The 54,969-nt window shown below is 38.8% G+C and overlaps 1 protein-coding gene across 2 annotated transcripts; it reads right to left on the bottom strand.

The window, feature by feature from the left end:
• Positions 1–15,751: 15,751 nt before the first annotated feature.
• On the bottom strand, positions 15,752–54,701 carry DSC1 (desmocollin 1). 2 transcript variants are annotated; one of them, XM_061399680.1, is made up of 17 exons: positions 53,602–54,701; positions 51,200–51,284; positions 49,136–49,335; positions 47,625–47,741; positions 45,752–45,907; positions 41,903–42,047; positions 39,985–40,151; positions 39,420–39,554; positions 35,233–35,418; positions 32,924–33,186; positions 32,372–32,514; positions 24,462–24,677; positions 23,886–24,128; positions 22,159–22,280; positions 19,395–19,637; positions 18,606–18,651; positions 18,438–18,522 (listed from the first exon to the last, which is right to left on the bottom strand). In XM_061399680.1, exons 1-16 carry the CDS (start codon positions 53,662–53,664, stop codon positions 18,616–18,618), a joined length of 2,520 nt encoding a protein of 839 aa, XP_061255664.1. In that variant the 5' UTR covers positions 53,665–54,701; the 3' UTR covers positions 18,438–18,522; positions 18,606–18,615. The 2 variants fall into 2 exon arrangements, with proteins under 2 accessions (XP_061255663.1, XP_061255664.1); XM_061399679.1 differs by lacking the exon at positions 18,606–18,651 and having other exon boundaries at positions 15,752–18,522; positions 53,602–54,698.
• Between the last annotated feature and the right edge of the window lie 268 nt (positions 54,702–54,969).

Here is a 54,969-nt window from a genome sequence, read left to right as displayed (position 1 = left end):
GAAGGACATTGTCTAGCTATTTACAGGTGAGAGAGGAAAATATCTGATAGCCATGGTAAAAAGAGCACAATTAGACTATTTACTTCTCAGAGTTGTTACAGGATTAAATAAGGTTCATGAAGTCACGCAGAATAAAACCTAGCACATTCTAAGAACTCCGTAAGTGTTGGTTAACATGGGTATCCCTCTTTACCCCACAGCCTCATACATTTACAACCCACCTCATCCCTGTGACAGCTCCCTAGTTCCTACTTTTCCAGTATCTCTCCTCAGGTCCTGGTCGAGGGCTGAAACCCAGTATTAATGCACTCACCGATCTCAGATCCTTCAGCCTCCTTCCTGTTGACAAGACCTTAAAACCTTGTCTGATTCAAAAGACTAAACAATGCAACCCTAAGATGAGATGCTACAGCTTGTGCTAGTTTCCTACTTACTGAAAATGTGGATCAATCTTTTTTCAACATTTAACAAACATTTATTGAATGTCCACCATGCATTTCCATAGCCCTCTTGTCATGCATTCCTAGTATTGTGATTAACATATTTAATAGAAATTCTGTTTATTTTTCCTATTTGTCCTTTACACTGTGAGCTTCTTAGGGCAAGGACCATCCAAGTCCTTTTATGACAGGAAAAAATGTTTTTTTCTTTCTAATGCCGCATTATCCAATAAATAATTTTTTTTTTTAATGCTGTCCTTATTTCTTTGAAGTTTTCTTCCAAATTGTACTCAGGAAGAGTGTACTTTTCAATTTCGATTACCTTTCAAAATGTATTTTTAAAATAAATAAGTGAAACAAACAATAAGTAAATTCTTATTATAAACTTGCTTCCCTGGTGGTTCAGAGAGTAAAGAATCCACCTGCAGTGTGGGAGACCTGGGTTTGATCCCTGGGTTAGGAAGATCCCCTGGAGGAGGGCAAGGCAACCCACTCTAGTATTCTTGCCTGGAGAATCCCCACAGACAGAGGGTTAGCGGGCTATAGTCCAGGGGTTTTCAGAGTCGGGCAGGACACAGCAACTAAGCACAGCACAGCAATGAAAAGAAGCCAATGAATGAATTTTTAGGTAGTTGTGGTGAACCTGACCATGTCTGCTCTTACCTTTAACAGATGCCATTCACAAGTGCCACTGTGGAGTGCTATGAACAAATATATCCTTCAGATCAGATCAGATCAGTGGCTCAGTTGTGTCTGACTCTTTGCGACCCCATGAATCGCAGCACACCAGGCCTCCCTGTCCATCACCAACTCCCGGAGTTCACCCTGACTCACGTCCATCAAGTCAGTGATGCCATCCAGCCATCTCATCCTCTGTCGTCCCCTTCTCCTCCTGCCCCCAATCCCTCCCAGCATCACAGTCTTTTCCAATGAGTCAACTCTTCACATGAGGTGGCCAAAGTACTGGAGTTTCAGCTTTAGCATCATTCCTTCCAAAGAAATCCCAGGGCTGATCTCCTTCAGAATGGACTGGTTGGATCTCCTTGCAGTCCAAGGGACTCTCAAGAGTCTTCTCCAACACCACAGTTCAAAAGCATCAATTCTTCGGTGCTCAGCTTTCTTCACAGTCCAACTCTCACATCCATACATGACCACAGGAAAAACCATAGCCTTGACTAGCCGGACCTTTGTTGGCAAAGTAATGTCTCTGCTTTTGAATATGCTATCTAGGTTGGTCATAACTTTCCTTCCAAGGAGTAAGCGTCTTTTAATTTCATGGCTGCAGTCACCATCTGTAGTGATTTTATATCCTTAGAACCACAGAATTTTGAATTATTTACTTTGCTAACTGGCTACTTTGACAAGTTATTATTCAGTATCTACTCTGTCTCCGGCATGCTCCCAGCACTGAGATTGCTGTGGTGCCTAAAACAGAAAGGGCTTGTGCTCCAGGCAAACACCTAAGGGAGCCCTCTTCATCTGCGATTCATCTCATTTTGATGCTTTTGTAAAAGAAAAGGCGAATAAGTTAAGTGCAAAATGATACATAAACAGCATTCTATAAGGATGGAAAATCACCTTGCATAAAAATCATTTGTTGCAATGTTAATCGCTCAATTTGTGCTTCCCTCTCCCTGCACTGTGTCCACAAGTCTGTCATCTATGTCTAGATTTCCACTGCTGCCCTGAAAAATAGATAACCAGTGGGAATTTACTGTATGATGCAGGAGCTCAACCCAGTACTCTGTGACAACCTAGAGGGGTGGGATGGGGTGGAAGGTGGGACAGAGGATGAAGGAGGGGTATGTCCCCTATGTATACCTATGGTTGATTCATGTCGATGTGTGGCAGAAACTAACACAACAATATGGTAAAGCAATTATCCTCCAATTAAAAGTAAATTTATTTTTAAATCATTTGATAAATCTGCTCATGAATTGCAAACTGTTACCACCTTCTGAGGGTCTCCCTGGTGGCTCAGTGGTAAAGAATCTGCCTGCCATTGCAGGAGACCCATGTTTGATCCCTGGTTGGGAAGATCCCTTGGAAAAGGAAAGGGCAACCCACTCCAGTATTCTTGCCTGGGAAATCCCCTGGACAAGGAGATCTGGCGGGCTACAGTCCATGGGGTTGCAAAGAGCTGGATACGGCTTAGCGACTAAACAACAACCACCTTCTTCTGAAGTGGACCTAGGGACAGGAAACTCACTATTTCGTGGGATCACTTCACCTAGAACCTATTTGCTCTTGGCTTCTCCTGTTTTCTTCTTTCTCTGCTGGCTGTGTCTATGCATTCTCATTGCCTGCGTTCCTCTGCATGATCTGATCTCTAAATACTGCACACAAACACATCTTTTCATATCTTTGGACTCAGGAGGCTCCTACCATCGCTGGGTGCTTTGTATCTGCTCCTCCCTCCTCCTGGAACTCTCTTCTGTCTCTCTCCTGTCTCTCCTCCAACTCATCCTATAAATAGCAACTCTTATTTCCTTCCCCACAAGGTCAAACCCTCTCTGATAGGGTCAAATCTTTCTTACCAAACAGCTGCCTCTTCTTTAGAACACCTGTCACAATTACAATGTTAAATTTTAGTCATTCTTTGATTAATATTTGCAGGAGACACCAAAAATGTGGGTTCCATCCCAGGGTTGGGAAGATTCCCTGGAGAAGAAAATGGCAACGCACTCCAGTATTCTTGCCTGGGAAGTCCCATGAACAGAGGAGCGTGGTGGGCTACAGTCCTTGTTGCAAAGAGTTGGACACAACTGAGTGACTGAGCATGCACACACATTCACCAAAGACTACGTTTTCATGACTGCAGTTGACTTTTTTTGATTCTGCCCATCTCACCAGCATTGATCATCATGAGTCCTGGCACATAATAGATGCCTAGTAAATATTTATTGAATGCGTGAGTAAATGAATAAATGAATGAATGATTCCTGACAGGCTCTTTGTTTTCCTAATTTTAATGCTTATTGGCCTATTAAAATAAATCTTGTCTTGAGTCAAATTCAGCAGGGTGGGCATTCCTAATCTGATCTCAAACATGATGGACCCGTATTGGTATATTTGTCAAAATATAAGCTGGGCCAACCAAGAATTTCCAGCATGGTTTTTGCACAAAAACCAGACAAATAGGCTAACGAGCTTTAAACTAAAATTCAGAAAGACACCAGTGCAGAAACAGGAACTTATATATGATGAAAGTATGGACAGTACACACCACCGGAAAAGAAAAGAAAATTATTTAGTGGTCGTGTTAGGAAAACTGATTCATTATTAGAGAAAAACAAAACTGATTCTCTACTTCACCTCAGTTAGAGATAAACCCATACCCAAGTTCAGGAGTTTCTCTGTAAGGTCATGCGCAGTATCCTACGTAGGCTCTAGAACTGCCCAGCAGTCTCAGTCTTTATCTAATCCTTTCACTTCCTCACTCTCCTCGGCAGTATTTTTGCTCTTCCTTACTTCTGCTCAAGCTTCTCAAACACCCTCCTTTACCCTCGGTTTCTGTTACTGACTTAGCTTTCTATTTCACAGAGAAAACAGAAATTATTCAGGAAAACTATCAAGCTTCCCCACACTGACCCAGCTGTCTGCATCTGTGCCGTATACATGGCCTTTTCTTCTATACGTGGAGGAACTGTCTCTGCTCATGGCTAGGGTCACCTTTTCCATTTGGGCATCCATTCCAGTCTCCTCCCACCTACTCAAGAACATTGCTCTAGCAATTTTTCTCCTTCTTTCCTATGCCTTCAGTTTATTCCATCTCTATCTCCCCTGGGCTTCCCAGGTGGCACTAGTGGTGAAAGAACCCTCCTGCAATGCAGGAGACCCAAGACATGTGGGTTCGATCCCTGGGTCAGGAAGATCCCCTGGAGAAAGGCATGGCAACCCACTCCAGGATTCTTGCCTGGAGAATCCCATGGACAGAGAAGCCTGGTGGGCTATAGTCCATAGGATCACAAAGAATCAGACATGACTGAAGCGACTTAGCACAGACTATGTCCCACAAGTGTATGTATATACACAAAATGAACTTCTAGTTACAACACTGATTTGTAATAACAAGCATAGAAATTTAATTGTCATAAAGACAATTCTATGTAACTCCCTCCAAAGAAACTGATAGGAGGGATTAATTTACTAAACTGAGGTTAAATGTTCTTCATCTGATCAGTTTTGGGAAAGCCAGCTTAAAAATGTGGAGAGATACACAGGTAGATATATACATAGAGCTACATATATATAGATAGATAGATATTTGGGATGTAGAGAAATAGGGAAAGCTGGTCAACAGGTGCAAGCCTTCAATACAAGATGAATAAGCTGTGTGGATGTAATGTACAGTGTGATGACTATAGTTAATAAATTACGATTGTTGTTCAGTCGCTCAGTCGCGTCTGACTCTGTGATACACGCAAACAAAAAAATTAAAGTATGTGAGTTGATGAATGTGTTTGCTGCTGCTGCTGCTGCTATGTTGCTTCAATCGTGTCCGACTCTGTGCAACCCCATAGATAGCAGCCCACCAGGCTCCCCCATCCCTGGGATTCTCCAGGCAAGAACACCGGAGTGGGTTGCCATTTCCTTCTCCAGTGCGTTAAAGTGAAAAGTGAAAGGGAAGTCGCTCAGTCATGTCCGACTCTTAGTGATCCCATGGGCTACAGCCTTCCAGGCTCCTCCGTCTGTGAGATTTTCCAGGCAGGGTACTGGAGTTGATTCCAATAATCATGTCATAAAGTATACAGATATGAAATCATCACATTGTACACTTAAGCATATCAATTTGGTCAATTGTACCTCAATAAAACTGAAAACAAAACAATTCCTATCATTCTCCAAACATTTACCTGGCCAGCTACCATGTTAGTATCTTTAGCCTACCCCCACTCGGAGTTCAGTCCCAGCAGAGTGGGTTTTCTAGGAGACATAGTCACTAATCTAAAATTTCTTTTTAATTTTGAAAAGCTGTTCACGTATTTCAAATCTTTGCTATTTGCTAGGGCTCAGGGCAGGCCATCTCAAAACATGCCTCCATGGCATAGTGATTATTCTGAGTTAAAGTTATTTAAGAAATGTGCAATACAGGAAGGACACTCTGGCCCTCCTCTCTGTCTCCCTGAAAGTGGGAAATAAATCTCTCCATGCCTTCCTGAATCTGGAGGTGAAAGGTCATCCTTATCACGGAGACGGGGAATTTGGGCTGAGAAACCTGTATAAACAAACCTTTTAGTTCTTTAATTGACTACCCCAAGCCCAAACTCTATTTAGATTCTTTACCAATTAAGCACCAAAACCTAAGCTGCTTTGTCCTGTCAATTCGTCACAAATTTCTTGTTTCTTTGCCTGCTTTTGCCACTCTTCAGATTCATTTCTATGACACTTCTGTGCTTGCAAATTAAAATATGTTTATTTTTCTCCCATTAATCTGTTACCTGTAGATTTTAGTCTGGGCACAAGAACTCAAGAGGGTAGAGGGGAAATTTCCTCCTTTCTGACACTAACGAGCCTTTTCAGGGGTATTCTCAATACACAGCAATCGCCTTTAAATTGTTTTCTTGCAGACTTTCCTGGTGGTCTAGTGGTTAAGAATCTGCCTTGCAGTGCAGAATTCGATTCCTGGTTGTAGAACTAAGATCCGACGTGATGAGGAGCAACTGAGCCCTTGCTCCACAACTGGAGAGTCCTCGGGCCACAAGGGAAGATCCCATATGAAGCAACAAAGATCCCATATGAAGCAACGGAGCTCCCATGAGCAGGAACCAAGATTTGACAGCCAAATAAATACATTTAAAAAAAAATATTTTCTTCCCGTGGCTAACCTTCTGACTGCCCGTTATACAGTTTGCTACTGGTTCCTGAAAATTTAAATGTGCTTTTTTTCTACTTTTTCCTTTCTCAGCCTCAGCAATGACAATCATCACAACATAAATAAAATGAACCCCCTCCTCACTCTCTGAAGTCTTTTTTTTTTCCATCTCTTTTCTTTCATTTTTTGATAAAAGATTTATCCAGATATAATCCACATCCTTTCTCACATCGATTTTATTTCACCCAATAGTAATCCTCACTGACATGCCACTGACAACTTGATTTTCATAACAAAACCCTCTAGCTTAGAGTCGGGGTGAGGAGTAGGGGTGGGGGTTGGGGTCAGAGAATGAAAGAGGTATAAGGGAACGCCTAGTCAGTCCTCACCCAGCAGAGGAAGGAAAAGATGCTTTGAATATACATGCAGGAAAAAGTATTTATACCATTTATTAACTAGATAGAAAACTAATATTAATAAAAAGTGCTCCCTGCCCTAAGTGAGCATCCAGTGTTTGGGGAAGGATTACATGGGTATTAAGTAATAAAGAATGGCTGGTGGGGGTGCAGAGCATCAGGTCTGTTCATTGAACAGGAAGTAACTTCTTGTTCAGTTCAGTTGCTCAGTCCTGTCCGACTCTTTGCGACCCCATGAATCGCAGCACGCCAGGCCTCCCTGTCCATCACCAACTCCTGGAGTTCACTCAGACTCACGTCCATCGAGTCAGTGATGCCATCCAGCCATCTCATCCTCTGTTGTCCCCTTCTCCTCCTGCCCCCAATCCCTCCCAGCATCAGAGTCTTTTCCAATGAGTCAACTCTTCGCATGAGGTGGCCAAAGTACTGGAGTTTCAGCCTTAGATCATTCCTTCCAAAGAAATCCCAGAGCTGATCTCCTTCAGTGAAAGAGGAGAGTGAAAAAGTTGGCTGAAAGCTCAACATTCAGAAAATGAAGATCATGGCATCTGGTCCCATCACTTCATGGGAAATAGACGGGGAAACAGGGGAAACAGTGTCAGACTTTATTTTTGGGGGCTCCAAAATCACTGCAGATGGTGACTGCAGCCATGAAATTAAAAGACACTTACTCCTTGGAAGAAAATTTATGACCAACCTAGATAGCATATTCAAAACAGAGACATTACTTTGCCAACAAAGGTCCATCTAGTCAAGGCTATGGTTTTTCCAGTGGTCATGTATGGATGTGAGAGTTGGACTGTGAAGAAGGCTGAGCACCGAAGAATTGATGCTTTTGAACTGTTGGAGAAGACTCTTGAGAGTCCCTTGGACTGCAAGGAGATCCAACCAGTCTCCTGTAAATACCTCAAGTTCAGAATATTCCAAACAGCAGCCACTATCTCTCCACAACAAAACAGCTTTGGTTCTCTCCTTGTGGTTAATGGTTTCATGATCCTCCCACTTACTCAAGAAAGTAACTAGGGCCTCATCCTCACACCCTCACACACTGTCAGTCTCCAGATTCATTGCTGTGTTTAACCCCTCATCTCTTCTCTGGACCATCTTCACTGGTCCTCCAGCTCTTCAACCCCACTGCCCACCCCACCTCCCCACCCCCAAGTGGTTTTCAAACTGTGGTTTTTGGAGCTCAAGTAGACCTTGGTTTTTGCTTGTTTCATTTTGGGTCACTTGCTTTTGACTTTGCTTGGTTTTGGAATCCTTACTTTCTTTCCACCTAGAATGTCTTCTACCACTTTATTCAGGGAGCTTTCTCTACTTGCCCATGGAGGGGAAGCATTGTGAGTTTTCTGTGTGCTCACTAGCTTTCATAGTGTGCCTCTGTAATTTGTTATCTGGCCAAAGTGTTGTAATTATTCAATTTATTAATCTGCCTCCTTTGGATGCATTCATGTGCTATTCTTTTTATGCCCTGCTAATTGCAAAATTCTGGGTTTGATATTTGTTTGGACAAAGAGGCAATGGTGTTGTTACTAACAAAGTTAAGGATGGCAGGAAAGTGTTAGTGCATGTAGGAGTTAAATCACCTGCTTTTGAAGGTATTGAATTTGAGATTTCTAGGAGCCGTCAGATCAGAAAAAGCAGTGAAGTGAAGTGAAAGTCACTCAGTTGTGTCCGACTCTGCTACCCCATGGACTGTAGCCCGCCAGGCTCCTCTGTCCATAGAATTCTCCAGGCAAGAATACTGGAGTGGGTAGCCATTCCCTTCTTTAGGGAGTCTTCCCAACCCAGGGTTTGAACCTGGGTCTCCTGCATTGGCAGGTGGATTCTTTACCATCTGGATCACCAGGGAAGCCTGGAATAAACAGTATGGATATGGAATTCAAGAGAGACATCTGCTTTGGAAATGCATACGAAGAGTTAAGAGCAACTCCAAATGGAAGCCATCTATTTAACCCATTGATTTTGATGTGGAGAGAATGGATCTGATGTGAGGAAGATGATGTGTCTTCCTCTTGGCCACAGAAAAGATCAAAATTTACATTATAGAAGGTTGTATGTAAAATATTAATATTTAACACAGATTCATAGGAAGCATATTTTCTTTCAGGATTGATAAGCTTAAAATGCTTTTCCCACTGTATTGTGGACCCGAGACGGCCATTTCAGGAACAACGCTCATGGGGTCATCTTTGCTCAGACTTGGATTTAAATCTTTGCTCTACGGAAGCCTTGCAGTCTGATCTTAAGTTGAGTTAACCTCTCCCAGCCTCAGTTTTCTTATTGGTCAAAGGAAGAGTAAACATCTAAACTTGAAAGTATGTTAATAATTTTTTTTAATGAGATAACATTTGTATATGTATCCTATAATGCTTTCACATAGTAGGGGCTCAATAAATGTCTCCAACAAATATTTACTGAGCTCCTTCCATGTTTCAGGCACTGTTCTAGACACAAAGATCTCTGCCCTCATAGAGCTTCCACTCAAATGTGAGGATGGGAGTGAAGACAATAACAACAAACGTAATGAAGAAGCAAATTACACTGTATAGCAAATGGCAACATAATCCATTTTATATTGAAAAATCATGGAGTGCAAGCAGTCATAACCTTTAATGCCTGCAGGGTCCAGGAAAGTAATTAAAATAAACATATTAGGTTGGTTTAAGCAGTCCTTTTTCATTACTCTGCCTTTTTTTTTTTTTTTTTGGCCATTAATGCATTCTCTTTATTTTTTTTAACGATTTATCATTTATTTATTATTATTTTTTTTACTTTACAATATTGTATTGGTTTTGCCGTACATCAACATGAATCCGCCACAGGTGTACACGTGTTCCCCATCCTGAACCCCGCTCCCACCTCCCTCCCAGTACCATCCCTCTGGGTCATCCCAGTGCACCAGCTCCAAGCATCCTGTATCCTGCATCGAACCTGGACTGGCGATTTGTTTCTTATATGATATTATACATGTTTCAATGCTATCCTCCCAAATCATCCCACCCTCTCCCTCTCCCACAGAGTCTTTTGAGAAGATAGAAGCACAGAAAATATGTCTCTTTTCTTTCCTACATCTACCTTCAGAGAACAATAGTGCAAGTGTCATGATAAATGGCAGTTGACAGCCTTCTTATCTGAGACAGAAATGGCAAGCCTCAGAGGGCATGGGCGCTGGCGGGGGCCCTCAAGAAGTCACCTGTCACTTCTTAGCAATTGGTGGCCTTTGGGAATATGGACTTAGTGTTGCCACACCTGCCAATTTTTCAAGGGAAGTCACAAATTTGCACGTGGAGTGAAATGTCCTGGTTTTTTAACATAGCAGTTTACTCGTAATATTTTCAACTGTAAAAGCTTCTCTTCTCCTCAACCTCAACTCCTCCCTCCCCTCCCCCAACAAAATTTGCAGGTCACATCTGGCTTAAGGATGTAAACAGGTTTTAATCTCTGAAAAAAAACTGAGGTTTTATTTATGTGACTTTTAAAACTTATGCTTTGCAATATTTTTTTAAAACTTGACAAGTGAAAGAGCATGACCCTTCAGCCTAACTACTCTGTAGGCCCTTAACTATTATATAAGGGATAAATATTTTGCTAAGAATCTTATTTGCCTAAAAAAAAGTGAAAGTATTGGACGCTCAGTCACGTCCCACTTTTTGTGACCCCATGGACTGCAGCCCACCAGACTCCTCCATGGGGTTCTCCAGGCAAGAATACTGGAGTGGGTTACCATGCCCTCCTCCAGGGCATCTTCTTAACCCAGGGATCGACTCCAGGTCTCCTGCATTGCAAGTAGATTCTTCACTGTCTAAGCCACCAGGGAAGCCCCTTATTTGCCTGGAGCAGGATAATACTGGTTAAGAATAAGAAACCATGGGCTTCCCTGGTAGTCCAATGGTTAGGGCTCCATGTTTCCACTGCAGGGGTTGCAGGCTCTGTCCACATGCAGTGCAGCACAACCAGAAAAATTAAAATTAGATTTTTTATAAAAGACTAAGAAACTATATTTTTCCATCGTATTTACCCAAGATTACCTCCTATCATTATTAAACATCTTCCTTAGTTACAGTGCCCTGACTTTGGTCAGCTGAAATACCACATTTCTCACTCTCTCTTGAAGATAGGGATAGACAAGTGGCTAAGTTCTACAAAGTGTATGTAGGCAGTTGTTGGAGGAAGTCTCTGGAAATGCTCCCTAAAAAGAAAGTCTTCCTCCTTCCTTGTGTTTCTACTCCAGACTCAGATGTGATGGCTGGCATTGCATTACCCATTTTGTGATTGTGAAACAACTTGTACAGAGGATGGTTGAGCAGAAAAAGGGAAGGCTCCTGGAACACAGATGGCATTAAGAAGCCTTCGTACAAGTCCAAGACTCTCTACACTTGTTTTACATCAGTGAAAATCAACTTTTACCTGTTGATTTCCTTAAACCACTTTATAAGTAATTGATTAAGAGATAATTAGGAGGTAGAGTGAACTGGCTGTAATTCTATGCAGGATACTGGGGTGGGGGAAGGAGTCAAGGGTGATGCCCATGGTTCTGGCTTGGACTACTGAAAGACACTATGCCCTGAGCTGGCAGGATCAGATGGTACATGACTTAAATATAAATAAATAAATAAACCACTTTGTCTCTGTCATCAAGTAGTCTAATGCAAGTCCTAGCTAATTCACTGAGGTCAATTTAAAAATATCTTTTTGTATAGTCTCTAATATGAAAGAATAGAATTCCATCTAAGTCAATCAGTATATGGAATCACCACTTGTCATACAGCAAAACCATAGTTGTCTTCTTTGTCACCTGCTGAAAGCTCCTCAACTTTCTGTGTTTGTTGAACTCACCTTTACTCATTGTGAAGTCTAGTTGAGTTGGAGTAAGAAGCATTTTAGACTGTGATGTAATTTGTTGGATTGATTAATAGGAAAATAAATTGCATTTATTTTTATTTATCTGTATAGTAATCGGGGCTTTCCAGGTGACACTAATGGTGAAGAATCCACTTGCCAACGCAGGAGACATAAGAGATGCAGGTTCGATCCCTGGGTCAAGAAGATCCCCTGGAGGAAGGCATGTCAATGCACTCCAGTATTCTTGCCTGGTGAATCCTGTGGACAGAAGAGCCTGGTGGGCTACAGTTCATGGAGTCACAAAGAGTTGGACATGACTGAAGCGACTTAACATACACCTATAGTAATTAAGTGAAAAACAATGCCTTGGGATATCAGAATGCAAACAAACATTGAATCCCTCAGACTTAAAGGAGCACATCCATTTGATCACACAATTTACAGGGACAGAGACTGAAGCAGTAGAAATAGTATGCTAAATCTTTAAAAGTGTGTTTTAAAATTAGGGAAGATATTTTCATTAAAGATTTTAACTTAATGCATCAATTAAATATTAAATGTTGTGTATATATACTATAAACATACACACAAGCAAACAAATAAAAACCCTTGTCAAGCACAGGTGTAAGGGAGAACACAATGATGGCTGAAACATCATCCTTGCATTGAAGAACATCTGTTTGGCTGATAAAATCAACAGTAAAATCCTTTTTATAGTTGAAGAGTTGAATTAAATGAGATTCGATGAATTGTTAAAGATCATACACCAGATTAATAGAAGAATCCAGATCCTTTACTGATAGAAACATGGATTCTGACAAAGTCAGGCTTCAAGAGTTAAAAAAAAAATAAGAGTATGTTCAAATGACTCAGAAAAGGCTCAGTGGTAAAGAATCCACCTGCCCAGCAGAAGATATAGGTTTGATCCCTGGGTCAGGAAGATCCCCTGGAGAAGGAAATGGCAACCCACTCCAGTATTCTTGCCTGAGAAACCTCACTGATAGAGGAATCTGGCAAGCTACAGTTCACGGAGTCACAAAAGAGTCCAACACAATGAAGCAACAAAACAACAACAAATAATTAATACTTTATTTTGTCTCGGGACTTTTCAGAGAACACTGAACTATCTTCGAAATCAACCATTTTTGACATCTTAGCCTAAAGAAAATGAGTTCCCAATGCAGATTAATTTTAGTTTTATTGAATCATGACTTAAGTAAAACAATTATTTCTATCCAACCTCTATTCTCCCTACATCAGATTAGACTAGCTACTTTTAACAGAAAATCTAAAATTGCCTTTCTTAAACGCAGAAAGCTTTATTCACTCAAGTGGACACATCTAGAGGCATGAAGTCCAGTCTCCACAAAGCCACTAGGGATCCAGGCTCCTTCTGTCTTTGTGCTCTACCACTCTCAACAAGTGGCTCATGGTTTCCCATTTTCAGCATCATAAAATGGCTGCTTGAGCACCAGGTATCACATCTGTGTTCCAGAAATCATGAAATGCAACCAAGGGAAACAAACACAAAAACTATAGACATCTTCCAGCTGAATCAGCTCCTTTAAAAGACCTACTCAAAAATTTTAGACACAGCAATTCACTTACTTCTCACAGACCAGAATTTAGTTAGAGGGATTGGGACATAATGGTCTCCTATAGCAATCTCAAATGAAATTAAGCTCCATCTGTAAGAGATAGCTAGGTTAGGGGATAGTTGGTAGACAATTAGCAGTGTCCCCCAGTCGACTCTCACAAACTATCAAGGGATATATGTTTGTCAGTGTCAAATGTCTCCTTAATATTTAACTTTATTTTCTTTAAGATTTTTTTTGATGTGGACCATTTTTGAAGTCTTTATTGAATTTGTTATGATGTTACTTCTGTTGTTTAGGTTCTGGTGCTTTGGCTGTGAGGCATGTGGATCTTAGCTCCCTGCTCAAGGGTCAAACCCCACACATTGGGGAGCAAAGTCTTAACCACTAGACCCCAGGGAAGTCCCTAATATTTAGCTTTAAATAGGTTTAATATTAAAACATCAATACCAATTTAACATTTAATTTTTAATAAGTATTTGTCATATTTGTTGTTGTTTAGTAGATAGTCATATCCAACTCTTTGCAGCCCAATGGACTGTATCCCTCCAGGCTGCTTGGTCCGTGGGACTTCCCAGGCACTAATACTGGAGTGGGTTGCCATTCCCTTCTCCAAAAGATCTTCCCAATACATGTCGCCTGCATTGCCAGATGGATTCCTTACCTCTGAGCCACCAGGGAAGTCTATTTGTTATATATTTAACATTATATAATTAATTTAATATTAATTAATCATGTATAAATATTAAATTGTTAAAATGAAAGTAACTCTGAAAATTTGTTTTCATTTTTCTTCTGCTTGATTTTCCAGTTTGAAACTAAAAGAAATAATAATGAAAGAATATGTTTAGTCAGTAAAACACAACTGGTTCTGACAGCTTCCTAGCCACACCTATGATGCTCTAAGTCAGCTACACCCAGAAAAATAAAAGGTTAAAAAGGCACGTGGTGATGAACTGGCTTAGTAAGAAAAGAATATGTCAAGACACCTATTTGCTAAAATGATCTCAGGGTACTGCATGCATTGCTTAAACTATCCAGGTTATTCAAGTTGATTTTTAAACATAATTTGGTAAATTTGTTGCCTAGACATGATCAGAAATAATGTCAAAATCTACCATTGTATATTCTCCAACATATGGCACCATAAGGTACAAAATTCACAGAGAGTCAATTATCCAAGTACAGAATAACACAGAGTTGGGTGGAGGGTTCTGCTGTGTGGGGGGACAGAAGACAGCTGGTCTTGAATTGGAGTCACGAGGTGAGCCTGGACAAATTTCCCTACCCTTTGGCAGCCATAGACCTGCTGTCTGAGACTCTCTGGGCACTCACTTTAATTGGCTAATCATGTTGTTCTTCTATTAGTTTTTTCAGGTTCCAATCAAGGGGTCATCTACACAGTGCATGTCAAAATTTCACGTACAGAGGATTCAATAGGTCTGGGGTGGGGCCTGAATCCACTTTCTTCAGGTGCTGTGAACAGCACTGAGTAGCAAAGACCCAGTACAGAGGTGAATTTGTACACTGCAAACACCTGGAGGGCCTCCCCTGAGAGTTTTTATTTAGTGAATCTGAGGAAGAACCCAAGAATTAGCATTTCTGGCACATTTCCAGGTGATGCTGATGCTGCCAGTTCAGGAAGCACACTTCAAGAAGTGTGCTAAACCTACCTTAAGTAGGTTTAGAATTTCATTATGGATCTCCAAGAGGTGAGAAATATGGTGAGTATAGAACAATAATCTGTCTCTCTTGTGGAATGCCTAATATGGACAAAAGGTCTTTGTGAAGTTGGATTTTAAATTTTGTGTAAATGAATTATATAAATGTCATTCACTCTTAATTTCTAAGTTTTCTATATATTTTAAGAAAGACAAAATCAAAACAAGAAAATTCTTTCATTTCCACATTGGATCAGAGGGTTCCTTTTAGTTTTTCCTGAACTATACCTGGCAGAAAATAATTCTATTTGAATTTTTGGTATGAATTCTAGGTAAAAACTCAGGTTTCTCAAAGGAAGCATTGAAGTTTCTTTTTAATAATAATTCCATGTTTTAGCATTTAACGGTCCCTAAATATGAACAAATAAAAACACTCCATCATTATAGGTATTCACTGTTGTACTCTGACAATTAAACTTTAAACATTTCGAAATCTCATGTATTCTCAGGCCAAATACAGAAGACAGTCACACTTATTTTTTAATTGTTTTTCCTCTAACATTAGTAAATAATCATCTTCTTTACAGATTGACTTTATAGAGTACATTTTATTCCTATTGTTCAAAACACTTACTTTAAGAAGTAAAGATTTTAAAATAATTTGATCTACCTGAATGAAATGCATATTATAAATATACTTGGCAGATAACATTTCTTAAACAATTATTCTACTTATATATTATAAAGTGGTTATCATTTCATTTGTAGTAGCAAGGATTTGAGATCAACTGTGGTTTTTACTTCTCATGCAACACTATCCTTTCAAAGAATTTTTTTAAAACTATGCTTGCTCAAATTTACTAGGCCCTATGAAGTATGCAAAGGTCTATCCATTCTTAGTAATGCTTTCTGCTGCTATAAATAGTCCTCTTTTCTTTTATCTAACCTTGTAGTAAGACAAATGAAATGTCTGGCCAAATGAAAAATGTTCCTTCAGATTTATTAGAAAAGCAGATAAAAGAGACCAAAAATATGCAGCAATATACAGTTTGTTTCATTAATCTAATTGAGGAATTTCAAGTAGTACAGGACTTGTATAACTAACACACAACAAAAAAGTTAGCTTTTCCTCTCTATGATAATGAAAGTCCTCAACTCTAGAACAACTATTGTGAATATTTTCCAAATAACAGCGTATTCCATTCTCTAAAAGTAAACACATGCATAGATATCAAGTTTTACAAAGTATTTTTAAAAAACCTAGGAGGAATTAAAAGCTCAATAAAGTTAAGGAAGTATTTAACAAAAGTTCATTTATAACAATTATGCCAATTTTCTTCTATTTTGGAGTTTCCATCAAGTTTTTCACATAAAATAGTTTGAGATCTTGATAAGATAAGAAAGTTTTAATTGTATGTTTTCCATAACTATAGATTTCATTATTGAAAACAATTCAGAATGATTAACTTACCAACAATTAAGTGAAAATTAACATACATGAAATAACTCATAATATACAATATTTTATTAACTAAATTCATAACAGTCTAGCAGAGTTCCATAAATTTCATTAATCATACAATTAACATTTGATTTTGAGTGTAACTAGAGAATAACTTTGAAATTCCTAAATAAATCAAAAGACATCATAGTTCTTCTATGAGATACAATTTAATGATATTTTGAAACATCTTAAAATAGTCAAATTCCTTAATACAAATTCATTTCCTACACTTTCTAATAATTCTGGTCATAGTTTTAAAGTATCTTCTCTTGTTGATTTGAGAAATCAGCCTTTGGCCTTTATTTGTACCTTATGTTCAGATACAAATTTTCTTTTTCACATTTAAATTTAAGAAATACGAAGACATAAACATGTAGGCTAATGTTCAACTAATTATTTTTAATTGCTCAGCAAACATTCTGCACCTATGTTCAAAAATATAACTTAGAACATTATTATGATATATTTCCAAAATTTTAATATTATAAAATTTCAAAACTAGCATCATTGTCAGAATAACATGTACATCAGATAACAGATATTCAGAAGCTGCATTACTCTCCAAAATTATTTTACTGACAATGCCCATAAAAATAATACATAGAGGGCACCTTTTAAAATAAAAACTGTATTTACTAAAGCTACTTATTTATTCTGCTCTACTATTCAATTTCATTTCAAGAAAAATCTTTATTTAGATCCTGTGACTAAGAAGGAAAATAATTCACAAAATTTAAGAAAATTAGTCACTCATTTTTTTTGAAGGTTAAGTAGCTAAAAGATGAAAAAAAGTTTTTTTGTCTGAATGAAAATGTCCTTGTGATATATACTGCAAATGTTTTATGAATCTATAGCATTTGGCACAAAAAATATTAAAATATTATTTAAATATATGGGTTTTTTCTAAAGTAATAAAATAGAATATCTTATTAAAATGCTATGTATTCAAAATAGCTCATTAACTCATGTTTTCATTCTTTTATCCAGCATCACTCAACAAATGTTTGGTAAGAATTGAGTTAATAACACATTTCAGTTTTTTAACATATATATGCCAGACACTTTTTCTTATTTAACATTTTCTGAAAGTGATTACCAATGTAGCCTGAGTATCCATTCCAGTATGGATAGTCATTCAGTGTTTAGCACATTCAAAGGGCGATCAGGGTTGTAAGCCTAATGCCTACTGGTCTAGTTACTCAAATGCTTGAGGATGGTGGGATGGTGTCAAACTAGAGAGAACATGTCCTTGCCAAGGTATTTACATTTTTAAAAAGTAATAATACATCATGATGGGCCAACAAAACAGATTTGCATGTTTCAGTCAACCCATGGGCATTAAGGCTGCAATTCTTTCATGGAAATGCTTTTTTTTTAAAAATCTCAATGACTCAAATTTCTGTGAGCCTCTTCTGGTCCACATCTTTCCAACAATTCTAGAACCTGTAGGAACCTGATAACACATCCACATCAACAGAGATCCCAGGATCAAGCTGGGAGCACCTCCACAGGGTGAAAACACAGTGAAAGATGAGCTCTTATTCACCAAATCAAAGATTGCATCAGAGAATGCATAAGAAATTCTTCAGCACAAAGCCATTCAGGTAAAGGAAGCAATTCTGTAGCACCAAAGACAATACTTCTAAAAGCATAATTGTCCCCAAGATTCTGAAGAAAATATTTCATTTTCATTTAAAATAACAATGTGTTTTTCTTTAATCTCCACAATCCCTAACTCCCTCACATACTCTTCCAGAGCATACCAAGTAACGTAAGTTTTCAAACAGAAGGTGTGAGAAAGCACACGGTGCCGTCCTGGAAAGGGCAAGAAAATGTACGTGCATAGAAAAGGAAATTAACAAAGGAAGCACTGATGTCTAGAGAAGACTAAAGTTATCTCAGACAAGGAGAATTTAAGGGAGCCTTATCTATACACAACTGGAAGTTTACCTCCATAAACAAATACTTTAGCAGATGCTGCTATTGTTTTACATTCAATAAAATCCTACATATGCGCTGGTAGATGTTACGCTATTAAAAGGCACATTTTATTTCTTTACACATGTTTTCGCTAGCGTCCTAAATTTGGGTTCCAGATGATCTAGGAAGTCAAGCCCCTCTTCTTCCTGCCGATCGCTGCAGCAGCCCACTGAGCCGGCCACAGACCCTTTGCCTTCATAGCTATAGGAGCGAACGTAGTCTTCGCAGAGCTTGTGTTCCTCATCTTGTCCGCACAGATACACCTTCTGTGTCGAGAAAGAGCACATTTTATTATTTTTTTTAAAAAACACCTAAATGTATTAGCTTAAAAATAATGGCTTTGATTTACCTTTTACTGTTTAATTTTTAACCAGAGTGTGTCCTCTAATGGATTCCTACATATAAAAAATGCACATGATTGGTCTGTATTATATTCATTCTTAAAATATAGCAGATATATAAATGCTCCTACTGAACACATTGATAAAAACTAAAGCTCCACATGCATCACACAACTAGCTTACAATTTCCCATTTAAACATGAAACTTGTATCATTGAAATGTGTCTACAACTTTTTTACATATTTAGGGGAAACAAATATAAGCTATGACCCTTATGTTTATACATTATTACATACTTATAGTAATATATTTAACTGGCTAATATTAATGTACATTGCCTGATCTGAACATAAAACGGGGAACTAAAACCCAAAATAAAAGCTTAATGATCTGTCTGGTTGATGGCGATCATTAAGATTCCATAATCTTAAGAATATTTATAATTTGTGATCCACGTAGTACCCTGTAACATTTCACTCTAGGTGATTTTCCTGGCAATTTTTAGGAAAGAAGCTATGCTGCTGCTGCTGCTGAGTCTTTTTATACTTACAAAAGTAGAGAAACGCCTACATATGCCACTCCTAGGTCAAGTTTTGGAAACCTTATTTTAAAAATTGAACTTTACGCGGTCATTTTCCTCTTTGGGTTTGGATCTAATATTCATATATCTATGATAATTCAACATGAAAAAGGTGATGAGCTCCAGATGTATAAGGACTGAAACTTTGGGGAAATCCTGATTTATAAACAGAGTTTAACTTTCATGTAAAATGAACATGAAGATAGCGGCACTTACTTCGCCAAGCCGAGGTTGGGTGAAGTTGTGCCAGTCACTGTACGTGTATCTGCCAGTGTCCGTCACTCCCTTAACAGATTCCAGGGTCTGATGTCCACTTCCTTTGTTGGCATCCAAAGTGTAGCCGCCTTTGACCATCTCAAAACTTTGCTGTGTTTTGACTCCCTGGCCACCAAGTGTGCCAACAGATATGCTTGTGTCACAAACGTTGGATGTCTGTGTGGGGAGTCTAATATTTGCATCCTAAAATAAATAAATCAAATTGTAACTAACAGTTTTCTTTCATTTATTTCCCACCATGGGCAAATCTCATAGGGGTAAATCTGAGGGCTTCCCTGATAGCTCAGTTGGTTAAGAATCTGCCTACAATACAGGAGACCTCAGTTCGATTCCTGGGTCAGGAAGATCCCCTGAAGAAGGGATAGGCTACCCACTTCAGTATTCTTGGGCTTCTCTTGCGGCTCAGCTGGTAAAGAATCTGCCTGCAATGTGGGAGACCTGGGTTCCATCCCTGGGTTGGGAAGATCCCCTGGAGAAGGGAAAGGCAACCCACTCCAGTATTCTGGCCTGGAGAATCCCATGGACTGCATAGTTCATGGGGTTGCAAAGAGTCGGACATGATTGAGCAACTTTCACTTTCACATGGGCAAATCACTTACCTGCTGTACCTCTCTAATTCCCCATATGTAAAATCAAGATAATAATAATACTCATATCATAGGTGTTATAGGTTAAATCACATCCTCCACCCCACTTCAATTGTTAAAGTCCTAACCCTCAAGTGTCTCAGAATATGATCTTATTTGAAGATAGAGTCATTTTTAGATGCAATTAGTTAAATTAAGACAAGGTCCTAATCAAGTAAGATGGGTCTCTAATCCAAAAGGGGAAAGTTGGACACAGACACACATACACAAAGCCATATGAAGACTCAGTCAATGATGTCATAAGCCAAAGAATTACCGAAAGCTGGGAGGGAGAATTGTAATAGAATCCTAGCACCTTCAGAGGGAGTAGGATTCTGTCAACACCTAATCTCTAATGTCTAGCCTTCTGAACTGTGAGACAATAAATTTCAATTCAGTTACATTCAGTTTGTCATGCTTTGTTATAGTGTTGCCATGCCCTCCTCCAAGGGATCTTCCCAACCCAGGGATCAAACCCAGGTCTCCCACATTGCAGGTGGATTCTTTACCAGCAGAGCTACCAGGGAAGCCCCTGTTTGGCATAGTAAGTGCTCAAAAATATTCAGTTCATTTCAGTCACTCAGTCGTGTCCGACTCATTGTTACCACATGGACTGCAGCACCCCAGGCTTTCCTGTCCATCACCAACTCCTGGAGCTTGCTCAAACTCACGTCCACCAAGTTGGTGATGCCATTCAACCATCTTATACTCTGTCATCCCCTTCTCCTCCTGCCTTCCATTTTTCCCAGCATCAGGGTCTTTTCCAATGAGTCAGCTCTTCACATCAGGTGGCCAAAATATTGGAGCTTCAGCTTCAGCATCAGTCCTTCCAATGAATACTCGGGGTTGATTTCCTTTAGGATTGACTGCTTTGATCTCCTTTCAGTCCATGGGACTCTCAAGAGTCTTCTTCAACACCACAGTTCAAAGGCATCAATTCTTTAGCGCTCAGTCTTCTTTATAGTCCAACTCTCACATCCATACATGGCTAGAAAAACCATAGCTTTGACTATACAGACTTTGGTCAGTAAAGTAATGTCTCTGCTTTTTAATATGCTGTCTAGGTTTGTAATAGCTTTATTTCCAAGGAGCAAGCATCTTTTAATTTCATGGCTGCAGTCACCATCTGCAGTGATTTTGGAGCCCAAGAAAATAAAGTCTGTCACTGTTTCCATTGTTTCTCCATCTATTTGCCATGAAGTGATGGGACCAGATGCCATGATCTTAGTTTTTTGAATGTTGAGTTTTAAGCCAGCTTTTCACTCTCTCTTTCATTTTTATCAAGAGACTCTTCAGTTCCTCTTCGCTTTCTGCTGTAAGGGTAATGTCATCTGCGTATCTGAGGTTATTGATATTTTTCCTGGCAATCTTGATTTCAGCTTGTGCTTCATCCAGCCCAGCGTTTCTCATGATGTACTGTGTATATAAGTTAAATAAGCAGGATGGCAATATACAGCCTTTTTGTTCTCCTTTCCCAATTTGGAACCAGTCTGTTATCCCATGTCCGGTTCTAGCTGTTGCTTCTTGACCTGCGTACAGATTTCTCAGGAGCATTAGCTGTTATCATTATTTGGGCTTCCCAGGTAGCACTAGTGCTAAAGGACCCATTTCCGAGGCAGGCAGGTTTAAGAGACTCAGGTTTGATCCCTGGATCAAGAAAATCCCCTGGAGGAGGACAGGGAACCCACTTTAGTATTTTCACCTAGAGAATCTCATGGACAGAGGAGCCTGGCAGGCTGCAGTCCATAGGGCCGCACAAAGTTGGATATGTGAAGTGACTTAGGTTGCACGCAGGTTATCATTATTACTATTTTATGTAATAATCAACTGTTATCATTGAACTTGGGCTTCCCTGATGGCTCAGATGGTAAAGAATCTGCCTGTAATGCAGGAGACCTGGGTTTGATGGAGAAGAGAATGGCAACCCACTCCAGTACTCTTGCCTGGAGAATCCCACGGACAGAGGATCCTGTGGGGCTATAGTCCATGGGGTTGCAAACAGTTGGACTTGACTGAGTGACTAAGCACAGCACAGCCTCATTAAACTACCATACCAAAAAAGGTGAAATCTGATTTACCATCACTTCTTCTCCAGGTCCTTCAGTATTTGATACAATTAAATTTTGCTGGGCTACATCTTCTGGAAAACACTTCTTTACTGTTTTCTTAACAGTAACACAGAAACATGTGAACAAAATACCTAAAAAATAAAAAATATATAAGTAAAATCACATTTTTTCATTCTGGTACTGTAGATCATGTGATTTATAGTAAATGATTATAATCATTTGAATTATATAGTATATCATTTGAATCAGATTTTTTTTTAAGTTTCTTCACAGAACTTTAAAAAAAAAAACTTAAAAAAATCTCCATAAATTGAGATTTCTTTGGGTCATAAAATTTAAAAGAGATTATTAACAAATATATATAGACTACCTCTGAGGTTATGTTATTAGGCTAAATAAGAAACAAATCAATAGAAAGAAAGAGGAAGTGAACATAGTTTGTGAACAGCTCTCTTCCCAGGTTCAGAATTCAACATTTTCCTTCTTATCTCCACACTGAAATAGTAACTTCATTTGATTGGACTTTAAGCTAGTATTATTGGCATTAAAGTCCATACGGAACAACTCAAAGATCTTAGAATCACAAAACAAAGAACATTAGACATAAATCAAACAGGAAAAGCCATTACATAAAACCAGTGCTTGGTTTTGAAAGCGTCCATCAAGTGCTAAGAGGAATATCCAGTTGAACCTGAAACACAAATCACTGAACACAGACACAGCAAAGGCTATGGGAAAAGTCCATAAATGCAAATAGACTGCGTGTAGTCAAACAGATTTTTTAAAAAGAAGGAAGGAGGGAAGGGAAAAGAAGCAAAGGAGGGAAAAAGGGGAGAGGAAGGGAGGGGAGAAGCCTGAGCAAAGATTTCCATCACTTTTGCCTCTCCAAAAACCAGTTTGCAGAATGCAAAATCTTCCACTGCGTTTCCTCAGCGACTCATCAAATGGCCATTTCCCTCACACTGCTGCTGCTGCTGCTGCTGCGTCACTTCAGTCGTGTTCGACTCTGTGGGACCCCATAGACCGCAGCCCACTGGGCTCCCCTGTCCCTGGGATTCTCCAAGCAAGAACACTGGAGTGGGTTGCCATTTCCTTCTCCAATGCATGAAAGTGAAAAATGAAAGTGAAGTCGTTCAGTCGTGTCCGACTCTTCGCGACCCCATGGACTGCAGCCCACCAGGCTCCTCCATCCATGGGATTTTCCAGGCAAGAGTACCGGAGCGGGGTGCCATTGCCTTCTCCATTCTCTCACACTCTGGAGTCTAATTAAGATGTATGCTAAATGATGTCATTAATATTCATTAATATCATTGAGCACAAACATCTAAGTAAATTTTTAAACTACTCTTTTCACTAACTCTTTTTGTGCATCCACTCCATGAATGTGGCTGGTTGGAAGATAATCATACTTTGTATGGGAGGGAAACTTAACATTAATTTTACCCAACCACTTCATTGAACCATTAAAAAAAAAAGAGCTTAGAGAAGAGGAAATGATTTATCCAGTGTCTCACAGCTAATTATTGGAAGAACTGTGGCCATAGTTCTGAAAACTCCTTTTCTTCTGTGACTCACAACTCCAAGCCATTGAGTTTGCACAAGATTTTTAAAAGGACACACTTCTCAAAGGCTATCAATGTCACTAATGTAAAGAATTGTCATATATTTTTTAAAATATTAGATAACATTTCTAATATTAAAATATCAGATAACACATTTTATCTAATTATACTTACATAATAACAATACAGAACCCAACACCATGGCAAGAATTGCCCATTTTCCAAGGAATACATTTGCGAGTGCTGCCTCTCTCGAAAGTTTACTAGGCATTCTACATTCGGATGGAATTGTACAATCACATACTCTCACTGGTAATATGTGTGTTGCAGAAGCGCCATGTCTGTCTTTTATTTGGATAGGAACAGTATAATAGTCATAATCAAGATCTTGCCGCCCCCGAAGAATGGCAGTTTTACCTATGCAAAAAAAAAAAAAAAAAGAGAGAGATTTTGATTTCTTGAAAAGACAGGAAAAGTAATTGATATTGCTTTATGCTCATCTTTACTATATTTACTATGTTATTCAAATATTTTATTAAAATGGATTTGTCTGTTTTCTTAAAGATATTCAGGATAAGAATCTAATCATATTACTCATTGTCTTAAGAAACAATGTATTATCCCTTATCTGGGATCAATAAAATAATTTACTAAAATTAAGATTTATTTAGTATAAGTAACTAAGGTAGAAGTCTAGGCCACGAAACATTCTAAGTCCTATTGATTAGAAGGTTTAGCATAATTACACACCATCCCTTGTCTCTACTGTCCAAAGTTTGCTGGCAGAATTATCAAGAATGAATTGAAAAGGTGGCCCATTGTCAGGTCCGTCTTGATCTGTAGGTTCGAGGACAACATAATCCTTATCATGCCGGCAAATTGTCAGTTCTTCTTGTTTTATCTGCGGTGGGTGGTCATTTTTATCTTCCAAAAAAACTACTAACGTTCCAGTGCAAGATCTGCCATCTAAGAAAAATAAAAAATAGGATTTTTCTCCACTTGAACACTTATTTTCAAAAATCTCTATGATGTACAGTGGACATCTGCTTTCTACTAGATGTCTGAACTTGAATTTCACACACTTTCCAAACCACAAATACCGCTGCTACCAGTACAAAATAGTGACATTACTCTTCCCTGGAGATTGGTAGCTGTATCAGATGACATCGTGAAGTGGTTTTTAAAATTAAAAGGTATGAGATTATGAGTCATGTCACTACAGAATGACCGATTTAGAAGATAATTGATTTCTTTCATCCTTCTTTGAAAGTGTATTCATGCTTAAAATATAAACACTTTACATTAGGTCACAATCACTTCCTAACTTTCTCTCCTGACCCTTTCCCTCATATACTCATTGTTCAAACTTTGTCATGTGTGTTCTTAGTCACTCAGTCGTGTCCGACTCTTTGCGACCCCATGGACCGTAGCCTACCATACTCCTCTCTCCATGAGGATTCTCATGGAGAGAGGCAAAAATATTGGAGTGGATTGTCATGCCCTCCTCCAGGGGATCTACCCAATCCAGGGATCGAACCCAGGTCTCCCATATTGCAGGCAGATTCTTTACCATCTGAGCCACCAGGGAAGCCCAAACTTTGTAAAACTGATCATCAAACCCAGAAACTGTGCTCCATCCTGTGTGCAGTTTTGGCACATGCTCTTGCCACTGCTGGGAATACTTTTCTCCTCCCCTTTGCCTGATAAAACCTTATTATCCTTTAAGAATCCGTTCAAATGTCACCTCTGCATGAAACTTGCCAGTGACTTCTATGGACAATGCTTGCATATTCTCCTTCAGTTTCTCAAAACCCTTGTTCATCTTTAGCTCATGCACTTAACTTTTCATCCTAAGGGCTACTTTGTATTCATCTTGACAGTTCAGTGATCTGCCCAGTATTTCCTGGCTAACTTAATATTAACACACTGAACACTTGCAGTTCAGTTGCTAAATTGTTTCGAACTCTTTGCAACCCCATGAACTTCGCTGCCCCAGACTTCCCTGTCCTTCACTGTCTCCCAGTTTGCTCAAACTCATGTCCACTGAATTGGTGATGCCATCCAACCATCTCATCCTCTGCCACCTTCTTCTCGTATTGTCTTTGATCTTTCCCAGCATCAGGGTCTTTTCTAATGAGTCGGCTCTTCACATCAGGTGGCCAAACTATGGGAACCTCAGCTTCAGCATCAGTCCTTCCAATGAATATTTGGGGTTGATTTGCTTTAGAATTAACTGGTTTGATCTCCTTGCTGTCCATTATTTGAAGGTATTAGTTCTTTGGTGCTTAGCCTTCTTTATGGTTCAACTCTCACATCCTTACACGACTACTGGAAAAACCACAGCTTTGAATATTCGGACCTTTGTCAGCAAAGTGATGTCTCTGTTTTTTACTGCCTACGTTTGTCATAGCATTAATTTTTATATTTAAAAAAATCAATTGAACAAACTGTAAAAAAGTTGTACCCCCACCCTAATCTAATTAATATGCTTTTGAGAATAAGAACTCTTACCTCCAGAACTCCACTATTAATGGCCTAATGCTTCAACACATAAATCTAAATAAATATCTTAAATTAGCATAATACCCATTATGCATGTTTAAAAGATAATGAAGTTTAGAGAACATGTTCAAATTTTAAAGCTTGTGATAAAATTACAAACTACTCTAAATAGTAAGATTTCAAAATTGAAATAAACAGAAAAATAACTGATGAAATTCCTCACTTTTATTGCTTTGAATGGTGGTCTAAATTTTGATGCATAAACATTGAATTTATCATACAGACTACCATAAATCATGTGCAAATTTAATATTCTTTCTTTTTAGATTAAAATAACAATTAAGCCATATCAAGTAGCGTATTTCAGTGAATTTTTTTTCTGTTGAATAAGAATTTATTCAAAGTGACTTTTAAATTAGTTACTTACAAGGTAACAGCAGTATATACCTATTTAAAAACTATTCAATCTAAACAAATTTAAACATCTAGAAATTAAAGAGAAATAACAACTTTTTTGTTTAAAAAAAATCTGCAATAGCATTGATATCTCCCTGGTGATTCAGACAGTAAAGCGTCTGCCTGCAATGCGGGGGACTTGGGTTTGATCCCTGAATTGGGAAGAGCCCCTGGAGAAGGAAATGGCAACCACTCCAGTACCCTTGCCTGGAAAATTCCATGGACAGAAGAGCCTGGTAGGCCACAGTTCATGGGGTCACAAAAAGTCGGACAGGACCGAAAGATTTCACTTTCACAATAGCATATAAACATTTTGAGATTGCCATAAATTTGTAAATAAATTTGAGTACAAATGACAACTTCAACACCTGAAAAAGAAGTGAGAAGTGGGAAAAATAAGCTTTTTTAGTGTAAAAAATAGTTACAGGTACTAGTGTGAATCAACATGGGTGTTAGGATTTTAACTATTAAAATATAAGAAGAAAGCTATTTCTCTTTAAGGTACAATAGAAATCACACTTTAAAAAGTGAAATAAAGAAATAGGGCAGCCATCCAGAAGCAAATAAAGACTCATTTAATTCCATATTCAACAAACATTTATCACATAAATGATTATTTTCCATCACAATCTCTGTTTTAAGCATGTTGTTAAAAAAGGAAAACTCGAAACTGTTAAAATGGATAGTAGGCAAAGCCACAGCTGAAAACTAAGTCCTGCTGCTGCTGCTGCTAAGTCACTTCAATCGTGTACGACTCTGTGTGACCCCATAGACGGCAGCCCACCAGGCTCCCCCGTCCCTGGGATTCTCCAGGCAAGAACACTGGAGTGGGTTGCCATTTCCTTCTCCAATGTATGAAAGTGAAAAGTGAAAGTGAAGTTGCTCAGTCGTGTCCGACTCTTCGCGACCCCATGGACTGCAGCCCACCAGGCTCCTTCACCCATGGGATTTTCCAGGCAAGAGTACTGGAGTGGGGTGCCATCGCCTTCTCCAAAACTAAGTCCTAGATGTCTTCTAAAACTAAGAAAGCCTGATTGCAAATTTTTTCCTTCTGGGAAACAGAGCCAAAAAAAGTAATTCCTGATAATAGTTGAAGACTATGAAAAAGTAATTAAGTATGTATATTTGCCTGCTTCTAAACCTTATTTTGGGCTTTCCAGGTGGCTCAGTGGTAAAGAATCTGCCTACAGTGCAGGAGACACTAGTTCAATCCCTGGGTCAGGAAGATCCCCTGGAGAAGGAAATGGCAACCCATTTCAGTTCTTTCTTGGGAAATCCCATGGACAGAGGAGTCTGGCGGGCAACAGTCTGTGAGGTCGCAAAAGAGTCAGACACAACTAAGGAACTAAATAAGAACAAACCTTATTTTAAGTTAAACACGTAAGCAAATGCCAAGAATCAGTGAGTAAGGAATGTCATGATCTCCTAGAAAGTACATTTTAGGTTAACTAAAATCTAAATTTACAACAATAAGAACTCTGAAAAGCAAGAGTTCCCCATTGTTATTTAAATGTTTCCAGGAACAGAAAGTTCACTGGGTTATAAATTAGCCCACTCCATATACAGAACTCTTTAACGATTGGGAGGTTTTCAGATTCTTTCTTACCAAGCTGTAATACATTTCCTAATCATTTCTCATTTTTTCTTTTTTTGGACTATACATGCAAAAAGTTTACCTCTTCCACATGACAACCCTGAAATATTCATTTTAAGAAAATTCTTTTTACACTCAAGTATATCAAAGCATTTGTAAACTTTTGAACTCAAGTTTCTACATTAAAACTAAGTTCCAAGTGCCTGTTATGCACCTGAATTTGCAAAGGACTAAGCAGTAAAATTCACAACCTGGAACCTGGAGACTCACAGAACAGCAGAGGAATGGCAAATACCAGTACCTACACGAAGCAAACATGCCAAGATCTCTGCTAGATGCTTTGTAAAAAGATATTTAGCAAAGATAAAGGTCTTTATATGAACATGAGTTCATAGTCAGCCTAGCTAGAGGGAAAGACTGTACATGAGAAACAATGAGAGCTCCATTTTATAGAGAAGACACATCATCTATATGTCTTATACTTAATTATATATAAGTATATATACTTATACTGTGATAATTACAGTATTATTCCCAGGGAAGGAGGGTTAAAAAGGTATTCAGAGAGGAACTAAACAAAGATTAGTGAGAGTTATCACAACAGTCATCACTGCCATCCACTTGAAGAAGCAGAGGGACCTGAATTTCAAACAGAAGGGGCAGCCTTATTGTAGGTGGAGAGCGTACAAAACAGTGCTTTTAGAGCGAAAGCAGGGAAGCAACCTGGTTGACAAAAAAGAACTGACACAAAAAATACAAGGAAATTAATTGGACACCTAGATGACCATCATGAACTATATATGAGCATCAAAACGAAATGTTCATGTAGAAATATAAGTAATTACTTATATATTTGACCCTTGGAAGCATATATTAAAATGGATTAAAGTTTAAATAAACAAAATCCTTCACCATATAATCTTCCATTAACATTTCTTACACCCTATCTTTCCTTCTTGAGCACGGCCAGGTTATCCATGAGCTTCAGACATAGATATGACATTTCATTTCTTTGTACTGTGATCACTATACTTACAGACATTCTTTTATCACCAAAAGACAAAGTTAGCTTCTTATATCTCTGTTTTCCATATTTTCCTTCTCCCCAAAGAGTATTTCCTTTTTTATCAACAAGCTTTTGCATTTCTGTGAAATCACCTCCCTTTACCCTTTCAGTTTGGTAACACTTTTAACTGCTTTCCACTTCTTATGATATTCACGCATTCTTTGATGGGGAAAGTTTTTATACCAGAGAATCTTTTATAAGAATATAATCATCCTTCAATTGATATTATGTGAAAAATTTGATTTTGTCTTATGAATCCTAGTTTTCATGGCTTAGAACTTAGGATTTAAAAGACAATCAACATTGGTGTAATAAGTGAGTAAATATAAATCCTTGTTTCACATCATAATTGTGTTCCTGATCCAATCAGATTTCACCTTTGCTTTTTTATAACCAGCAAATCACCATGATTATAAAGTAGTAGCAGTTTTAACTGTATTTCTCAGTTCATGTTTCCCCCACTATTTAGTAGGGTATTTTCTTTTCCTACTTATACTGAAAGATTTATAATAAAAGATTCTGTGAGAGCTGCCAAGAGGAGAGGAAGGACTTCTCTAGTGGTCCAGTGGTTAAGAATCTGCCCGTCAGTGCAGGGGACACAGGTTCGATCCCTGGTTGGGGAATATTCCACATGCAGTTAACCCTGCACACCACAACTATTGAACCAGCGCTCTAGAGCCCCCAGAACCACAGCTACTGAAGCCTGTAAACTCTAAAGCCCATGCTCTGCAACAAGAGAAGCCCCCGCCATGAGAAGCCCTCACATGGCCATTAGAGAGTAGCCCCTACTCAATGCAACTAGAAAAGAGCCCATGTAGCAATGAAGACCCAACACAGCTGACAATAAATAATAAGTGAATAAATTTTTTAAAAAAAGATTAAAGGAATATGATATGCACATGATTAGCCAACAATATTCAAACTGTGGTTTTCTTTCAGACTTTGAAATTGAAATATTTTCCACTCGTGGGCATACTTTGTTTTCAGACTGCTTGGTTTTCTCACTGATTATGACGTGCGACAGACCGTCCCCATTCCCAGGCAACAAGAATACACCAAGGCTGAGAGAGAAAGTAAGGAAAAAACCTAAATGGGACAAATGTGAATGGACTGGCTTGCCACATACATCATAAGCAGCAGCATCTTTACTAGTTTAACCTTTGTCTCTCAACAGAGAATCTTTTTTTTTTTTTTAAGTAGATGTGGCTTTTATTGTAAAGCTATAGAAAAGAGTAGAAGTATAATATGTGAGAAAATATTTGTCTTTATCTTATTATCAAACTATTAAAAGGTAAAATGAAAAGTAATTTTTCATAAAATGAACAAGTCATTTCATGACTTTGGACCATTTCAGCTTTTGTTTATTTCCATGGGATTTGACATGTTTATTCGCTTGCCCATTCCTGCTAAAGAAATTCAATGATTCTGTAGAAAAAGCCCCCCAAAAAAGAAAAAAACCACAGCATTGCTGTACCAGCTTGTTTGTTTTGAAAATCCAATGTAGAAAAATACACTAACCATATCATTGTAGAGCTCTATACCAAGACCACAGGTGAGTGGAACCCTGCACCAACGTCACAGGACAAAAGTCTCTGAAATTGACCAAGCCCCATAGCAACTGTTGCCATGGGCCTCTAGATCGAAACCAGCCAGTTCCTTGACCCCATATTAGGTAAAATACCCACCCTATAGCATCCTAACCAATCACCTAATGCCACCATTTTCAGTAGAATTTCCTCTGTCTTGAGGCCATAAAAATCAGCTACTAGCCCAAGAAAAGAGTTGGTTCTCCCTTGAGCCGGCCTGCTGTTCCAACAGCCTCTCCCACTCTAATAAACTTTATTCATCTCTCATTCTACCTCATGTCTGGAAATTCTTTTCCAACCCAGGTATAGACCATGACAACCATCTTGGATTAAACAGATAGTCAAAAACATAGGCTCTATCATAAAAACCCAAGTTCACTCATCTTTATCATTTATGGAAATTTACCCCAAATGAGTGAGTATATAATTGATCAGATGAAATGCCATATTGTAACTTTTACTTATGTTTTTTATAATCTTCTCTTAAGGTCTATTTTTATAATGTATACATAGTATGTTATGATGTTAGCATATTAGTTGAGGTGGAGGCTAGGGCCTTGAGTTTCATAGGCTCACTCTTTATTGATGAATTTAAAACACAAGAGCAAGAATTTAAAGCACAGGAAGAGAAAAACAAGCAGCTCAAATAGTGAGTTATTGAAATCAACCAAGATCTCCAAAACAAAGGAGCCTGGGGAGATGGGATAGGGGGTTGACATGGTTCTGGATCTAGCTCAGTGGCTCAGAATGTGTTTATTTGAGATGGCAATCAAAGCTTAAGTCAAGCACTTGCATTGCAAAAAGAGAAACCAACTAACAGAGCTTACACTGCAAAGGTTCATATTAAAAAATGATTTACTGCTTGGAGAGTATGTTCAAAAGGGTTTTGAGATCACTATTTTAGGACATTTCTTCACAAAATAGGTTCTAGAATTAAACTTGGAGAATGATTGCGAATCTCAGTAAAAAAGACTCCAAAAACCATTGTTTGGACATTTATTTAGGAAATAGGATAAATGTTTTATTTCCTAGTAAGAAAGACTCAGAACAAACCTATCTGAACCCATCTGTTTTAGAGAGTTGAATCCCTTCAGCAAGTTCAGAATAATGTAAAAAAATTAGAATAAAATTAGATAATAATCTAATAAAATTAGAATAATCTAAACCTAAAAATCCTGAAGACAATAGAGATCCTTGATGATGCCACTAGGTCCATGGCAGACATCAAATAATATGAACCTTGAAACTGAAACCTCCAAGTTTTGAATTAGTGATACACTGAGACCTCAACTGGGTGGTTGCCAAGAAATTAAGCAATCATGATGCAACCATTGTTTGCAATTAAACAATTATTGTTTGTATTAAATTTTGATGTGGAAACAAACAAATTTAACTCCAAGATTTCCTTAAAAATATGTCCTATATTTATATTTTATTTTTAGAAACTTGCACTCACCTGCATCGAACGCAATCACAGAAACATTGTACTGGTTGTTTTTTACAAATGTTGATTCTCTGTCTAGCACTTTTACAGTTTTCAAGTCACCAGTGTATTCATTAATTTCAAACCAGTTATCTTCATCTTGTATCTTCTTATACCTAGTTTTCAGAAATCAAATGTAAAAGTTCAAACCAAAGAGTGGACATAAGCTCAAAATCTGTCATTCTGAAAAACACATAGAATGTTCCCAAATCCGAAATCAATCATCAACCACAACTGGGGCTTCCCAGGTGACTCAGTGGTAAAGAATCTGCCTGCCAGTGCAGGAGATGTGAGTTCCGTCCCTGGGTGGGAAGATCCCCTGGAGGAGGAAATGGCACCCTTATCCAGTATTCTTGTCTGAGAAATTCCATGGACAAAGGAGCCTAGTGGGCTACTGTCCATGGGGTCACAAAGAGTCAGACTCTTCACAGTCCATGGGGTCATAAAGAGTCGGACACTACTGAGCGACTGAGCGTGAGGATGAACCTCACAATTAAAAAGAAGAAAATTCTGAAAATATCTTACCTTAAGCCCTCGCCAGTGCCCCTTTCCGGGTCCACTGCTTTGTATCCAAGGAGCTCTGTGCCTGCGGGGAGGCAGTCTTCACTCTGAATGACTTTTACTGGTGGCTGGCACTCAGGGCCCTCATCATGGTCTTTAACTTTAACAGTGACAACTGTAGTACACATAGTCGTAGTAGTTTTTGAGTTTACTGCCTTAGCGAATTGTGCTTCGTTAAGTACACCAATTTGCAAAACAACTTGGCGATTGACTTCATAGTTCAGTGGCTGTTCAATAAACACACTTGAATGAGTCAATATTTAACACTATATACAGAAGACAAAAGTATGATTCTAAGTTTTAGCACCAAAGGGAGAATCATTATGTATAAAATGTTACCGGAAGTTGCAGCTCATGTATTAACAATGAATAATCAGCTTCCTATAGGCAAGAAACACTACCAAGTGCAAAATTGTTTATTTTTAAGATTCAACCAATTTTTCTTCTTGCTTTCCTTTGGGAAGTTCCTTCCTCCATTATTTTTTTTTTACAAGTTTGAATAGGAATAAAAATACAGAATATTCGAATGAATTTCAATGGGCGGTTTCTCATTATTTTATTATTTATCAAATGGGGTAACAGTGATAACTAAACCAGCAAAAGTCCCTCTAAGCTAAGTATATAAAATAATTAGATAGACTGTAACCAAGCAGGACCCTATGGGGCCTTCCTAGGGCAGGCCCTTGTCCCCCATATCCTCTGCTTTAGCTCTTTCTGAAGTACCTAGATAATGGCATGACACCTGGCACACACTTGCTGAGTTCTTTTAAAGGTGTGAAACCCCGCCCCCAACCCACCAAATGGAAGATGTTAACTCCTTGATGACCATGAGAACACAGCTCCCCCGACCTAAAGACTGATACTGTTAACTCCTGTTACCTCACCATCAGCCAATCAGAGCACTGTGCACAAGCCGACCACATACCTGGAATGTTCCTTCCTCACCTTGCCTTTGTAAATGGCTTGTTGAAACCCTTAGGGGCTTCCCTGGTGCCTCAGAGAGTAAAAATTCTGCCTGCAATGCGGACCTGGGTTTGATCCCTGTGTTGGGAAGATCCCCTGGAGAAGGGGATGGCAACCTACTCCAGTATTCTTGCCTGGAGAAATCCATGAACAGAGAAGCATGGTGGGCTACAGTCCATGGGGTCACAAAGAGTCGGACATGACTGAGGAACTAACACACACGCACGATAGGGGAGTCTGGGGTTTTCAAGCACAAGTCAGCCACTCTCCTTGTATTGGAACCTTTACAAGAAAGCTGCACTTTATCACAATTGAGTGTCAGTAGATTGTCTTTACCATGCAGGAGTGAGTGGACCCAAGTTGGGCTCCGTAATAAGACCACTAGGACATGAGACTTGGCTATAATGGAGCGGTTACTGTGAGCGTCTAAATCAAAAGACATAATTGTATTATCAGCAGCACCTTTTCAAAGTACATTATATTTGGGTTTGTTTGTTCCTGAAGTGAATAACTAGAAAGAATCTACAAACAATTAACAGTTAGAGACTAAATCTACCAAAATACAAAAAAAGAGAGAACCAAACCCAGAAAAAAGGTCCAAAAATTTTAAAAAGAAAGAGAGAAAAAAAGATAGAATAGGTAATATTATAATTAAAGGACATATTCTAAAAATTTCACGAGGAAGGCAAAATTTATGCATATCCCTTCTAAGAAAATACACTGTCTCTAAGAAATTAATATGGAAAGTTGTAAGAAGTTAGTGAACATTGCAGGTAGAAGGTCTCAGAAAGAAACCAAGTTGAGTTAAAGTGAATATTCTCTGAGCCAGCAAATGCAGTTAAATTTTTAAAATCCCAACACACTTGTTACCTCAAATATAGGAGAATTAATGGGAATAGATGCTAAATGTTCAGTAAATAGCCTGTCTTACAAAATATATTGTAGAGTGGTAAAACTATAATGTGAGTGTGAAGAGAATCGAAAAGTCAAGAGGTTAATTTCAATATTGATTTTTCCATTTCTCTCTGTCTTATACTTCATAAGGAATTAGATAAGTGGGTGTCTAAGACCCCTTCTAAGGTTAATATCTATCAGTTTAATATTTCTCTGTCTTGGTTTTCCTCATATATAGAACAGTCAGTTTTGTACCAACCACCTCTTTCGTCTAAGAGAAAAGGAGGATAAAATAATAATAAAGCTCATGTATGAAACAATATAAATCATTTCAGCATTGCATTGCAACAACTCTAGTTATATACATATAAGAATTACTATATACATATATATATATATATATAAATATTTTTTACCTTGACAACACACAAGACCGCTTCATTTGTATTTGGGTCTGTACTAATTTTGAAGGTTCCGTTTTCATTTCCCTGTAGGATCTGGTACACAGCCCTCGAGTGCGGCGTGTTTGGCAAATCATGGTCATGCACCGCCATTCGTAAAATTTCAACATCAATTCTGTTTTCTTCTACTTCTACAGTATACTGAAACAATTGCCCATTGTTATTATAAATTCATAGTTTTAATGATGTAATTTTCTACTCAAAGTTATATTTAAAGAAAAAGAAAGCAAAGTGATATGGAAATGTGCAAACACGCAGTGGGAAGGATGTACACATTTAACGCATAATGCTGTTTGAAATCTTGTCCATTCTTCATGCCTTACCTTTTCAACTTCCTGACCAACGAAGGCCTGTCTAGTCAAAGCTATGGTTTTCCAGTGGTCATGTATGGATGTGAGAGTTGGACTATAAAGAAACTGAGCACCAAAGAATTGATGCTTTTGAACTGTGGTGTTGGAGAAGATGCTTGAGAGTCCCTTGGACTGCAAGGAGATCCAACCAGTCCATCCTAAAGGAAATCAGTCCTGAATATTCATTGGAAGGACTGATGCTGAAGCTGAAGCTCCAATACTTTGGCCACCTGATGCGAAGAGCTGACTCATTTGAAAAGACCCTGATTCTGGGAAAGATTAAAGGCAGGAGGAGAAGGGGACGACAGAGGATGACATGGTTGGATGACACCACCGACTCTATGGACATGAGTTTGAGCAACCTCCGGGAGCTGGTGATGGACAGGGAAGGCTGGTGTGCTGCAGGCCATGCGATCTCAAAGAGTTGGACACGACTGAGCGACTGAATTGACTGACTGAGGTGATTTTTCTAATTCAAGCCCTCAGATCTAGCTTTAGTCTGAACCTTAAAAGCAAAATGGCTGTCTGGGGAGGCCTTACAAATAGCTGTGAAAAGAAGAGAAGTGAAAAGCAAAGGAGAAAAGGAAAGATATAAACATCTGAATGCAGAGTTCCAAAGAAGAGCAAGAAGAGATAAGAAAGCCTTCTTCAGCGATCAATGCAAAGAAATACAGGAAAACAACAGAATGGGAAAGACTAAGGATCTCTTCAAGAAAATCAGAGATACCAAAGGAACATTTCATGCAAAGATGGGCTTCATAAAGGACAGAAATGGTATGGACCTAACAGAAGCAGAAGATATTAAGAAGAGATGGCAAGAATACACAGAAGAACTGTACAAAAAGATCTTCACGACCCAGATAATCATGATGGTGTGATCACTGACCTAGAGCCAGACATCCCGGAATGTGAAGTCAAGTGGGCCTTAGAAAGCATCACTACCAAAAAAAAAAAAAGAAAGCATCACTACCAACAAAGCTAGTGGAGGTGATGGAATTCCAGTTGAGCTATTCCAAATCCTGAAAGATGATGCTGTGAAAGTGCTGCACTCAATATGCCAGCAAATTTGGAAAACTCAGCAGTGGCCACAGGACTGGAAAAGGTCAGTTTTCATTCCAATCCCAAAGAAAGACAATGCCAAAAAATGCTCAAACTACCACACAATTGCACTCATCTCACACGCTAGTAAAGTAATGCTCAAAATTCTCCAAGCCAGGCTTCAGCAATATGTGAACCGTGAACTTCCTGATGTTCAAGCTGGTTTTAGAAAAGGCAGAGGAACCAGAGATCAAATTGCCAATATCTGCTGGATCATGGAAAAAGCAAGAGAGTTCCAGAAAAGCATCTGTTTCTGCTTTATTGACTATGCCAAAGCCTTTGACTGTGTGCATCACAATAAACTGTGGAAAATTCTGAAAGAGATGGGAATACCAGACCACCTGACCTGCCTCTTGAGAAACCTGTATGCAGGTCAGGAAGCAACAGTTAGAACTGGACATGGAACAACAGACTGGTTCCAAATAGGAAAAGGAGTTCATCAAGGCTGTATATTGTCACCCTGTTTATTTAACTTATATGCAGAGTACATCATGAGAAACGCTGGACTGGAAGAAACACAAGCTGGAATCAAGATTGCTGGGAGAAATATCAATAACCTCAGATATGCAGATGACACCACCCTTATGGCAGAAAGTGAAGAAGAACTAAAAACCCTCTTGATGAAAGTGAAAGTGGAGAGTGAAAAAGTTGGCTTAAAGCTCAACATTCAGAAAATGAAGATCATGGCATCCGGTCCCATCACTTCATGGGGAATAGATGGGGAAACAGTGTCAGACTTTATTTTTGGGGGCTCCAAAATCACTGCAGATGGTGACTGCAGCCATGAAATTAAAAGACGCTTACTCCTTGGAAGGAAAGTTATGACCAACCTAGATAGCATATTCAAAAGCAGAGACATTACTTTGCCAACAAAGGTCCAGCTAGTCAAGGCTATGGTTTTTCCTGTGGTCATGTATGGATGTGAGAGTTGGACTGTGAAGAAGGCTGAGCGCTGAAGAATTGATGCTTTTGAACTGCATTGGTGTTGGAGGAGACTCTTGAGAGTCCCTTGGACTGCAAGGAGATCCAACCAGTCCATTCTGAAGGAGATCAGCCCTGGGATTTCTTTGGAAGGAATGATGCTAAAGCTGAAACTCCAGTACTTTGGCCACCTCATGTGAAGAGTTGACTCATTGGAAAACACTGTGATGCTGGGAGGGATTGGGGGCAGGAGGAGAAGGGGATGACAGAGGATGAGATGGCTGGATGGCATCACTGACTCGATGGACGTGAGTCTGAGTGAACTCCGGGAGTTGGTGATGGACAGAGAGGCCTGGTGTGCTGCGATTCATGGGGTCGCAAACAGTCGGACACAACTGAGCGACTGATCTGATCTGATCTGATCTTACAATATTTATAGTCTAATACTCCTCTTTTTGAAATACATAAATGCTTTCTATCAAGATATTAAATCTTCAGTTATTTAAAGATAATTATAAATTGTATTTTTTAAACTTTTAATTCACAGACAAACACTTTAAGGAAAAAAATTTGTCCTCTTTGAGAAATGAAATCATAATTTCTCTCCCCTAACCCCCTCAAGAAATATGGTTACAGAAAAGGACATTAAAAAAGCAGTAAATCAGAACATTCTAGAGATGTATAAATTCATAGAAAGATGATAGCCTAATAGCCTTTGGAATACAATAGCTCTAGATTCTTTTTTTTTTTTTTTAATAATAGATATAGATTTGAATCCTACATTTTCCTCTTATATGGTCTCTTGGTATGAGCGCATGGGCAAGTTACCTAACTGAACTTTCATTTCCTCCTATGAAATATAAGATTAAACATATCCTTATAAATTACAAGGATTAATGTAAAAAATTACATGAATGTGCTTCTCACTACAGGTTTTCTCTTCTTTGACTTGTATTCTGGTATAGGTTAATGAAAATGTGGAGATTACTCATGAAAAGTTCAAGGAAGAATCATTTTCTAGAAGTATCATCCAATATATATTTCTTGCATTGTGTACTTCCTAAGTGAAAGTGTCCTCATATATAACCCATATCCACAGAGCCTGTGTACAGATGGCAGTGGGCAACCTATACTATCGAGCTCGCAGCAGAGCAGAAGATACAAGCTAGTCCCTTGCTCTCTTATGAAGATGAGGTGTAAAGAACACAGACAAATGCCCTCTTTTCCTTCACCCTATAAAAGGAATTTAAATCCAAAGAATTTGATTCCAAAGCTTGGTATCCAAGAAACACCAACTATATGAATGAATTCAGGGTTAAGAACCTGATGCAAAGAACTGACTCATTAGAAAAAGACCCCAATTCTGGGAAAAATTGAAGACAGGAGAAGAAAGGGAAGACAGAGGATGAGATGGTTGGATGGCATCACCAAATTGATGGACATGAGTTTGAGCAAACTCCAGGAGTTGGTGATGGACAGGGAAGCCTGGTGTGCTGCAGTCCATGGGGTTGCAAAGATTGGACACAACTGAGCAACTAAACTGTACTGAAAGACTTGTAGATGACTAAGAGAGTACTTATTTTCCTTGCATCCTGATTTTCCTTGCATCCTAGCACTGACTATTTCTACAGAAATCATGTTTTTCTGTGGATGTTATTTGTAAATGGTAGCTATTAAAACCAAAATGTATAATCTCATGGTGCTACCAGATTCTAGATTTGTTCTTTGAAGATGTAAATGAACCTAGATAAATGAATACATGTATATACTCACAGAAGTTTCTGTAAAATATGGTGCATTATCATTTTCATCCTCAAGAGAAATAGTAATTGTTCCTGTGTTAAATAAACCAAAAGGTTGGCCCCCCATGTCTCGAACTTCCATTATTAACTTATACGTATCACATTTCTGGAAGAAAGGAAAAAGATACACTGATGAACACATATTTCTCATAACTTGTGAGTCTCAAAGCCATGTCTCAGGCTTTGATTCTTTCACAAACATTCTTTTTTGATTAAAAAAAAAGAAGCCACCATAAATGCAAATAAAGAAAAGATATTTCAGTCAGTACAATGAAAAGCTGGTGTTTCTGATATAGTATTTTAAAAAGTAAAGCTATTTTAATATCCACACGTCAAACCAAGTCAACGATCTCTGAGACCTTGTATCTTCCCAGATCTCTGTAGGGACAAAGGAATAGACCTGAGAAGATTTACACACAGTCTATATGGAAACATTCTTGGAGAGGTGGCCACCAAGAACCTTATTGTAACTTCTCTGGGAATTCATGATCAGTTTAAATATAGTTTAGTGATTGAGAAATTAAGCAATTCATTACTTCTCTATCCAGTAAAGGTGTGGTTGTGGTGATGACACCTGTGTCTGGATGTACGGTGAAATGTCTTGGATTGTTTGGAATTTGCTGCAAGATTTTGTACTTCAGACGAGTATGTAGAGTGTCAGGCTCATCGAGGTCTATTGCAGTCACTTTTCCCACTGAAGTTCCTGTTTAGAGAAATCCAATGTTGTCAACAACTTAAAGTAGTGATCTAATTGAATTACAAACAAAAATAAAATCAACGCATTGCTGTGGCATATTCTCCCCTAAAACCCCCAGGTTGATTAATTTATCAATAAATAAGCCTGCCACCTGATGAGAAGAACTGACTCATGACAAAACACCCTGATGCTGGGAAAGATTGAAGGCGGGAGGAGAAGGGGACGACAGAGGATGAGATGGTTAGATGGCATCACTGACTTGATGGACATGAGTTTGAGTAAGCTCCGTGAGTTGGTGATGGACAGGGAGGCCTGGTGTGCTGCAGTCCGTGGGGTCACAAAGAGTTGGACATAATTGAGTGACTGAACTGAAGCATGCATACATGCTCAGTCATGTCCGACTCTGTGACCCCATGGGCTGTAGCCCTCCAGGCTCCTCTGTCCATTTCTCAGGCAAGAGTACTGGAATGGGTTGCCATTTTTTCCTCCAGGGGATCTTCCTAACCCAGGAATTGAATCCACATCTCCTGCAACTCTTACACAGATAGGCAAATCTTTTTTATCACTGAGCCAACTGGGAAGTGACTAAATGCTCTCCCACAGCTTTAAGCTCCCCTTACCTAGAAACTTCAATTAGGTGGCTACCACTGATAATATGATTTGTATTCTACATAGGTAAGAATATCCGCCCCACCCTTGGGAACAAGGGTGCTCAAATTCTTCCTCCTAATCTAGTCCATGACCATTTCTGGATGAGACCTTCTCTATATATCTTGTTTCCTTTATATTCAACTTGATAATGTTAAAGGAAAAGACTAGCTTTGCATATGATAACAAAGGTTTCATGCTTTTATATTTTAATAAATGTGCTGAATCGCTAATACATACGAGACAAACATTACACAACAGTCTGAGTGTCATCTGGACAAGCTTTATGGCTCAGAAATCAGAGTATTAGTAATGCTACCTTAGCAAACCATTTCTTGTGGAGAGTAACATAAAGTATGGGCACAGAGTGACAACAGAATGGAGAAGGCTTAGACACTAAGAACATATCTTGTGATTTTTAAGAATAAATTAGACTTGTTACACCCTTTGGTTTGATGAAGTCACAATCTTGGCTGCTAAGAGCATCAGACTAGTTAAAAAAAATTTTTTTCAATTTGTTTGGAAAATAAGCAAAGTAAAGGAATAAATATGTTATAAGCCTGATCAGCATTTCCATACCATAATCTATTTTTGAGTCCTTGAAAAGGTATTGTGACTTTGTAAATATTCAAAAGATCTATTGCTTTATAAATACATCATGGACACCTATGCACATGATCAAAATAGAAAATATAAAAAGCATTTATCTGCCATTGTGGATTAATCTAACAAAGTTAGAAACTTTGTGGATCAGTTAGCAGCCTTCTACATGTACCTAGAAAATTAATACAAAGACTTTGACTTTGAAGAGCCTATGATCTTATAAGACTACAAAGTTTTATGTAGATTATTTTTAAAAATATTTGTTCATTTAACCACACTGGGTTTTAGTTGTGGCATGTGGGATCCAGTTCCCTGACCAGGGATGGAACCTGGACTTCCTGCAATGGGAGCATGTAGTTTTAGCCACTGGACTGCCAGGGAAGTCCGTATGTAAAATACCTTGAAAGTCAAACATTTAAAAATATTTTGCCTAACCCTGCTTAAAACAGTAATAAAGAATTCAACTGAAGCAAAATATCTTGTATTTTCCTAAAACATGAACTTACCAGTTCGGCAATTCTCAGGCACAGTAAAGACGGTCAGTTTGTTTTCAAAATATGGGGCATTATCATTGTCATCTTCAACTTTGAATACTAGGGGAAGTGGATACTCAGGTGCATAACCATCTGCAGTGGTCGCATAGGCATAGATCTGAAAGGTAGATGAACACCATCAGTTGATTCTTAAATAACAAATTTGGCACAAAATTGAACTTAGCAGTTGGGGAAAGTCATAATACTTAAAAAAAAAATCATTGCCAAAGGTCTAAGAATGTATGCAACAGAGAAACAACACAGCTGCACAGTCTCTGCCTGCCCTCCAGCTTCAATCCTTTCTCATTGTTTTCCCACCAAAGACCACACTCTCCAGCTCAATGAGGCTTCTCTGGTCCCCGAATTAACTGTGCACTGTTCTCCTTGTTAGAATGCATGTAGACTTCCTCAGGTCATGCTAATGACAATTTTTTTTTTTCCCCTAAAGTTTGTACAAAATATGATTCTAGTTATTTGTAGACTTATATATGGACAACAGAGGATGAGATGGTTGGACAGTATTACCAACTCGATGGACGTGAGTCTGAGCAAGCTCCGGGAGGTGGTGATGGACAGGGAAGCCTGGCATACTGCAGTCCATGGGGTCGCAAAGAGTCAGACACGACTGAGCAACTGAACTGAACTGATACACATATATGGAGAAGAAAATAGCAATCCATGCCAGGATTCTTGCCTGGGAAATCACATGGACAGAGGAGCCTGGTGGGCTAAGTCCATAGGGTTGCAAAGAGTTGGACATGATTTAATGACTTAAGAAATAAACAATATATATCAATGATTTCTGGGTGATTCAATTATGCTCTTTTCTCTCTTTACCTGTATTTTCTCATTTTTTCTATCCTTAAGATGTATTTCTTGTGTAGTAAAAGTGTTAGCAAAATCATATATGCATTCCAAACTCTATCTCAAAAGGATATATCTTGACCCCAAATGCAATAATTTAATGCCCTTTCTCTTTAAATACCATCAGATTATTTTTGAACTCTTCTTATGTAGTATATGCATAGTCAGTCTTTGGTAAATGGTTGTTGAGTTAAACAGATTTTCTCCACTGACAGAAACAACTAAAGCTGCCCAGAGTGAACTCTGTGTGAATTCAGTTCTTCACCACAGCTAACTTTCTTGATTCCCCTACTGTAACCATTTTCTACAAAGAACCAAGATTAAAACCCCAGGTATCTAACCCCTCCCTCTTTAGCCTTATGTTAGTCAATTGCCAGACTCTAGAGAGTGAAGCATTTCTGTGCACTAGGTTCTTGAGATTACAGCATTTCTGTGTCTCTTTATTATTCATCTCCTCTTTTCTATTTCCAAAGCCACCATCCTCATTTGACCCCAAATGCATCCTATCAACTTTCCTGTTATATTGTACATACATGTCCAACCAGTTCAGTTCAGTTGCTCAGTCATGGCCGACTCTTTGCAACCCCATGGACTGCAGTATGCCAGGCTTCCCTGTCCATCACCAACTGCCGGAGCTTTCTCAAACTCATGTCCATTGAGTTGGTGATGCCATCCAATCATCTCATCCTCTGTCGTCCCCTTCTCCTCCTGCCTTCAATCTTTCCCAGCACCAGGGTCTTTTCCAAAGAGTCAGTTCTTTGTATCAGGTGGCCAAAGTATTGGCCGACCAACTTTCCAACCAATGTCCAACAAATTTCCTATAATTTTCCTAACTGACCTTCTCCAAACTATGTAGCTCTCAGGAGTCAGACGCATTTCCATAAAGCATAATTTTAATGATGATATTCCTGAATAAGACTCTTCTGTGATCTCACCATTATCTACCAAAGTAACAGAAAATCCTCATTGCTGTGTTGAAAAGCCATATTTCATCTTCGCATGCTAACCTGATGGGGAAGACATTTCCACTTCTAATCTCTAGAAGAGAAGTTTTTGAAATAACCGTCCATGTTCCCTCTGTTCCCTTTTTCACTTTTCCCCAAACAACCTCCAGCTGGGCTTTTTCAGTAATAAAGCTTATACTTTGGTTTCCATCAGTCTGATCCCTGTATCTTAATAAATTCCACACTAAGGGATACAGCAGTGTATTATCACCACTTCACCATTACCATCATCACCTCCACCACCACACTTTCAGCCTTCTTATCAAACCCTCCCTCTCCCTTCATATTTGATGTAATTTTTCTCTCTTTCGACTGCTGTCATTTTGAGACTCTTGGCTAGAGGAAGCTCTATAATTGTTTTATGTCCCTATTGGTTTCCAATTTTTTTCAGAGTTGAAGCCTGAGAGTAAGAATATTTGTGTGACTAAAGCACCTTGTGTGACTAAAGCACAGTGCCTTACATTGAATAATTCTTCAATAAACAGCTTTTTGCATATAATTCCATCCATCTTTCTTTTTTAGGAGAACAAACTACCCCCAAGGGTTTGCCCTCTGTAAAAACTGCCTTACAGGACCACTTATGATGAATTTCTGTACCTCATCACATTGGCAGTAAAACATCTCCCCATCTAACCTAAGTCCATCCTGCTGTAATTTACATTACTTTTTGCTAGTTTTTCTCCTCAATGGAAATGATCATCTACTTCTTACGTTTAAAATGATCATCTACTTCTTACGTTTAAAATGATATGTCCCAATGTTTAAAATAAATATCATTATTTGACATTACACTGATTTTTCAGATGTAGTGATTTCTAGTTTTATTTTTCACTATTCATGGGCTGAGCATCTCAAAAAAGATGATTTAAACTGGAGATTCAGCTAACTTTAAACTACAGCCTGGACCCCTAGGATAATTCATGTATGCTCAGATAATAAAGAAACTATAAATATTTTCATAATTAGTTACTACAGCAACAGTTTCAAAAAGCTCAATGAAACTAATGACTTTGTAGGCTAGTTCCCATAATTCTATATTGAAAGCAATAATAATATATTTAAATATTGCTCTATTAAGTATAAATAGAATATTGTATTTTATAATTAGTCATATTTTCAGCTGAGTTAGAAGACTATTATTTAAATTTTATACCATTGACTACAAATTTCCAACTGGTGACTCAGACGGTAAAGAATCAACCTACATTGCAGGAGACTCAGTTCTATCCCTGGGTCGGGAAGGTCCCCTGGGGGAGGGAACGGCAACCCACTCCAGTATTCCTGCCTGAAAAATCCCACAGACAGAGGAGCCTGGTGGGCTACAGTCCATGGTGTTGTAAAGAGTCGGACAAGACTGAGCAGCTAACACTTTTACTTTCATCCTGAAACAATTAAATTGGAATTTCTGGGAACTGGCCCAAACACCAGTATTTTTAAAAAATTATCATGTGATCAGAACTAAGTTATTATAGAGAACTTTAAATTCATTAAAATTCACTGCTCTTGTCCCAGGATTATACACATCAAAACCTGTCCTTTAAAATTTATATTTTCCCTTCCCCCTCCCTTTTATTCCCTTGTAATAATCATCCTTTTTCATCTATTGTACCAATGGACAATATTTAAAATATTAAGACAAATCATTGATTCTTCTGATATATATAAATAGCTTCAAAATACTAAAGAAAGTGAAGTCGCTCAGTCGTGTCCGACTCTTTGCGACCCCATGGACTGCAGCCTACCAGGCTTCTCCATCCATGGGATTCTCCAGGCAAGAATACTGGAGTGGGTTGCCATTTCCTTCTCCAGGGGATCTTCCCGACCCAGGGATTGAACCAGGTCTCCCACACTGCAGACAGACGCTTTAACCTCTGAGCCACCAGGGAAGCCCCATGAAACTACTAAACCAGTAATAAAAAAACATAAATCTGAATTAATGATGCAATCATCTTACCGGAAACTCTTGATATTGCTCACGGTCTATGCTTCTTGTACAAAATATATCCCCTGTATCTTTTTCTATGAAGAACAGATTGAAGGGCTCTTTGTCTACCCCTGGTCCGCTTATGGAGTAAAAGATGGTGTAGTTTTGTGCAGCATCAGACTGAACCTGTAACAATAATTGACAGTTTAGGAAAAGAGCAAATATATCATGATAAATACTTTCAACCTAATCTCTTGTGATAGTTTATTTAGTATTGTTGTTGTTTAGTCACTAAGTCGTGTCCGACTCTTTTGTGACCCCATAGACTGTAGCCAGACAGGCTTCCCTGTCCTTGGAATTTCTCAGGCAAGAATACCGGGGTGAGTTGTCTTTTCCTTCTCCAGGGGATCTTCCCAACCCAGGGATCAAACCCAGGTCTCCTGCACTGGCAGGCAGATTCTTTACCACTGAGCCACCAGGGAAGCCCTTATTTTTTATTTCCTGCTCTCTTTCCCACATATCTATTCTTTCTTTCCCAGTGTCTCCCATATTTTAAAATTCTCAGTTATATCCTGCATTGTGCGAAGCCACAAACTCTGTCACTTATTATTGAATACTAAATTCTTTGAAGTTATCTGCATAAGTATGGAAAAATCATGGCACTGATTATTCTTTTTCTATTCTTATTCACTTACTCTTATTCCTGTATACAGCCATGATTTCAGTGGTTTTGAATTATTTGGAAGGGAAATTTTGTGACTAAAAAACTGGAAATAACACAACTTTCCTCCCATAGTTAATGCATCATGAATTGTACAATTTCAACTGAAGATCATGGCATCCGGTCCCATCACTTCATGGCAAATAGATGGGGAAACAATGGAATTAGTGGCAGACTTGATTTTCTTGGGCTCCAAATCACTGCAGATGGTGACTACAGCCATGAAATTAAAAGACACTTGCTCCTTGGAAGAAAAGCTATGACCAACCTAGACAGCATATTAAAAAGCAGAGACACTACTTTGCCATCTAGTCAAAGCTATGGTTTTTCCAGTAGTCATGTACGGATATGGGAATTGGACTATAAAGAAAACTGAGTGCTGAAGAATTGTTGCCTTTGAACTGTGATGTTGGATAAGACTCTTGAGAATTCCTTGGAATGCAAGGAGATCAAACCAGTCAATTCTAAAGGAAATCAGTCCTGAATCTTCATTGGAAGGACTGATGCTGAAGCTGAAGCTCCAATACTTTGACCACCTGGATGCAAAGAACTGACTCATTGGAAAAGACCCTGATGCCAGGAAAGATTAAAGGCAGGAGGAGAAGGGGACGACAGAGGATGAAATGGTTGGATGTCATCACCGACTCGATGGACATGAGTTTGAGCAAGCTCCGGGAGTTGGTGATGGATAGGGAAACCCGGCGTGCTGCAGTCCATGGGGTCGCAAAGAGTTGGACAAAACTGAGCAACTGAATTGAACTGAACTGAACTGAACTGAAAATTGGCCTAAGTTAAGTGGCAGTAATACTACTTTTTGGAAAACAGATATATTGGCCTTTTTTTGTGAGGGTAAGTGCTAATGAAAGGGAGAATTGAATTATGCAAAACCTGTAGGCATGTCCTCTGTATGTGAATGCTAAATTCTGGCAAGATATTTGAGAGAATCTGGATGCAGACCTAAAAGAATCAGAAACTCAAAATATACAACTTGTTTCTAATGCTAAAATATGACTTTTGGAGGGAAGTGATAAAATTCAAACTGTCTTCTATAGGACCCTAGTTCTCATAAATAGGTGGTCCTTATTAGTACCAACAGGTTAAAACCCTGATTCAACTCAAATGGAAAGTTCTAAAAACAAAGAAACAAAGCTAACATATAACATCAAATAAGATGACATATACCTGCTGCACATGCTGTGGAAATGGACCTAGTGAGTTCTCCATCAGCGAACACGGAATAGGCGCCCATCGCCTCTTGCTTCGCCTGAGGACTGCGTCTTTCATATGTCTCTTAGGAACCTGCATTGGATGAGAGGTGAAAAAAATACAGCATTGCTTATCATTCTAGATCCAGTGATTTTTCACATAAACAGTAACATGAAGAAAATAGGTAACAGTTGCACATAACAATTTTATGGATAATGCCCAATTTCTCTTTTTTTGTTAGTAACACACACACACATACACACACAAAACCAGTTTCACCTATTTCCTGTTTTAATCACTTATCACCTAACCAACCAGAACTTTATAGGGTTTTGATGAAAGATACTATCTGAAGAAATACTGACCCGCTAAAAAGAAATAATCCAAAAAATAAAGACTTGATTTTATTTCACAAAGAGTGGTACAACCAGAATTTGCTAAAATACTAGCTAACTTGAAAATGTATACATTTGTATACCTATATAAAGACACACAGTGTGTGTTCCAGCATATTTTATTTCATATGGAGACTCTTTACAATTTGTATATAAAATAATATTGTATAAGCCTTATGTTACATTAAGGCTTATGTTAATGTTATGTTATTATAGAACATTAAGTCTAAATGTTAAACAAATGTAAAGGATATGTAATATGTAAGCATATTCTAAATTTGATGAAGATTCTTACAGTCAAAAGGAATTGAGCTGAAAAATTTCCTTATAAATCAAATCACTTATTAATAAATTATCTTGTAAGACCAAATTGTTGTGCATAATTTGTTTAAAGTGAGATTTATATGAATTCCAGGAACCTTCTCCCTTCTCACTTCCTAAGCACCACCACTCCCTGCAAGAAGACTAGCTTAGAGTCAGAACATTCAAACCAATCCCGTGGACTGGCCATACAGCATTCTCTGAAGGGAAGGACCTTGTAAAATGTTCTGTTAAGATAGGAATAAACTGGAGACCTTCTCATCTTTTCTTTAGAGACTCAAACCCACAGTCACTTGAGGGAAAGCCATTCAGGGTGGAGTGTCACGCCTCCAGCCAGGATCAATCTTCAGTGAGTCTTAGACCTGCCCTGCCTTGTTCTGCAGGTAGGTCACTCTTGTTGCCACACCTCAGAACATCACCTGAAACCTTTGATATTCTGCCTTGGTTCCCTGGCTACAGAGCTGTTCATTTTCACACCACTTGTAAATCACTCTATGACTCATTAAAGCAGTCTAGTTTTTACATATGTTTGTTATAAATGGAATAGAAAAAAAGTGAGTATTCAAGAACAAGAATTTTAACAAGGATGGAAATAGATGAAGGGCTCTGGTGAGCAGATTATTGTGCTTGCTGCTGCTGCTGCCAAGTCGCTTCAGTCATGTCCGACTCTGTGCGACCCCATAGACAGCAGCCCACCAGGCTCCCCGGTCCCTGGGATTCTCCAGGCAAGAACACTGGAGTGGGTTGCCATTTAAGTCTTGTCTAATATACCTTCTTTCCTCCTGCTTCCAGTATGATTTCTATCTCCTTCTGCCCCTGTCCCTGACTGTCTGAGAGCAAAATCGAAAAAGTCTTTCCAGAAGACAAAAGAAGGTCATGTGTTGTGTAAATGGAGCCATCTTCTAGAATCCTGAAGTCAGGATCACTTGACAGGATTAGGCTGGCCGACTGGAGACACTCCTTCAGATTCACTGCAGGGAAGAAATATCACAGTAATTTGTAAAGTGAAACAAGGATAGAACAAGTTTTACAGGAATGACAACCTCTAGTTAATGTGGGAGAAGCAAAAAGAGGGAGGTTACGCTAGGGGTGTGGAGTACTTACTCTTCTAAAACTTATAGGCCATAAAAATTAAATAATTAAATTGATGGAGTTGCTGTCTCCACTGATTTCATTAGCAATTAATTTATGAATAGATATAAAATATTTTTAATGTCACTGGATTTATTGTTTCCACTTTAACTCATTATTATGCACAAATGCATCCTTCTCTATTACATGTAGTTAAACTAACTGCATAATGTCAGATTTTGAACTTCTTTGTAATCATCTATGATGGTTATTAATAAAACTCTCTTGCAAAAAATTAGAAAACTGTCCTATACTTGAATAATATTTCTCAGTAATATTGCAAGTACTACTTCTATAAAATCTTTTGGAAGCTTAATAAACTCCATGCTTAATTATGCTTAGTGGTTGTATCAAAATATTTCCTTTGCAGATTCATATTTAAGATATTGGATTGGCTAAAAAGTTCATTCAGATTTTTCCATAGGTTGTTACAGAAGAAACCCCAATGAACTCTGTGGCTAACCCAATATTTATCATATTTACTTTGTGTCTTTAGAGTGTAGGCTGTATATCCTTTCAGTACTTTTGAAAGAAAAGGGGATTAATTTAAAACCTCCAAACACTGGGCAAAGCATTGTCTGTCTTGGAAAAAATACCACTTCTGTATATGAGATGTGTTTTTCTAGTTGTAAACTTAAGGCTAGTGAAAAATATTGATGAAAGGGATGTTACTCCTAGACTTAGAACAACCAAGTCATGCCTCAGATATAGCTGTGACAGTGTGTGTATGCATCCTCAGGTACTCAATTGTGTCTGACTCTTTATAACCCCATGATTATAGCCCACTAGGCTCCTCTGTCCATGGGATTTCCCAGGCAAGAATACTAGAGTGGGTTGTCAATTCCTTCTCCAGGAGATCGTCCCAATCCAGGGACTGAAGCCACATTCTCTTGCGTCTCCTGCATTGGCAGGCAGATTCTTTACCACTGAGCCACCAGGAAAGCCTGGCTGTGATAGTAAGACTGTTGCTGCTGCTGCTAAGTCGCTTCAGTCATGTCCGACTCTGTGCGACCCCAGAGACTGCAGCCCACTAGGCTCCCCCAACCCTGGGATTTTCCAGGCAAGAACACTGGAGTGGATTGCCATTTCTTTCCCCAATGCATGAAAGTGAAAAGTGAAAGTGAAGTCGCTCAGTCGTGTCCGACTCCTAGCAACCCCATGGACGGCAGCGCACCAGGCTCCTCCATCCATGGGATTTTCCAGGCAAGAGTACTGGAGTGGGGTGCCATTGCCTTCTCCAACAGTAAAACTACTTAACATTTTATTTGACTTTCGGAAGCTTTTCTGTAAAATAGATCACACAAATTCTTGCTGGGCACCTGGTCTTTGTCATCAATCTCCAGCATAAATTTTCTTTGGGGGCACTTCAATTTTGTCATGTCTGTTTTCTATCTAATCAATGAAAGAATGCTGGTTTGGCGATTTTGGCAGCAGATCAGTCATAGGAAATTAAAACACGTTTCTCATTTTGGTGCTTTGTTTGTACTAAACTAAGATAATTTAGCCTTCTGATGTTTGCTAATTTTCCTAACAAGAAAAGTACACAACTAACTTGGTGCTTTAATTGTTTCTAACCACAACCAAAAAACAAGTTGTTTATCTTTCAAGTCAAATTTTAATGCCAAAATGACTACCGTATGGCTTGAACAGCCGAAAGCTAAGTGTAGCAGTTAAAACTATGAAATTCTTTACATCCTTTCTCACCTTTGCCTACAAGTGCTTCAGCCCGAAGATGAGAAGGAACTTGAAGAGAAATTTTCTGACAAGCATCGCAAAATAATATTAAAACCTCAAAAGAAAGAAAAAAATCAGGAGTTACATTTGATCAGAAGCTTTCACATTACAGTTTTGTCTTACTGATAAAAATATTGTGAATTTCAATAACAAATTAATCTTCTAATCTTTCAATATTTTTCATATTCATTTTAAAAGGAAACAGCAAAGAAAATGGCTTTAGGAACCCAACAGTCATTTAGTAGCAATGAAAAAATTAAAATGAACAGAGTTCTTAGAACCTGAATTGTATTGCATCATTTCAAGAAAATGAGTTACAAACTATTGACTTTATATGTAGAGTTTATCATCTCTAGGGTCATTTGTAAATGTCATTCTGATTTCTCAGGAAAAGTCACTCAGTTGCATCCAACTCTTTGCAACCACATGGACTTCTCCAGGCCAGAATACTGGAGTGTAGCCTTTCCCTTCTCCAGGGGATATTCCCAACCCAGGGATCAAATCCACATCTCCCGAATTGCAGGCAGATTCTTTGCCAGTTGAGCCACAAGGGAAGCCCTTCTAGAGTTAGGGGACCCATTATTTGAGAGAAGGAAAGAAAACCATCAGCTATACTATGGATGTACATTTCTTTTCTAACTCAACTCAAGTCTATTGGCTATATCATGTAGGCCTATTTAAATAGTCTGTAATTTTACAATAACTCTGTTAGATAACACCAAAAACTGGAATTTAAAAAGTTGTATTTGTATTCTGGCTTTAAATTAAATAACCTCTTTTTAAAAAATGGGTCTTTTTACTATGTACTTAACTTCTTAATATTTTCATTTCTAATGTCAGGGAATGTACAAAAATATACCTAAAGAACTTTCTGTATATAAAAAATTATATTAATAATGGTCTAAGTATATAACGTGGAAGAGCATTTTATAATTAGAAATAGATATGAGTATCTACACACATAGATTCATAGACCTACACATCTATACTATATAGTCACACATTATTCTCAGAGGATACATCTACATATCCTCTCATACCTCCATCAGTTTTCCTTCCTGCCCTAGGGTCCCCACTTCATTGGTTCTGCCTCACAGACAGAGCCAATGCAGATCTCTAAGACATACTATATCCCAGTCTTCAAATTAAACAAGCAGCTTAGTTATTTGGAGGAAGCTGGGGTCAGACTCATTTTTAGGCATCATGGCATAAGGAATGGATGGCAGTGGGCTAACCAAAGGGTACTGGGCAAAGCAGAGACCAAAAGTAAAAGAAATCTGGGTGAATATCTTAGAAAGCTTTCCCTTCATTTTACCTAACTAATAATACTAACTAAAGATCTCTGTTCTCCCCCTACACATACCCCCAGACAATTATAGGATGAGCATATGACCATTAACCCCACTTAGTGTTTTTTTTTTTTTTTTTTGATTTATTTATTTGGCCGTGCTGGGTTTTAGTCACGGGATCTTAGCTGAGGCATGAGAACTCTTAGCTGCGGGAATCTAGTTCCCTGATATAGGAACTGAACCTGGGCCCTGCATTGGGAGCATCGAGCCTCAGCCACTGGACCACCAGGGAAGTCCCCTAGTGTACTGTTTATACAGAGAAAATATTTACCCTGATACAATAAAATCTTTAAATACTGAAAATATAATTTGAAGCTAAAATATTTTATGAAAATGAAAACAAGAAAGAAATTCAGTGCTCAGAAATGCCAGATGTAGATATGGGACAACTCCCCTCTTCCTAACCCCCGCCAAAGAAAAAAATTAGTACCTAAATACACAGTTACAAAAAACATAAGTGGAAGTCAAGTTCCTGTATTTTATCAATGAATGTCACATTTTTCTTTATTATTATTTTTTCCCCAGTTAAACGCCTTCCTTGAACTAAGAGCTCTGCCCTTCTCTCAGTCCTTTCTGGCTAAAATGAAGTGAATCCTGGATATTTCACATCTTCATCCAGACTCCTTTTCCTCTTCTCGAAGCTCAGGGGAACTAAGCAGGTGAAACAAGTACAGCTTATTTAGTGACTAGTAGCAAAAGCAAACCTCAGAACTTTCCAGGCCAAATGCCTGAGGAGTGAATTCATCCTATTGCTCCTTAGAAAAACACCCCAGCAAGATTGAACAGGGGATTCCCTTGAAAAATGAACAGCTTGGCGGTGGAAACTTGAAAAGCAAACCAAACACCAGCCGTCCTGGGTCACAAGTCTCTGTGCTTCCTTGAATTTTACTCAGCTCTGCTCCTGTTCTTCCAGTCTCCCTTCTCTGCCTTCCACTCCCGCCCTCCTCTCTTTCAAGCCCAACCTGAAGGAAGGCAGCACCGAGTAACATGCATAGACTCCCTAATCCTTTGCTTGTTACTCACCAGGAGAGAGAATAGGAGCTGCTTCCAGAAGATGCTCCCTGGGGCGGCAGAGGCCACAGCCATCAGAAGTGGTCCTGATGCTCAGGGATGGTGACTGGATAACAGGGCAGCTTGGAATACACAGGGCGGCTTCGGCAGATTCCCCACAGCTGGCACCTGGGCAGGGTAACCTGTTGCCACTTTGGCGCGGATGAACTTTGTTTGGAGAAAAGTCAGCAGGCAAACGGGAGAAATGACAGGAGAGGGAGCAATGGGACAATTGCTTTCCTCCTATTCCCGGGTCAGTCTTCGTCCTTCAATTCAGTTACCTCGGAATGGAAAGAGGTTTTCCTACAACTGGGGAGGGTGGGGTACAAAACACCCCCAAACGCAGCCACTGGCTCCTCCTCACGGCTTTCAAAATTTCTCCTGCCACTTGACACATCGGCAGAAGCAACAGGGAACACCCTCCATCCTCGGCCCTCCGCCCTTCCCCCCAGGTCAATGCTCTGAAGTCCTCCCCAGTTATTACCCACTCCCACGTCCTCCCCTCCTTCCTAGCCTTATTAACCCGTCTTGCCCCTGGGCACAAACATAGATTGTGCACGAATTCCATGCAAAGAAGCGATGCCTTCTCAACCACCCTTGGCAAATCAGGGATACACAGGCATGTGGAATCACATACATCAGGCGTTATCTCCCCATCTAAGCATTTAGGTGTAGTCTGTCACACACAGCAAAGCCGTTCTGCTAGAGACCAAGCGCCGCAGTCCACAGCAGCAACTTTGCAGATGGCACTGTGTCTGCTCCTTATTATCGACTGCACACTGGTTTGATTCTCTGTCAGAGGAATTTACTACAGTGTATATTGATGTTATAACAGTAAGTGAATGAGATATAATTTTCTTATTGCAGTCTTCAATTTTTTTTAAATTCTATTTATTTAAACTGGAAGAAAACAAAAACAAAAAACCCCGAGTTCACCCATTTCTTCCACCATTTCCCACCTCCTGCTTCTCTTCTAAACCACCAATCTGTTCTCTGTATCTATGAGCTTAGCTTTCCATCTATTTATTTTTTTTCTTAGATTCCACATGAAAGTAAGATCATGGGCATTTGCTTTTCTCTGTCCTATTTATTTCATTTAGCATAATGCCCTCCAGGTCCATTCATGTTGTCGCATGAATAATATTCCATTGTATATACACACACCACAATTTCTTTATCCACTCGTTCATTGATGGAGACTTGATCAATGGAATCCAGGTTGATTCTATATCTCGTCTATTGTAAACAATGCTTCAAAGAACAAGGGGTTGCATATATCTTTTCAAAGTAGTGTTTTCATTTTCCTTGGATAAATACCCAGAAGTGGAATAACTGGATATG

This window comes from Bos javanicus, chromosome 24 (genome assembly GCF_032452875.1).
Source record: "Bos javanicus breed banteng chromosome 24, ARS-OSU_banteng_1.0, whole genome shotgun sequence".
Taxonomy (NCBI): Eukaryota; Metazoa; Chordata; class Mammalia; order Artiodactyla; family Bovidae; genus Bos; species Bos javanicus.
This window is presented reverse-complemented; position numbering and strand designations above follow the sequence as displayed.

Coding starts and splice junctions, on each gene's coding strand:
- DSC1 (XM_061399679.1), bottom strand. CDS start 53,664: ATGGCTGTGGCCTCTGCCGCCCCAGGGAGCATCTTCTGGAAGCAGCTC. Junction 33,187..35,232: donor CGGTCTTGTGTGTTGTCAAG/GTAAAAAATATT, acceptor TTTATTGAACAG/CCACTGAACTATGAAGTCAA. Junction 19,638..22,158: donor GACCTGGAGAAGAAGTGATG/GTAAATCAGATT, acceptor TATTTATTTTAG/GATGCAAATATTAGACTCCC.